This window comes from Euprymna scolopes, chromosome 14, assembly GCF_053919585.1.
Source record: "Euprymna scolopes isolate OS-2025 chromosome 14, ASM5391958v1, whole genome shotgun sequence".
In the NCBI taxonomy this organism is placed as follows: Eukaryota; Metazoa; Mollusca; class Cephalopoda; order Sepiida; family Sepiolidae; genus Euprymna; species Euprymna scolopes.
The window spans coordinates 147,689,439-147,761,527 of record NC_136495.1 but is presented as its reverse complement, the minus strand read 5'-3'; the positions used below and the strand labels follow the sequence as shown (position 1 = coordinate 147,761,527).

The following is a 72,089-nucleotide window of genomic DNA, read 5'->3' as shown; positions in this document are numbered from 1 at the left end:
AGTTGCAATTGTTTAGCTTACATATCTGTATATGGAAAAGGAATGTAATAATGAAATTTGCTTCTGTTAAGGAATTTAATCGTCAATTGAAATTGTAAACATATTTGTAAAAATGTTATTTGAAAAATAGGTTACTGAACTCGGGGTCATGTCAAGTTTGGCAATGTGACACATGTCAACCAACGTGCTTTATGAGCACATGTTTAATCATGCGATGACGTGACGAGTTCTCAATATAGGTAGAGTTTTTAGACGCAGGGAGAAGAGTCGGAGAGAAGCAGAGAGGTTCAGATCGATTCTCCGTTAGAATCAAGACACTCTCTAGAAGTGAGAGGGTTTTAGAAATAACCATGTAAAGAAACTTTGAATTCCTCAAGCGAAATCATGGATCGGTCATGAAATAAAGGACGTCATCATCTTTGTGTATCTGCGTCTTCTGTGTTCATCATTACAACGATGAAGGTAACGTGTTTATATCATATGCACAACTGTCAAAACGTAAATGTCAAACGCACTATCTCTCGGTCTATCTATCAAGATATTCATAAATCTCCTTTCATTGAATTGGTTCTCTTGTAGTAACATGTACACTGTCTATTATATATATACAGAACTGTCTCTCTCTTTATATGTCCTCTGTCTCTATGTCTCAACAATGTCTCCATCTCTCACAACATGAACATCTTAAGACATATGAACACTCAACACACAAGACGCTCCTAAGACTGTCTCTAATCTCTCACTAAGGCTCTCCTAAAACAACAACAACAACAACAACAACAACAAAAACAACAATACAATATATACGCCAGCTTAATAATAGCACCCTATGCAACACCATGACGACATAGCCATAATAAGATAAGACGATAAAGAACAAAGCCACAACACAGAACGTTTGAGCTCAGCAAGTTGTCGTGGTGTCACCTCTGATGTGATAGCAATGCTTCATATTCGAACGTATTTGACTCTTATGTTAAGTAGACGGTTGAACTAGCAGTCAAATACTTTCTGTCGCTGTATAATTATTTACCTGTTTTTCCAACGACCTTTAAATCAAATGGGATGAAAGTAATCCATTTTAGATGTGGAGTACAGTCAGTCCTAGAAATTCGTTAAAGTAAATGGTCCCCCCAAAGAAAGAAAGATAAAAACAACAACAATACTCAGACCGGGGTAAAAAATAATCTATCCGATGTATTGTGGATGTTTACGAAAATACTAACACAAACTACTTTAAATGGCAAAAATATTTTCCATGCGTTCTTCCATAGCCCTGATCTTTATAAATTACAATGTTGAATTAGATTTGAACATCTTATAGCTTGCAAGAAAGTACTTCCATGGTAATGTGTTCTACAGACGCGAAGTCGCTGGAAGAAAATACTCCGTTCATGGAGATTCGATTTAATGTTAAATACATGAAAGAAGAAAGTTCATTACAGTGATGATAATAAGACAAGTTCTTGCTGTGAATATTTTACAAATAGAAACCGGAGATTGGAGTTCAGTAAAATACTTCCATTCAATATTCGCTGTTAATGACGAAAATAATATTTCAAATATAAGTGTGACAGACCGAAAACGGAGAGAACTTCTTAAAATGATGCTCGGACGCATTTAAAATAAGGTGAGTCCATTCTAACTGCGAGTTTATTAATGTTAACGCTATTTTCTAACTGAAGCGCTAAGGACGAACTGGCGGACAAAGCTCTTCACGATGATGCGATGGTACGTCTAAAAACTAAATAGGATAATTAGCGCGTGATTGAGATGAATGGGAATTTTGCAGAATTAAAAAGAAATTTTAAAAATCTTTGATTTAAATGAAGTTTCGAAGTGAATCTGTTTTAGATTAAAAAATTACGTAGAGAAGAAATGAACTTTTATTCTACTACAGCTTTTGTCATTTCTATGTTTTTGTCATTTCTATGTTTTTGTCATTTCTATGTTTTTGTCATTTCTGTGTTTTTGTCATTTCTGTGAGGATGAACAAAACGTTTTAAAAATAAATGGTGAACATATTCTATTGAACTCTAACGAAATATTAAGGAATCTGCAATGAATGATTAAAGTAAAATTGATTAAATATGCAAAAAAAAAAACAAAACAAAATAAAACACTGAAAGATATTAAACGTCTTAAATGAATAAAAGTCATCAATTTCAAGAAAATGTCGGGCTTAATGGATACTATCACAGAATGCGGAATTGAAAAACAATGTCTAATTCTAACATTCTAAACGATACTAGAGGAGAAATCTTTCAAGACTGAGACAATTTTTGTATTTTTCTTCCTATCCAGAGTGCCCCTGTTTGGGGAGTAAATTTTCCCCACATTAAAAACCGACTTTGTGTATAACTCTGCCCTCGTGGGGAGACAAGTAAATAGGAATATCATTGAGTTGTATTCATTAGCATATATGGAGCAATGGCAGAAGAGGATCCTAGTAAATGAATACGTCCATGAATATGAACGAAAATGAAAAGTTAGAAAGTCCACGTGTTCTTAAATAAATATCCCGTTAGTAGGGAAGGAAAAGTGTTCATATATGATGAATGTTAGTGTACAGTACATAGCTTATGAAGTTAGGCTAACGTATGCATGTGTGCGTGCGTTATATTAAGTTCATATGAGTGCAGTGATCGCCATATTAAATTCTTGGCTCTTTTTGTCAAAGTAAGATCCAGGGCCAGAGACCTGAGTGGGTTTTGGTTGGGTCCCAAGAGAGAAGATTGCGGGTTGAAAACAAGACTCGTAGAATGAAACAGCTCGCTCGTGATCTCCCGGCCTGAAAAGAGAAAGCGTCTATTTGACACTGCCTTTTATCAACTTCCGTCCTGTACTCAGCTCGCCTGGGACATTGCATCTTATTAGGCAAATTAGATTCAAATACCCTATATATTAAGTTTCATGTCTTTAAATCAATAACTGACCCTTTGGAGTTTCGTAGGCAACATTTTTTAAAACAAATATATATAGAAAGAGGTTTGCGTTTACTGTAACCTTTTTGCACATATATTACGCAAGTATAAATCATGTAGAATATCTGTTGTAATAGTTAACTAAAGATAATCATCTCATAAGAAAAAAAAAAACTAATATGGAATCAATTATAATGAATATTTCAAAGAATATGCAAATTAGCTAAAACTTTTGCAGTTTTGCATGAAAATATATAGGGTATTCGAACCCATGCGAAACATATTTTGGTTTTAGTCGAGTAAAATCAGTGCAAAGTGTGAAAATTAAAGAAATGGAATTTGCCAGGTGAAGGTTGAACGACGGCATTACGAATATGCACGTGTAACGTAATAACCTATGGCTCATATTTTAATTTTAAGTCCTGCAACATTGCTCAGGCATTAACGTCAAAGGAAAAGGTGAAACGTAAACTAAACGTTTCGATTCTTAATGGTGTGCACGAGTCATTTTTTGCAAAACTTCTTAAATCATTACTATATGTTGGGTCCAATATAATAATATATACGAAATCTGCATTGATAAAAATCTAATATTTCCAAATAATATATATATATATATATATATATATATATATATATATATATATATATATACACTTATTAAAAAGTACTGACAATCACTACTTTTTCATCCTTTCGGGAATCTTCAGTTCAGGGTGTCACGATTAACACCGGTCGATAGATTCGAACCTGGCAACAGAAGCCATGTCTGGCTTCATTAGCAAGGACCTAATCCATTTGGCCACCGTTAACCGCGAGAAATACTGTTGAAATTTAAACATTTATGTTTTTAAATATTCATTAACGCCTGCCAGAGTGCTCTAATCATTATATGGTGATCTGCACATATGAGCTTAATTGACCGACTTTTTATTTTAGCTGAAAGTGCTTAACGATAAGAAACGAGTTTCTTAAAGGAGCTGACATTAATTTATGTGATTAAATGAAATAGCAAGTCATCAATTTATATGTATATAATATATATATATATCTATCTATATATATATATATATATATATATATATATATATATATATATATATATGTGTGTGTGTGTGTGTGTGTATATACTAGCAAAAGTACCCGTAGTTGACTGGGTTCGAAAACAGCCTACAGAAAATGAACTCTAATTTATGAAAGTATGATAGGTTAGGAAAAGGAAGGGTTGTAAAGAGATAGCTTCGAATTTGGGGGTATCAAAACCAAAGCAAAATATGATGAAAGTAAAAATAAAATAGATAAACCCCATAATTTATTATACCATACCTGTTCACACTGAAACACTTATCACAATATTCTGTGGATCTATATTAAAAAACCTTGTTAAACTTTGTGAAATATTTACATTCTATGGAGGTCAGGCGCGAACGAACACCCCATAATTTTATTATACCATATTTCTTCAAACTGAAACATAATTATCAAAGTACACTTACGCAGATAGATATGAAAAGTCTTTATTAAAGTTTGTGCCCATTTCCATTCTATGGAGACCAGGCGCGAACTCAGACCCCACGATTTTATTATACCATTCCTATTTAAGTTAAAACATACTTACCAAAGTAGTCTTATGTACATCTATGTCAAAAACACTTGTGAACGTTTTTTTTAATTTTTAAATTTTTTATTTCCATACATTGTAGACCAGGCGCGAACGCAGACCCCACAATTTTATGGAAGCACCGTTTTGCAGGATCAAACATACCCATCCCTGTGTCTCGATACATCTTCTATCATTATATGTAATCAGTTTTTAAAAATAGTCAACTATATAGGAGCCTATTCGTGACCAGACACACACACACAAACACACACACATTCAGCTTTATATATATATATATATATATATATATATATATATATATATATATATATATATATATATATATATATGCTTAACGACGCAATTCGTCCGCTTTAATCCATACGTACTAGTGTAAATGGTGGATTTTTATAGCGATTACATTAAGCAAGTGCTTTTATTTAATCAATAAATTATTAATTCTATATGTAATTTTTCGCAATCATTTTTTTTGTTTTTTCATTAATGTTTTTAAAAGTCTCGTATTTATAGTTACTTGTATTATTCGCTGTTACCCATCCTCCACCCACCTTTATAACCAATAGAAAAAAATAGAACAAAATATAAATACACGAAGCCTCACAATGGCAACAACCACAATCGCTTCTGAGACGATTGGATATACCGACTGAAAGCGCCTGAGAAGAATATGGCCGAACAACAACTACTAGGCATCATAATATACAACATGCTAGCCGAAATAAAAAAGACCGCTCGGCGAATTGAAAAGATATCCAACAAAAAAAAAAAAAGAAAAGAACCTAGTTGTGTTCAATCAAACATGCTTGAATGTGTGTGTGTGTATATATATGTATATATATATATATATATATATATATATATATATATATATATATATACATATTATATATATGTATTAAAATAGAAAAATGCGAGCATAAAAAGTAATATGGTTAAGCTTAAACATGGAAAAGTAAAGGACTACTGTTAAAACTGGAAAGGGAAAGGACAAGATATTCTAGTAAAAAATATAATAAATTTATAACTGAAAATATTGCAGCATTTAGAATTGATTATATAATGTTATAAATTGAAATTTAAAAAAAATCTTCATGCCACAATATTTTAAAAAACGGAAACACTTGCAGACCTTCGAAGACGGGAATAATACCATTAACACTAGCGACCTTTTGTTCTCCAGAATGTATTTTTCTGCATACCCATCACTATTCTCAATGCATTTTTGCCAGGAATTCAATGACGCATCTCTGCTTGTGACACAACTTCATGGCGGGTGTTATTTTCTTCGAGTCTAACACCATCAATATCTACAACAGATAGATGAAACTAAGGTCATGAATGCATAAGTTCAATCATCATAGCAAATTAAATTAAAACAGCAGTACAGTACCTCAGTATTACATTATTATTGTGGACTTAATTATAACGCAAGCTTGCAATTATTTGACTAGACACAGATGAACTATGACATGTAAAACATTAGATGATCCGTTTAGTTATGGTTTGACGAGTAACAAGAAGTTTTAGAAGTTAAAAATGAAAAAATACTTAATGGTAGAAAATTCAGAATTACTAATTTTAGGCAAAGAACAAATCACTTGCGTTCTCAATGCCAATGACCAATTTGTAAGCCTTCTGGATCTTTTTCTCATCTGCGGCCCCGAACTTTGCACATCCTTCGTTACATTTCCGCTGGGATTTCTGATCGTTCTGTTTTCTAAATTGAGGTTAAAACTAACATCAAAAAGTCCTCGGATGTCCCTCTACAGCACAGTGTATCGTTAGTCTATGGACGATTGGAGTGGTTTTCGTGCATACATGTCGGATATACCCCTAAGCTCTATGTCCAAAAAGGCTGTATCTTCTATAGCAACCGACTTGACAAATAAGCTTGCTATTGGTATTGATAGCTACATATCCTCTAAAACCTTTAAATTAAACTAAATAGCCAACCGTGATCCACCCCTGAATTTGCTGCTGCAATTTCACATATAAATTTTATTTGCTTTACACAAAAAAGATGTTCAGAAACTAATACCGATTATAGACCTGCTAGCAACCACTGTCGAAAGATCATCAGAAACGCAAGAGAACGTCTAAAGTAGCGGAACATGTTATATATTGGGTTTCATTAAAAGAGAGTCTTAGGAAGATAGTTCTTGTCTTATTACATATGATGTTGTATCTTAGAGAGAGAGATGCTTAGAAAGAGTCTTATTACAGTGAGGGATGTTGTAAGACTCAGAGAGAGAGAGAGAGAGAGAGAGAGAGAGAGAGAGAGAGAGAGAGAGAGAGAGAGAGAGAGAGAGAGAGAGAGAGAGAGATTTTTGTTGTATGAGACTTAGAGAGATTGTTCCTGTTAGGTGAGATTCTAATGTATTAAATGTTCATTCTTTTCTTGTGTAGAAGAAGAAACTCTTGGAGTGAAGGGATAGTGTTCAGACAGTTCGGACATGATGATGTTGAGACGTGTATGTAAAGACATATAACACAAATATATAACACAATTCCACTTTACCTTTCTGTAAGAATCATAAGACACAAGACGAGCTTTACAAAAAACACTTGATGGTTTATTTCGTCACACGGCCGTGATTCCATCACCAAGAATTCAAGGCTTCACATTTTTTCTTGAAGTGACGTCTCGCTTCCTAGACCTGACTCTCTCCGAGTTTCTTCACTGACTGACTAACTCTAAAGTTTTTTCTCTATTCCTAGAACTTTCTATTTTCCGTGACGTCATACACATGTTAAAACATGTGCCTTCTTTCACGTGTTTTGGACATACGTGTCCAAAACTTTTCCTATTTCTCAGTAACCTATTTTTCCAATATGTTAAAAACATTATCTTATAAGCTGCATTCTTTCAATTTAAAATTTCATAACAAACTTGATAGTTAACATTCTTTCCTTGAAATATTTATCTATATTCTAAACAAATGTTTGTTTTACATTTTTAAATTCTCACACGTAATCTATTTCTAACCTAGATTACGAGGTTAGAATTTCGCCTATGCTATTTCATTTTCATTTTAAACTAAATTCTCCATTTTTATACTTAATATGAAAAGGGGACAGCCCTTATCATGTAACAAACAGAGGCTCGATTTCCACGATTTTAGCCCAAAAACAAACAGGATTCTTAACAGATGCGTAACTTCCGTGTCAACTATTATCAACAGTCCTGAGGGGATTATTTCAGCATCAGGAACTGCGCATTAAATTTCATCTTGTATGAGAATGACCGTCTACCACCTGAATTTTCTCCTAGGACTGACAATACTCTAGAGCGACATCCACATATCTGTTCGAGATATCTTTAATCTTATCAGAACCTTGATCCTAGCAAAGCAACTGGCCATAACAATTATCGTGCTCAAAAAGCTACAACCAGAACATGCTCCAATACTAACAAAATTGTTCAATCGATGCCTTAACGAAAGATGCTTCAACATCTTTAAAACCTCGACAGTATTTAAAAACACTGGAGAATTGATCTTCTGCATCTCAGTACAGACTAATCAGCCTCCTATGCGTCATAAGTAAATTGCTTAAGTTCGTGATAAATAGAGAAGTTGTCCAACACCTCAACAAAAAAACAACCATTTCAGCGGCATACAATATGGTTTCCGTTGCGAGAGATCAACAGCTGATGTGCTGACGGTAATATTATAAAGGATTAGTCAATCTATAGAAACGGCTTCGTTTCTAAAGCATTAGTCCTTGATATATCTAAGGCATTTGGAAGGGTCTAACATAATGTTTCCAGCTATGGAATAGCTGGAAATGTCTCAAACATCAAATCACATCTCTCTGAGAGGTCTATCCAAGTGGTCGTTTATGGGCAGAAATCTGCAGCTTACAGACACAACTCTCTTTCTGATTCGTCATGCAAACCTCCCAAATTACACTTTTCATTCACTTGTTTATATTTACGCAAACAATACTACCATTTACGGCAATACTTCAATAGCCAATAAAGATCAGGCCCTTGCAGATTCTTTCTCCTCCGACTTTTAAACCTATATGATAGTTTACTGATTAGACCCGATGTTGTGCTTTGTGATAACTCAGGATGTCTCCTAGTCTTATCGCAACAAAATGTACACCTATAGGCCGGTCAATGGCGTGTGACCGACCCACGTGTTACACTAAATGTCTTGGAAACGATTCGCGTAGGAAGATCTATCGATTAGACGCCTGTTGTCAGATGAAGAGAAAAGCATACCTGAGATGTTGAGTCTAGATGGCTCGTTCTTCTCCCAGAAGACGTCTTCTTCCTTGAGGGTTTGACATGGTTGGAATCTTCTTCCCTAGGTCCGCTTCGTTTATTAATGTAGACATTTAAGGCAGGCAAAAAAAAAAAAAAAAAAAAAAAAAAAAAAATGACGCCCGACACAATCGTAATATATGAGAAATATAATTAACTTTTTATTTTTTTTTACAAGAAAATATTAAAATATTTTTACCAAAACAATTTACAAGTAATAATTAACTTTCACAATTAAAACTAACTAATCTTAATTAATGCTAGGGGAGGGGTTCCCCCTTTCTCTCATTTACGGAGAGAAAAAAATACGTGCTCATCTCATGGTTATCCGGACAAAAAGAGACCGAGAAAAGGAAGGGAATTGTAGGATTGCATTCTAGTTGCTTATTTCTTTGTATCCCTTCGCTTACGGCCAAATAACCTCCTGCCCATGTTGGGGGGAGGGGGTGTTAACAACCACCACAACAGGGGCACTAAGATATAGTGTTACAGTGAGTAGTCCAATGGAGTGAAAAATGATTAGTTTTTCTTCTGTCTTTTCACCACCAACGCTCAGTTGCCAGCTTTATCCCTGTAGAAATGAATGACTCCCTCCTTGATGAAGCACCCGGCTTCGAAAAACTTATTTACCCCTGACTTGAAATTGAAAACGTACATTAGATCAGTTGTCAAAATTACTGGGAAATGGTTGGATCATTCTACCGCTCCAGAAAGTATCTCCCGACGCCATCGTCTACCTGTACAAGGGTCAGGGTCTAAGATAGAGTACTGTTGCCGCATCTGGGATGGACCACCTCAAAGCACCATTTCCTGCCTTGACAGGGTACAAAACTGTCTTCGAAATTTTGTGGCGATAAACTTTTCGTCTCTACAAACCCTCTTTCTCACAGAAGAGACGTTGCGAGTCTGTCTTTGCTCTATCGACACGTTTATAGTAGGTGTTCGAATTAGCTTCAATCTAAGGTCACTCTCTCTAAAACTTTCACAACAAATGATCGCCTAATTGAAACAACCATCAACAACTTTCCTCACTGCCTATCTATGCCTAAAACTAAATGAAACTTCCACAAGTGAAGTCTGTCTGTGAAACTCAATACCGTTTGCCTGCTTTCCAGCTCGCTATAACATGGTCGTCTTCAAGTCTAATGTGAATAAATTTCTATTTAGTCGTCCATTTTGATAATCTAGCCATATCCAAACACCACCGTATCTGATAACCTAACACTTAACTCTCATCCTTGAGTGGTCTCTGGGCCATCATACGTGGTGACCCACCAAGTAGAAAATTCATTACAACTTATTTGCCATACATATATTTTTACTCATTCTTTACTCATTCTTGAAGTAAATACTGTATTTTTTAAAAATGAACAGAAACGATTGTTTGAAGTAAAATGTTTTGGAAGTACATTTGGAACATTTTCTAAATTATTATGTATTATATTTTCAGCTATTGTAATGCATATTACCCAAACTTTTGTGTGACGTTAAAAGAATATATATATATATATATATATATATGTGTGTGTGTGTGTGTGTGTATAAATATATATAATATATATATGTATATATATGTATATGTATATGAATATATATATATATAATATATATATATATATATATATATAACTACTTAATTTACTCACATAAAATTGATATACGAAAGTATAGATTTATGCGTAAACTTTAAGTATTTAGTTCAAAATGCTCAATACGTAGGTAGAGCTAGTTAGTAATTTATAAAATATATATGGTGATTAAGCTACACTGAATTATATATACATACACGATCACACATATATGTATGTATATATATGTATATATATATGTGCATATATGTATGGACACATATATATATATTTATATATAAACTAACAATAAAAAAACACTAACCTAGTTTTAAAACAGATCCTTTGTCTGATAAAATGCATGCCCATTGGCTGATAGGAAGGGGCGCGGTGGATACTAGAAAGCTGATTGGCTTACTAAAATCTCAATAGGAGAGGAGCATATAAAAACGATAAACAACCACAGAATTCGCGAATAAGCCTGAGGAGTCCTAGAGTGGATGAAACGCCGAATATTCAGTCTAGTTTAATCGCCATATATATTTTATAAATTACTGTATATATATATATATATATATATATATATATATATATATATATATATATATATATATATATATATATATATATATAACACGGAAATTACATAATTGTCGATGCAATAATTTATTTCAACCTTATGGTATTTTCAAGCATCTAAACTAGACAATTACATTTTTGATACTGAAATAATAATTTAGAAGCTTGAAAATACCATAAGGTTGAAATAAATTATTGCATCGATAATTATGTAATTTCCGTGTTATATTTTTATGTTATTGCTCTGTTTACCACAATGAGCCCTCATACCCGGATTTCCTCCTGGAAGTATTTCATTATAACACTATATATATATATATATATATATATATATGTATATATATATATATATATATATATATATATATATATATATATAAAATAAATGACAAAAATATATATATATTCCAAATTTCTACATTATGACCATCTTACAATTTATTCCTTTAAATACATTGACATGCACGATTCTTGGCAGCACCTGTTTCGTAGCGCAAAATCATTCATTTAATTATTATATCAATCAATGAATATATTTATACCCTTAACTCATCAGAAGAAATAGCACCTAACAATTCATTAAAAGAAAATAAATTAGATTTGGGCATGATTACAAAATCTGAAAACACTTTTATTTTTTCTTTTATGACGCCATATTGAATTTTCCAGCTTAAGTTAAATTAAAGGATTGGTATAAACAAAAGTTGAAATATGATTGAAAACAACAAAAAAAAAACAACAACATATTAACGCAGAAATACATGCACACACACACAGACACACATATAATATATATATTAGTAATAGACGTCACGATATTGTAGAATATTTTATTCAAAACAAAGAATACGAATAAAAGTGAGAAAATTCCTTATTCCATGGAGTTTGAAAAAAAGGCTCCTCTCCTCAGAGGAAAAAATGTTAGCAAAAGGAATATATAAAGATACAAATCTAATTTTGCTGGTTAGCGCAGTTTTTGAAAACGGTATCTCTTTGGGTAGAGCACTGTCTTAAATAATCTCACCCGTTAATTAATTGTCTGAAAAATTCGAGGCCCGCTGTTTGTTTATAAATAAGCGGTTTGAGCACTCTAAAAGTGGTGCACGAATGCATGTTTAAAATAGACATTTGGCGAGGTTATTTGCGGGCGCTATTCCCGTGGGTCGATCGGTAGAACTGCTGACTATCAACGCGATGGTTCTAAGTTCAATCCTCGGTTTGGGAGAGGTGCTAGTCTATCGACATTGTTGAGATGTGATACAAAGAAACAATACTGTATGTCGATATATATATATATATATATATATATATATATATATATATATATATATATATAAACAGGACTGTATGTCAATATATATATATATATATATATATATATATAGTAGTAAGTTCTTAAATATATATGGCGATTAAGCTACACAGAATATTCCGCGTTTCATCCACGATAGGATTCATCAGGCTTATGCGAGAATTCTGTTGTTGTCTCGCATTTTTTCTAGCTAGCTCTACCTACGTATTGAGCACTGTTAAAGTAAACACTTAAAGTTTACGCATAAATTTATACTTTCGTATATTAATTCGTATATGTGATTAAATGAAGTAGTTATATATATATATATATATATATATATATATATGTGTGTGTGTGTGTGTATGTGTGTGTTTGTATCTAGTTAATATAGTCACGAGTTTCAATATTTCCTTAATATGAGTGTTTGTATATATGAATCTATCTATATCAACGAACCGAATGGCAGAGTAACAGTAATGTGACATTGTTTTTCTATCGTTATTTCAGCATAGTTGTCCGATTACAGCCAAGTCGCGCATGTGGACCTCCCAGACCCTCCTCGCATTTATTCAAACAATCGCATTTTGACACGTGTTTCCTTAAGATGAAAACAAACCTCTTCCAATCGTCTCAATCATTACTTACGCCTCGGACTCGCCTTCTTCCTGTCAATTGACTTCTCTGGCTTTCCTCATCTAACGGTTCGCTTGATGAAATTGTGAATTGATTGCCGATAAATACTGAGCGCGCTTTTACCATATGTACACACACACACACACACACACACACACACACACACACACACACACACACACACACACACACACACACACACACACTCACACACACACACGTATAGTAACCAACGAAAACAAAGTTTCGATTTCAAATAATATAAAAATATATGTGGTGCATTAAAGTAATCTAGTATTATTTGGCACTCCACTTTATAAACACACACACACGCATATGTATATAGTTATTATTTCATGTATTCACATAAAATGTTCAATGATATATGCTAGGCACCGCCCCAAATGGCCGAAAAATCAAGTTGTTGTTTTTTAAAACGAAATTACATTTATTAAAATCCATTATTTCTGAGTAACTTTTTTTTCCAGAAAGATAAAACCCTGAATTTTATCATATAGAAAACAGAATAATGTAAAACTTTTTCTACTATTTTTAATTAAATTTTAAATGTTAAATTTTCCCAAAAAGTTAACAATTGACATTTTTTGTCTTGCACAAAAAACGTACATAAATATTTAAAAAAAAAAGGTTTTTGAAATAATTCATTTATTTATTTGTTGTCTAACTAAGATTTAGGATGATTTTCTATGAGAATATGCAAAAATATTATAATATAAGTACCTGGATTTCAAATAATTCCACCTATTCATATAGGCAACCAGCTACTTCGCGTCGATCTAGAGTCTAGATCGACACTGTTTACGTTTGTATTTGATAAAAAGCAAACTTTGGAAGACCAAACAGGCCAAAAAAAAAAACTTATTTTTCAGTAACGAAAATTTCAATGTATTATTAACGCTGAGGCTGGCCAGTACCAGATGGGTGACCATTTGTATGAGTTTGGTTTTTAATGTTCATGTGTGTGGGGGCCAGGCTCCCCAAAATGGGGTAGGGGCAATTTAAAGCAGAATAAAAAAAAATTATTTCAGCGCGTTTGGTCCACCGTAGTTGAAAGGCGGCAAACGTTTTCAAACGGGATCGAAAAAAATGATGCTATTTTTAACACAAAGGGCACAATATTTATCGAATTTTTTTTTGTATCGATTCTTCAAAGCATACCCTATTTAATAATGGTCATGCATTATTCGGCTCGCTAAAAAAAAATTGTTAATTTATTTATCAAAGATTTTAAAATGGCTTTTTTCGTATAAATATTAATTTTTTTTTTGTTTTGCTTAACTTAAATATATTATTTTACTTAACATACTCACCGAATTTCACACTTCAAAACTCAAAAGCAGGATAATTAAACACAATCGAAGTTCTGATATTCAGACGTCAAAATAAGGTATGCAAACAATTTTAAAAAAAAATCTATATTTCTGTCCCTTACAACAACACAATATGTTGTGTTCAGTTTCAGATGATTATTTTAAGCATATTTGTACCACCTCATAACAAGGGGGGTTGTAAGTAATATATATATATATATATATATATATATATATATATAAATATCGTTTATGAAAAATAAGTACACTGTTATAAAGTTCATTCTTCTCTTAATAATCGCTGAAAATTTCGTATTGATCGGATAATTACCTGATTTTTGGTAGATTTTTAAAAAGACGGTCCGTCAAAAAGTACTTGCCCCCCCCCCCAGTTTTGGCGGTGCCTAATATATGCTATTTTATACATCGATTTTTCAGTTCTTGCTTTTACACTGCTCAATATGTGAGTAGAGCTAGGTAGTTAGTTATGAAAATATATTTATGACAATTAAGTTACACAGAGGCTTCCGCATTTTACTATTTAGATTCCTTACGAATATCAGTCGTGGAAGCCTCTTTGTAGCTTAATTGCCATATATTTATATATATATATATATATATATATATATATATATATATGGCAATATATATATATGGCAATATATATATATATGGCTATATATATATATATATATATATATATATATATATATATATATATATATAGTAGAACCCGTTACGGTACGATACGGTGGCCGTAGGGCACGGTTTTCTTCAGGTTACGATGTTTGTTCCGGCCCCTGGTTAGGTATTTGCCCCATCTTATGGTATTATTTATAATGCTACATATTATATACTTTACTGTAGTTTGTTTCTATTCTATGCCGTATCCCGGAACTTGGAGAAAGTACGCCATTCTTTGTGGCAGTCGGCGTGAGTATGTAATATTGAGGTGTCTTTTTTGTGCTTCGAACACTATGTAATTTTACACGCGTATTTAGGGGGATGTATTCTCATGCCAGGTTTTTCTGACAAGTTTTTTTTTCTGTTCATAAAGCCCTTCTACATTGTAGAATGGTGGTTAAGTGACATTGAAATGCTTACTAAACACCATTCATCGTTAAAATATAATATAGTGCGTGTGGATATTTTGATGTAAGATTGAACGCAATACTCACATATATGAACCCACGCGTGTTATCTCCTTTGCGATGTATTTTAAATGAGATTTAAAGCTAGTTATAAACACTGCACCAAAGACAACCTATGAATTACTCGTAAATATTAGGTTCCTATTTTACAGCATTATTGGTTTTGGTTACTCGATGCAACTATAACCGGGGTTCGTCCATCAGTCTCTCGGCTCCGTAATTCAGGCTATCGCAATTTTCCTAACCTATCATACTTTCATAAATCAGAGTCCATTTTCTGTAGGCTGTTTTTGAACCCAGTCAACGACGGGTACTTTTGCTGGTAAATATATATATATATATATATATATATATATATATTTAGTCATCCACATGCAGTGCAGTTTCACTGTATCACAGCTCATCAGTGCGGTTAGACTAGTAACTACCTCCAGCCAGGATTGAAACGCGACCGCCCAGGCAGCATGAAAGGTATTTGTAAAGGATACACACCATCACATTCAACAGAATGATATATAGCTCGATCGGCGTATCATAATACTCTACACTGACTGTGATCCGTCATTCAAGGTTCAGCAGGCCAAATGTATATAGCCATACTTAACGAGCCTTAATGAAGATAGATGACTGTTGATACGACACCCATTATAAATAATAAATATAACATATATTCCCAAACCTAACTATGTTTGGAAACATCATTATGGTAATATTAAAATATGACAAAATACAAGTTGCATTGAAACCTTACAGACACAATTTGATTGCTTTATATAAATTCCATTTGATTCTATTTGAGAGTTTGGACATGAAAAATTATTTATGATTTTTTTTTGTGTCATTCGTGTTATATAATGCTATAGATATTTGCTTTTTGGTGTCAAACGATGTTGTCTGGATACGCATCGATCACTTAATTCTAAAAGACTAAATATGAAAATGGTCAATAGAAATAAAAACAACACATGATATCTATTACAGCAGACGAGTAATAATCAATACAAACACAGTGGTACAATTAACAAAAATATATTATATATATATTATATTAGTATAATTAACAAAAATATTATATATATTATATTAGTATAATTAACAAAAAAATATTATATATATATTATATTAGTATAATTAACAAAAATATTATATATATATTATATTAGTATAATTAACAAAAAAATATTATATATATATTATATTAGTATAATTAACAAACAATATTATATATATATTATATTAGTATAATTAACAAAAAAATATTATATATATATTATATTAGTATAATTAACAAACAATATTATATATATTATATTAGTATAATTAACAAACAATATTATATATATATTATATTAGTATAATTAACAAAAATATTATATATATTATATTAGTATAATTAACAAACAATATTATATATATATTATATTAGTATAATTAACAAACAATATTATATATATATTATATTAGTATAATTAACAAACAATATTATATATATATTATATTAGTATAATTAACAAAAATATTATATATATATTATATTAGTATAATTAACAAAAAATATTATATATATATTATATTAGCATAATTAACAAAAATATTATATATATATTATATTAGTATAATTAACAAAAATATTATATATATATTATATTAGTATAATTAACAAACAATATTATATATATATTATATTAGTATAATTAACAAACAATATTATATATATATTATATTAGTATAATTAACAAAAATATTATATATATTATATATTAGTATAATTAACAAAAATATTATATATATATTATATTAGTATAATTAACAAAAATATTATATATATATTATATTAGTATAATTAACAAACAATATTATATATATATTATATTAGTATAATTAACAAAAATATTATATATATATTATATTAGTATAATTAACAAACAATATTATATATATATTATATTAGTATAATTAACAAAAATATTATATATATATTATATTAGTATAATTAACAAACAATATTATATATATATTATATTAGTATAATTAACAAACAATATTATATATATTATATATTAGTATAATTAACAAAGCATTATTAGCTAAAGTTCGTTAAAAAAGTACACGTCAGACATAACTGCAAAGAGCTACGCACTAACGTGTAAAATGTGACAATATTTACAGTCTCTGAATAAGTCTGTTACGCCTGAAATACGTATAACAGAACCCGTAAATAAGAAATATTCTACAACCGTAGAAATATCGGCTCTAAAATTAATCGATCCTGATTTCATAACAGATTAGTAGTCTCTTTTTTAAACCCCAGCAAAAAATAAAGCATGTCAAAATGTTGGCTTAAGATTCGCTTTAGATAAATCTTAAAATGTAATTTGAAATTGTTGAAAAACAATTTGTTAGTATATAAAACCATTATATTTAATGTTTATTTATTTTTTATTATTTATTTTTTATTATTTATTTTTATTATTTATTTTTTTTACAAAAGCATAATATGTATTTGGGGCAATAATAGCCTAGCGGTGCTCACGCATCTCCAGATTCCAGAGCATATACAATAGATGAAAACCAATTTTAGTACTAGCCAAATTGAATTTTACTTAACGTCGGCAATCTAACGGGAACGGTGTGTCAACGGAAATTTGAAAATTAACTACACCTATGAAATCACCATTTCTTTTTGACAAGCCAGTTAATTACGGAAACTTCTGTCTGTGTTTCTTAAAAACAGCATTTTTTCTATTCAAATCGATTTAACAGATTGCACACTATATCCGACCGAATATTTATTAGTTAACGAAAATTTCCGATATAGGATAAGAATATGCAATGTTATCCATAACCCCGTCTAAAAGACAGAGATCAATTGAAAGTAATTTTGGGTAAATAAATATTACATTTTTATTAATTAAATGAAATAAAAAAAAATATTATGAGTAAGAAACATAAGGTATGCAAGGATTAATTTTTAATATGCATGAATAGTATGGAGTTTGGTATTTTGAACTCTACCCCATCCACCCAATAATGATAAATGGTCCCTAATTCATTGGTGTGCTGACATCTCACGAAGATTACTCACGAGACTAACAGCGGATCATTTCTCCAAGGAGACATGAAGCTAAGAATGATGTCTGTGCCTGTAATGCGAAGAAAACATAAGTAAAGAATATATATATATATATATATATGTATATATATATATATATATATATATATATATATATATATATATATATATATATAATTCAAACACGGTACTGTTTGAATATATAGTTAAGTGTGCGTTTTAGTCATTTAAAACTGCTTTAATGCTTCACCGTTCACTCATTTTTTTTGACCAAATCTCAAACAATTATTACAGTTTATAGATCACTTTCTCATCTATATTGTGTAAAGAAAATTTTCAATTTTCGTTCAGTAAAACAAATGTTATGATGAATTTCCTGGTGTCCAAAATCGTAAAAATATGTAAGGAGATGAGTGACGCTTTTTATGACTGGTTTCCATAGAAACCACGTCGCTTCAGCGACTACTATTGCTACTAATTCAAAAAGAGAAGTAACGAGTGAAACAGAGAAAATGAAAGCCCGAAAGAGAGATAATTGGGGTATTTTATTGGAAGCAGACAAGTTACGTACATTGTTATTACATATGTGTTTATGGGTGAAAAAAAATAAGACTGAAATTAAACAAAGAACAAGTGAATTTATTGGAAGTCTGGAAAAATCATAGATTACAATAGAAAAATGCGAGCATGAAACGTAATATGGTTAAGCCTATACATAGAAAAGTAAAAGATTATTTGTTAAAACTGGAAAAGAAAAGGTCAAAATATTCTAGTAAAAAATATAATAAAGTTATAACTTAAAATATTGCAACGTTAAGAATTAAAAAAAAAATCAATTTATAACATTACTAGCAGTTCAGATCGGCTTTGCGCGAGCCCTATGTACTGTTCATAACTTTATGTGCATATGTATTTATTAAAATGTGTTCATGTGTACGGTAATGCCTTTCTATATAATAGACTTCCCTAACTACTATGGAGAAAAGTTAGTAGAGACTTAGAGGTAAATTTAAAAAAAAATTTGGACCCCAGTTTAAACCCCTTAACGTTTATTGTTTTGGGCTAAAATCAGATTAAAATTTTTAACCCATGTCCAGGTAACCTACATCTAAAATTTCAAATGTTTAGACCTAAATTTGGTGGAGTAGTTTGGTAGAGTCTGCAAAGACCAACTATTTCTACCTTGACCTCTTGGCAGCAAAACTTTCGCGCAACAACTGATTAAAAATCTTGCTGCATATCTGAATACCCTTTATGTAAAATTTCAAATGATTAGACCCAAAATGGTCTTAATAGTTTGCTAGAGACCGCAAATGTAAAATCTTTTGAGCTTTAACACCTTGGCAGTCAAATTTTCGGCCAAAAACCAAACAAAAAACTTTCCCTATGTCTGAATACACTTTTTGTAAAATTTTAAATATTTACACCAAATATTGGCTGAGCAATTTGGTAGAGGCAGCAGAGGTCAAATTTTTAAAAACTTTTACCCCAATTTTGATACCTTAACATTTATTGTTTTGGGCTCAAATTAAATTATAAAGTTTTATCCATGTCCAAATAATCTATATCTAAAATTTCAAGTGTTTAGACTTAAAAATTTTCGGAGGAGTTTGGCAGAGTTCTTAAAGGTCAAATCGTTGAACTTTGACCCCTTAACAGCCAACTTTCTGGCCGAAAACCGCTCAAAAAGATTTTCCAAATCTCAATACCCCTTATGTCAAATCTCGAGTCTGTAGACGGAAATTTGATAGAGTTATTGTGTCGGGAAATGTACGCAGACAGACACACACACATACAGACATTTTCACTTTTATAGATATAATCAATCCTTAATGCAATGAATTTTTATCAACATTAGAATAAAGATTATAAACGTAATTTGACGTGTGTCAACATTTTACTGCAGTTTCCGATCGCCAGAATCATACTAATCATAGCTTTAAAGCATTATACATTGTAATACACAATCACGTTTATTCAAATGCATGAAAACCCGTAATGATTCAATCAATACACGTTTAAAGATCGGATATGCAGTTTTGGTATGATATGTGAAATCTATTATTTACTCGCGATATTAATATGGTGTTGCCTATGTTGAGAGTTTAGAGAAAACTTATTTAACTCACCACTAACTAATCCTCTGGTCGGCTTTAGGTAGGATTGATATCGCTATCCTTAGACAACGCCTCTATCCACTGCGCCAAGGGTCCCGAAGGCCATTAAAGTTGGATTTTTTGTTCTTATCATTCCAAATGTTTCGTTCTCATCTGGGCTTCCATTGTTGGGTCCGTACCAAATATTATATTATTGTATTAGAGGATTAGTTGGCCAAAACGTGGTGAGACGACGACAACTATGGAAGACAGTTATTACTGAGGATATAGTTAAGATATTCAGCACTCATATCCTGTCGTGATTTACCACCTGATAGAGAGCAGAGGAAAAAGGATATCAGTCTGCAAATAAATAAAATATACAACTTACTCATCTCAAAGGATTCCAATAATAAAATAATAGAGAACGGGCGCGTTTTGTAAAATAATTTTCTCAGCAAAGAAAACATTGAATATGAAAACATCTGCTACGAAAATATTTTATTTAATCAAAATATTAGACTCTTACCCCGGTTCTTGAGCACCCTGGTTAATTCTCTTAGAAAACCTTATGCTAGTTTGAATAGTGTGTATATCATTCTATGAAGAAATTTGTTAGGCTAACTACGAAATTTAACAATTTTTATGCGTAAATGAAACATTTTTTATTACCTGGCCATTTAAAGCAATTAGATTTTATTGCACAAAAGACGTACATCCATATGTTCCCACCCTCTTCAGCCATTAAAATTGAACAAATTAGAACCAATGACTTTTTTACATCTCATTCTGAAGTATGTTTAGATGACTGTTTAAACCAGCTTCAGTAGATATTTTAGAGTTGATTTTTGCCGAAAAAACAAACCTTAAATTAGATGCAAAAGAAAAAGCATATAACCGAAAATTAGAAGCATTAAACATACGCTTTTTCCACAGTCTCTCTCTCTTTCTCTCTCTCTCTCTCTCTCTCTCTCTATATATATATATATATATATATATAATAATTAATAAAATATATATGGCGATAAAGCTACACTGAATATTCACTCTACTATGTGCATAAGCCTGAAGAGTCATAGAGTGGATGAAACGCCGAATATTCAGTGTAGCTTAATCGCCATATATATTTTATAAATTACTAACTAGCTCTACCTACGTATTGAGCACTTTTGAAGTAAATACTTAAAGTTTACGCATAAATCTATACTTTCGTATATTAATTTTATGTGAGTAAATTAAGTAGTTATATATATATATATATATATATATATATATATATATATATATATATATATATATATGGTGACCATTTGGGACTTTCAGTGGCTGTATGTGCTCTTCGCTTATCTCGGCATTGTTTCCAGTCGTCCTGGATTTCTCCCTGCCACTGGACTCAAGCAATGCCGATTCAGGAAAGATATGGTTGGCGATTGCGCAATCCTTGCCTCACAATTACATGTGCAGCTGCCCCTACAGGGGTATCCTTTGGCTTTCGAGACTGAACGGAGGCATATACATATATATAATGTCGAAGTGAAGACAGTACAAAGAGTTTGTATCAGCGTCTGCAAAGGGTGAGTATGGGAGAAAAGATCGTGTGGGGGTAGCAGTAGAATGTAATTACAACATCTGTTGATAATGCACCTGCCTTCAATTCGTCTAAGAATCCCGTTCTCAAAATGTCAAAATATGACAAAAACGACCTGAAAATTTATGGGCCGAAAATAAACAAGGAATCACTACAATTCATTCCATGCTCCCTTTCCTTCACACGCACGCGCGCACACACACACACACACACACACACACACACACACACACACACACACACACACACACACACACACACACACACACACATATTAGCATTCAGATTTGATGTTGCTCGGGATTTAATGCGATACACTGTGTTCATTTTCACCGTGCTTACAACATCAAGCGTATTAGGTTGGTGCAAAAGTTTTTACCGATTTTTAGAAGAGTCATTTTAAACAACTGTAATTATTTTATGCATATTGTTATTACATAAACATATCATCATGATTAATTTATATTTTTTTCATACAGATTATTAAAAGATTCATTCATATTTTCTTCAACATTGTCATTTCGTTTGGCTGTTTTTTTTTTACAGCATATCAAACCTGTTCGGGTTATTTAAATACCGAATCCAGTTATTTTAGAAATGGTAGTCATGTTGCATCCAGTTATTTTGTAGAAGGTTTTTATTCTTCAAGATCTTTGTATCTTCAATCGCTAGTTTGTAGTGTTTGGTTTGGTTGTTTTATAGTGGATTTTATCGTTTTTGTTCCCTGTTCTACGGGACTTGAAGGAGTTTTGCGATGGGAGAGGTAAAAGGGTTACAGTATTAATGTTTGGTATATTTTAAGTCAGGCAACAAGCCAGGAAGTGAGGGAGACAGAAAAAGAAAAGGGGAAATGGGAAGAAAGAAAAGAGTGTTGTTTTTGGTTTTGGTTTTGTAGAACATAATTAAGTTTTGCAAAAGGAAGTGGAAAAACAAAAAGCATCAATGTTAGATGCGTTTCATGTTAGGAAGCCAATATCTTCAGACAGCCTGATCTGGTAGCATTAGATTGTCACTTCATATGGTGACCCGAAAACGACCTTCTTTAATCATTTTTGTTCCCTGTCCCGCAGACCATGAATGAGTTTTGCAACGGGAGAGGGAAAAGGGTTACATCATTATTGTTTGGTACATTTTAAGTTAGAAAACCAGTCAGCAAAGGGGCTGGGGAGATAGAAAGAGAAAGAGGAAATAAGGAAAAGGGGGGGGAAGTGAGTTAATATTTTTGTTTTTGGTTTTGTAGAACATAATTAAGTTTTGCAAAAGGAAGTAAAAAAACAAAAAGCGTCAATGTTAGGTGCATTTCGTCTCAGGAAGCCAATATCTTCAGACAACCTGATCTGATAACACCAGATTGTCACCGAAAACGACCTTCTTTAATCAACAGCAAGAGTCATCTTCCATATATAGATAATGCTCTTTCTTGCACATCAGTGCTGGACAAAGATTTAATAGAATTTGGTAGATTCTGCATATTCTCTTGGCTTATCACTTATTTCGAGGATTACAAAACCATTTACATGGTCTTAGGTTAACATCACGAGAGGAGATTGAAAACATGAGTTTGATTCATATTCCACATCAAAACCTAAAGAATTTTACAAGCATAAGTTCGACCACAGATAGAACTAAGGTATTGATAAGTGGTGACCCCCATGTAAAAAAAAAGAGAGCAAAGGTCACAGTTTTTCATTTTCAAGATGGAATTTTAGATCAGTAAAAACTTTGGCACTGATCTAATACTCTCTTTTCTCTTAAGCAGAGGTTCTCAACCAGGGGCACAGTCACGCCCAGGAGGTAAAAATATGCAATATTCATGAATAAATAATTAAAATAAATAATATAAGTACCTGATAATTAAAAAAAAATTATTTCTTTTCAGATTGAATCATGTCTGAGAAACGTACATATGTGGATTCATATTCAATATGGCGTTGATTTTGTTGTAGTTGACAGTGTGGAGAAGCCTCAGTTTCTTACGTGCATCAGGATTTTAAAGTTTTGTAGCAATAAAGACAAAGGACAGAAACCACATACGATGACATGAGAGTAGCCTTGTCAGAAAAAAAAACTCTTCGTATAAAACAAAAACTGATTGACTCAACGAATTAGCAGTGTTTCCACTGGTAATGCTTCTGGTGTTTCTGTACATTATTTTTATTGAATACAAATTAACTTCATAATTTTCTATTTAGAAAATATTTGATTTAAAAAAAATTGTCTTGTGATATAGATGTATAACAGAGTTTATATACAAAACCTAAAGTTCTAAATGGTAAAAACGTTCTTTTCTACCTTCTTGTTTTTATGGGAGTAGGGGGAAATAGAGAAATATGTAGCAGCCGAAACTTGCTACAATCACAGGCAGAAGTTCATTCTCGCGGCTCGAGATTTGAACTCCATTTTCTACCTGGCTTTTCCAATCACAAGGCAGCTTTTAATCACGTGACCGAGTGTATAAAAAATAAAACCGAGAACGCTCTCCCTCTCTTACACCTCTTATCCATGCTCTGCCCAGCTACACACATCACCGGGGGGCTTCAGCCTCAGGCCAAAGTGAGTATAAATAGCCAACATAGCTCTCTTCTAACTCCCACTTATTTCCATATGCCGTACCCATACGAACTTTCTTTATCATGCTACAGAAGTGCTCGTCGATACACCGACACACACACACACACACACACACACACACACACACACACACACACACACACACACACACACACACACACACACACACACACACACACTACAACACGTAAATACACTGAAGACTTTGCTCTTTCTTTCTCCTTTAACCAGCCTCCTTCGTCCCGGCGACGTGTGGACTGAGCTGTTCTCTCTTCAACAAGCCGGCAATATAGTAAACCTATCTTTACAAAAATACATTTCCACATACTAACCCGTTTCTCTTTTGTACACGCTACTAACGAGGATAACAAACAAAGTTGTTTATTAAATGTTAAAATAAGACTTCCTTTTTGTTGTATTCATTTTTAACTAAAAATATATAAAACTTAGGAGCCAATGATGGAGGAAAGCTTAAGAATGGTTGCTTTACGTGTAGAAGAAACTGAAAATTTGATAAAATCTCTGCATTAGTGTCTTATTAATAATTAGCTCATTTTTTTTATATCCGTAATTTCGTTTTTTTAAATACGTTCTGAAAAGTAAATGTACTATTAAGAAAGACGTAAACATTTGAAATAACGCGCGTTTTTTTATTTTTAATTTTTTAGTCTCAAACATTTCATAACTCACTTTGCAGTATGGCGATGGTGTGAAATGTCTTTTTATCGCATTCATTCACATGCAATGTAATTTGTTATCTTTCGGAAATGAAAAAACAGTAACTTTTCGTTCCCTTTTCGTAGTTTCTTGGCAATTTAGATCGTGCAGACATGTTAAAATTTAAACTCCCCTGTTTTATCCAGCAACAACAAAAACAAAAATAATTTCATAATATACCCAGTCAGAAATACGCTAGCGTCAACAAAAAACTGAACTAATCTGCATATTTATTTAATTCGCTTTTTTTTACTTTCTTTTTATTCGATAATTCTTTTATTTGTTAGCATTAGTGATTAAAAATGTTTTAGGATGTAATTTTTAAGCAACACAACCTTCTCAAAACACACACACGCACTTGTGATTCGTAGAGAACAATGAAACACGTGTCTTTATATATATATATATATATATATATATATATATATATATATATATATATATATATATATTTAAAAGAGTTGAGCCATCAACAATTGTAGGTTTTTCAGACTTTACATTTTTTAATATTTTAAAATATTTTTACAACGCCTTTCAAGCCTTGTTCAGCTCTCTTAAGATATTTAAAAAATTTTTAAATATCTGAAGTGAGCTTGAAACGCGGTATAAAAATATTTTAAAATATTAAAAAATGATTCTGAGACGGCGCATTAATTCACTGGAAGAAGTGCACCCCCAGTCTTCGTTAAGGAGAAGGGAAACTTTGATGCAAAAACCTGCGGTCTACTGTATGCTAACTAACCAATCATATACTTTGAATTTCTCTCTGACGGGTTTACATTTTCATTAGCGAATAGCCGAGTTTCTTTCAAAGAAAGACCCGGCTTATCTATATATTAAAATACTATTGGCGATCACGAACACACATTTTTAACGGAAGGTATACACTCGTATATATATATATATATATATATATATATATATTTTTTTTGTGTACAGAAAGTTGTTAGTTGAGACAGGTCATTGGTACCGTCGGTTTCAAGCCCGATAATAAGGCCCGTTTAAGGTATCCTTATCAAGCTCTCTTCAGCCAATATTCGAGACGAATATTGGCTGAAGAGAGCTTGATAAGGATACCTTAAACGGGCCTTATTATCGGGCTTGAAACCGACGGTACCAATGACCTGTCTCAACTAACAACTTTCTGTACACAAAATATAAGTACGCTCTTAAAATTTGGATTTTCCTTTTAATTGAGCACTCTGCTGGAATTCTTTTTCCAAAAAAAACTAATCATATATATATATATATATATATATATATATATATATATATATATATATATATATATATGTATATGTATATATATATATATATATATATGTATATATATATATATATATGTATATATGTATATATATATACATATATATATATATATATATATATATATATATATATATGAAACAGCGAAACAGTACTGTATATGGATGAATATCTTGGGTGTAGCATTTCGGGAAGTGATATACAAACTGCCATTAGCGTATAAAGCGACGCTCTTTGTCTAAACAAATCGAGCGGAGGCATTTGGACGATGTAAAAAGTAAACTTCGTTAAATTCATTAGCCAAACAGAAGCAGCCGTATAGCGTAATGGTGAGAAGCCTTGTCTGTCATCTGGGCGGTCGGGTTTCGATCCTGGCTTGAGGCAGTTAACTCTGTAGCCGCACTGATGAGCTGTGAAACAGCGAAACAGTATTGTGTATGGATGACCATATATATTTGTATATTTTTGCAGCTAGTCATTATTCAAGCACGTCAAAGTGAACCCGACCGAGATATATATTTTTTTCCGATTTTTCTAGATATCTTTTCCGTTCACCGAGCGGTCTTTTTTTTTTTATTTCAGCAAGCTAACAACAACATTTGGGTGCCATTCTATACGAATGCCAGCATAAATAAAGAAGACTGCTCGACGAATGTAACAGATACCTAGAAAAATGCTTGAATATATATATATATATATATATATATATATATATATATATATATATATATATATATATATGTATACATCGTGCTTGACGTGCTTGATATATATATATATATATATATATATATATATATATATATATATATATATATATATAGACTTCGTGGCTTAGTGGGAGATGCCCTTTTCTCTACCCTGCAACCTCTCTCCCACAGAAGATACGTTGCGAGCCTATCCTTGTTTTATCGTTATTTTCATGGCAGGTGCTCGTCTGAACTCCAATCTCTGGTCCCCCCTCGCCAATCTTTCACGAAAAACACCCGTCTAGCTGAATCCACTGTGAAAAATTTCACCCACTCTATATCTGTACCTAAATCAAAACGCGGATTCCATGAACAAAGCTTCTTTCTTAGAACTGTACGCCTGTGGAACTCTGTTCCGTCTGCCTGCTTCCCACCGGACTACAACTTGGATGTCTTCAAGTCCAATGTTAACAAATTCCTAATGAACCGCCCCCTTAAGTAGACACTTCATCAAATCTTTACACTAACGTAATGTACTTGCAATAACCCTTATCCCTGAGTGGCTTCCGGGCCTTGATAAGTGGTGATCACTATGTAAATATATATATATATATAATCTTGCAAGCTGTGGTTGATAAGTGACAATACGAGGTTCACTAGAGGTATTCTTTTTTTTATTATGAGAGCTCTGCACCTGTCGTTCACATCTAGCTGCGATTCTTTGCCTCAAAAATTCCAATAGTTGACATAGCAACCGCAAAGACTGCATTTTACTCATTGTAATTCAAAGGAATTGACAGAATGTTTAGCGTTTTACGACGGCAAACCCGGAGGAATAAAATAAAACAAAACAGAAAAACAAAACAGAAAAACACTAAATGGCAAAAATGCTTTCGTACTAAATATGTCCGTTCTCTTGCGTAACTTCGTTCAATTCCGATTTTATTATAGTGTAATAATTAACAATGCTATTTATATATTTGACATACGCGTATCAGTGTTATTATCTAGATTCGTCTCTATTTAAGTCCGCGTGTTAATATTTTGGCTGTAGTTAACCGGCATTTTCTAGGAGTATTCTTACTTCCATTCTGGCGTTCGAAGGTTCAATCCTCAGTGTGGGTGATAAAAATACAACTGCGAATATCTTAAGACTTATACCAAGTCACGGCTAACGAAACAAATTCAATTAGCCTCCATGAATTAAATAAAGTGTTCGTGTTTTTTTTTATAATCGCATGGATATTAAAAATCTTTTTTTTTTTTAAACTCTTAATATTTATAAACAATAAGCTAAAATTAAGAGGTATGAAATAAGCAAGCTGGGCAATTGAAAGTGGTTTGCTGATTAAGTTACGAATGCAAGGAGGAGGAAACTTGCTATTTGTATCATGAGTGAATATCAATTCGTACAAAATCGGATTAAAAAAGTCGGTTTAATTAACGATATTGCATTTTATATTTTAATGCATATTCCATTAATATCAAATAAAAAAAATATAGTGTTATGTGTAATTAGAGAAGTTACATTAACGCAAAAAAAAAACGTGTAAACTTGTCTCCTAATTTCATTAAACTAAATATCTCTATATATGTATTTGACATTCTATCTACCTATCTATCTATCTATCTATCTATCTATCTATCTATCTATCTATCTATCTATCTATCAACGAGGTGCCTTCAATAAGTACCCATAAATGTTTTGTACAGGCATTTAAAATTATCGTAAACTCTTAAAATTCAGTATGTTATTGATTTCCATCTTATGAGATGACTGGCCAATTCTTATGAGTTCAGGTTCAAATGAAAAGCCACAGCACAAAATTGGAATACACTTTACGAAAGCCTGATTGTCACAGCTGGTGAATTTCAAAAATGCAATCTGAACGTGAGGACACTTTAGAAGAATGATATGCAATAAAATTCTGTTTTAAACTTGGAAAAGCGCCATAGAACCGTATGGAATGCTTCAGACTGCTTTTGGACCATCTTGCATGAATTGAGCCTCAGTTTTTGGGCGGCATAAGAGATTTAAGGAATTCAGGGAGTCTGTGAGGGGGGGTGAGTAGAGATGTGGGAGGAGTAAGGAAACCAGAGTTAATTTGCCAAAAATAAAAAGACTTTCATGGATAATGACCGTCGTTTATGTATAGAGACAATAAGTGCAAAGTTTGATGTCAGTGTGGGAACTGTACACACAATTATTTGCGATGAACTAAAGACGTGTAAGATTTGCTCTAATGCACCAATCGAGAACTCCATCCTTTTCAAAGGTTATTTGACCAAGATGGGAATCTAGACTGTTCCTTGCCCTCTCTTAAGTTCAGACCTTCCTCCTTGTGACTTTTGATTATTCCCTAAGCTCAAGAAAACGCTTAGAGGCTATCCTTATGAAACAATTGAGATAAGGTCACGAAGTCATTAACACACAAAAGGACTTCCATAGGGCCTTCCTGAAGTTGTTAGAATAGTACATCAAGTGAATTGCAGCTGGAGGAGATTACTGTGAAGGGGGCTAGAGTTTCATGAGTGTATTATCAATAAACATGCTCATCGAAAAAGTCTGGAAACTTATTGAAGGTACCTCGTATGTATGTATGAATCCATGTATCTATCTGTTTATATATGTGCTACTGGTACCATGTAACCCAGTACTACCTGCCTCATGGTCGGGTCACCGGCGACTAAACTGGTTCCCCCATCAGACTTGTTTGGTGAGGAGGGTGGCTAGTCTCCCTGAAGGATAAAAAACAAGACCTTCCAAAGGGCGAATGAACTCTTTTTCTGGGTCAACGGTCAACTAGCACCGTGTATATTTGTGTGTGTATGTGTGTGTGTGTGTGTGTGTGTGTGTATTTGGGTGGAGAGGGATTCCGTAAGCCGTGGTGAAGGCAACCTTTCTAGGAGAAGACATTCTCTGATTTAAAAAACCATAAAGCGGAAGACCAGTACCCGCATTAAGCTGGTCTGCAGTTTAATTTGTTGCTGGCTATCTTGCACTTGCTTGTTGCTGGATCTCAACATTTTTAACCAAGAGAGAGACTTAGCTGTCGTACAAAGCTTAGACTCTGTAACATCATAATTGTATAGATACTCCCTCAGGCATTTGGGCTCATGGGTTTTAAATGTCTGAGGGAGTGGCACTCGTCTGACAAGACGTTGCAATCATCATCTGTTTATATATATATATATTATTTATGTCTTGCTGCCTATGATAATATGTTTAAAAATTCATCAATATATCAAAGTGTATTGGCCTTTAGGCCAAGATCAAAGTGCAGTATCTGTTTTTCAGATGCTGCACTTCAATTTCCCTTTCGGTGGAGGGGCAGTCCTTCACGATTGAGACAATTTTTTGTTTTTGTACCTTTTCTCCACGTTAAAAAACGACCCTGGTGTCTAACTCTGTCTCGTGTGGAGGCACTGTAAATAGGTAGATTAATATAAACCCACCAACTTATTTTCTAAACCCCTTAGCAAGCTGTCTGTACTATTATATCTACGTATATATGTTAAGGTTATGTATCTAGCTATCGCGTTAGAGTTATTAAATATCTATTTTAATATATCAAATATTATTCTACGTTCCTCATTTTATTTATATTTATTTATCTGTATGTCAACGATATCCTACCTATCTATTTCACTCTCCTTCTCCTCTCTCATATATATATATATATGTATATATATATGTATATATATATATATATGCATATATATATGTATGTATATCTATAATATAAAACTGAACGTCTGTGTGTGTGTCTAGTCGCGAATAGGCTCCTATATGGTTGACTATTATAGGAGACTGATCACATATGATAGAAGATGTATCGAGACACAGGAATAGGTATGTTTGATCTGGCATAATGATGATTCATTAAAATTGTGGGGTCCGCGTTCGCGCAAGGTCCACAAACTATGGAAATGAAAAATTTAAAAATTAAAAAAAAAGTTTACAAGTGTTTTTGATATAGATGTACATAATAATACTTTGATAAGTATGTTTTAACTTAAATAGGGATGGTATAATAAAATTGTGGGGTCTTCGTTCGCTCCTGGCCTCCATAGAAATGAAATAGGCAGAAACTTTAATAAAGACTTTTCATATCTATCTGCGTAAGTATACTTTGATAATTATGTTTCAGTTTTAAGAAATATGGTACAATAAAATTATTGGGCGTTCGTTCGTGTCTGACTTCCATAGAATGGAAATATGTCACAAAGTTTTTTTAATATAGATCCACAGAATATTGTGATAAGTGTTTCGGTGTGAACAGGTATAGTATAATAAATTATGGGGTTTATCTATTTTATTTTTACTTTTATCATATTTTGCTTTGGTTTACTCCCAAATTTGAAGCTATCTCTTTACAACCCTTCCTTTTCATAACCTATCATACTTTCATAAATCAGAGTCCATTTTCTGTAGACTGTTTTTGAACCCAGTCAACGACGGGTACTTTTGCTATATATATATATTGTTATTTCATTTAATCATATAAATTAATTTAAGTTATAATTTTCATTATGTACTTCAATAATCCTCAATACATAAGTAGAGCATAAGCCTGATGAATTCTAACGAAGTTGAAACGCGGAATATTCTGTGTAGCTTAATTACCATGTATATTTTCATAACTTACCATATATATACATACAACACCTAGTCTTCCCAACTGGTCACCCATCTGGTACTGGCTAGGCTCAACGTTGCTTAACTTCGGTGATCTAGTTAGAACCGGTGTGTCAACGTGATTTTGCCGTTCTCTAAAATAAGATTCACCCATTTAATTTTCGCGTTTATTAATGAAAATGTTATTTCAAACCTAAGCGAAACAAACCAACGGCTGGACTGACGGACCTTACCACTTATAGATATACTTTGACGCATAAAAATAGGAAAAAAATGAGCTAGAATTGACCCAACATTTAGAGTATTAAATTATTAGTTGGGCGTTAGATTATAATAAAGATTGCTCCTCTGTACATTCTTCATTTTTCTGGCGGTTAGTGAGAAGGCGTTGAGTCCTGTTGAAATTCGCACAGCCTTACATTGCTCACATTTTCCATCGAGGGCGTAACAACGGTTTCAATCATATCATTGTAGACAACATCATCAGTTATAACCACTTGAAAAGAAATGGCCGACCATGACATATCCTTTGTCATGACACACAACATCTGGCCCACAAATTCATCGGATTTATATCCTGTGAACAGTTCTATATTTATATCAAGGATCACAAAAGCTCCCCATAGCCATGATAGTATCCTAAATTTATAAATCGTTTATTCATATTAATCACGATGGTCCAGACGGTAACGGTGGCTCAGTGGTTAACGACACGGACTGACAACTTAAGTTCGACCCTCAGAGGCACTTTTACTTAGGATTTTGGAAAACGTCGTGTGGTCTCTTTTGAAGTAACTGATTCATTTCTAGAAAGAATTCCAACTAGAAAGATATCGGTGGGGACTAATGCCAACAATAGAAATATGCGATTCATACGAAATAAATGATTTTATGAATTAGCATGGTACGAGTTAATTTCATTGTAATTAATTCCGTTGTTAGCATTGGTTTCTCCGATTCTTTTTAAAACATATGATGCTCACATGTGAGGCTCTTTTTAAAACATATGATGCTCACAAGGGTCACTTAAAAATGGCAAACATCTACAGTGAAAATAAAGGTACTGAACCGACATGATTCGAACTTGGTGTAACGTTGTACACGTTTACACACGGGACCCACACGTTGTAGGCAGTCTACGTCGCAAGGAACATAAGAGAAGTAGTAACTCGACTCACTTTTTTTAACAACAACATTTATTTCCGAGTACTTTCCTGAATGAAACATGATTTCGAACGTGCTCGTCTTCTCCGACGCCTCTGTCATCTCAAAACGTCACCCACGTCTCTAACGTGCTCTCAAACTTGCTTCCCATGATCGCCGGTGGTCGCATGCTCTTTTAATACTCTTTTCTTCACACACGGCTCGAGATTTGCATATCAGCGTATGCGCTCTCTTATAATGGTACTCATAGTTGTTTTTTTTTTACATAGGAATAACCACTTATTAAGGCCCGGAGGCCACTGGAGGATAAGGGTTAATGTGTATAAATTAGTCAATGTAATTATGGCGTAGTAAACATAAGTAGTGGGAATTTGGTAAATTGGATTACTTAGTTCATCAAGAACTTGTTTACGTTGGACTTGAAGACAATCAGATTGTAGTCAGTTGGAAAGCAGGCAAACGGAAAAGAATTCCACAGGCGCGCAGTTCTAAGAAAGAAGCTTTGTCCATGGAATCTATATTTAGGTTTAGGCACAGATAAATAATGTGGGAAATTATTGATAGTGGTTCTGGCTAGACGAGTGCTTTTCGTGAAAGTTTGGCGAGGGAGACCATAGATTGAAGCTCAGATAAGCACTTGCCATGGAAATAACGATAGAGCAGAGACAGGCTCGCAACCTCTCTTCTGTGGGAAAGACGTTGCAGGGAAGAGAAAAAATCAACCCCCACTAAGCTACTAAGTATATTTTGAACTCTGTCAAGGCAGCATAAGCTACTTCTAGCAGCTCCTGTCCAGATTTGGCAAAAGTACTCCATCGTTGGCGTACTTGGCTTTTATATAGGTAGAGAATTGTATCGGGAGTGATATATCTACTGGAGCTGGAGAAGGATCCCACTATTTTTCCAGCGACCTTGTCAATGGATTTTATTAATCGTAACCCACTTCACCAATAACGATTAATTGGTCAGCATGTTAACACTTCTGGTGCTAGATTGAGGCAGTCCTAATTATTTAATATGTCATCAAACCTTGGCTGCTTTTATCCATTTTTATGGATTCCATTTCGATTTAGCATTCTTATCTTTTTTTTTTTTTACACACTGATCACCACTTATCAAGGCCCGGAAGCCACTCAGGGATAAGGGTTATTGCAAGTACATTACGTTAGTGTGGAGATTTGATGAAGCGTTTACTTAAGGGGGCGGTTCATCAGGAATTTGCATATAAATAACGATTCTTATCTTTATATAAATAACGATTCTTATCTTTATATAAATAACGATTCTTATCTTTATATAAATAACGATTCTTATCTTTATATAAATAACGATTCTTATCTTTATATAAATAACGATTCTTATCTTTATATAAATAACGATTCTTATCTTTATATAAATAACGATTTCACTTCTATGATGAGCAATGGAGGATAATTTTCTGCTATAAAATGTTAGACCATCAAAATATTTTCTTGAATTCATGTATACTTTATTAGTTCAGATGAATTGCCTATTCACGTCTAAATTACTCTTCCATTTTCTTTTCCGACTTAGCTCTAAATAGCGCTGCCCAGCAAACTTGATATTGACATTTTCACCAACTGATTACTTAAATGCTAACTAGTTCAAACATGCTACTCTCTCCTAACACATGACATATATATACCAAGTTGAAGGTATTAAAGAGAGAAAACTCATGAATTAAAACGAGGTTAAGAGTGCTCAACAAAAAAGGAGCAAAATCTATTTATTTTCGTATGACGAGGACATTTGGTTCTTTCCAACTAATTGTCCGAAACATTAGCATATTCAGTATAGCGACTATGTAATATTTGTGTACATAAATAAAAATATTATACCCCCCCACACACACGCACACACACATTTAAAAATTCTGAACATTTATAGCAGTAGTATAGAACTGACATGTTCCGAATTTGATACTTGAAAGTTACTTTAATAATTTTAATTTATAAATTAATAATCCTATTGTACTCAAGTTTTGATAGTGACATTTGAAGGTTAGTACTTTATAAAACTCATGTGGATTTCTTAATTAGCTATGTTAGAAGTTATCAATGTTTTTAACCAAGGTTTTCCCGTTTTGAGGAGCCGGGCATTCTACACATTAAATCGACCCCGTGTATACCTTATTCGGCAAGTATAACAAAGCATTAAAAGTAAAAAAAAAAACAAGAAAAACAAAAGAAAATGATAAAAAATCTCGAAATAATACTGAAAATCGGACAATGAAGAAGTAAAAAACTAAAAAAAAAGAAACCCAAAGAAACAAAAGAAACAAAAAGAAAGAAGAAAAAGATAAAGAAGAATAGAAAAAGGAGGATGAAAACGAAAAATAAAAATTGTCGGTTGCAAAGAATAGGATAAAGTGAAGAGATTAAATCTTTTAGCAATCATTATTTAACGGTTTCATTATTATATTGAGTCAACGTAAAGTGCCTATTGATTATCCGTAGGATTATCTAGTGAGATTTACGGATTTAGAAATTATTATCTTATATAATAACTAGTAGGAACGTCCGGCGTAGCCCGGTCGTAAATACGCTCGAAACCAACCAAAATGTATGAATAATACTTGGCAAAACTATTTATTACAAGAAATGAAAGACCATAACAATTAAACAATAGTCACTCAGAAGAAAAAGAAATGTAAGCATGACATACAAAATAACACACATGCTATCGTATTTATAGAGAGATAACACATGTAGATGTATTTGTTCATTTAAAAGATAGTAACTACACCATCACAATTAATTTATATTAAGTATTATTAATGTTTCACACAAATTATTATTGGTGATTGTTCACTGTTACGTAGGAATAGTGTTTTAAAGACTACACGTCTTCTTAAATTACTTCATTTACCGATAATTGTTACAAATAATTTTGCGTTATCGTAAGAGTCGTTCACCATTTATACTTCGCTGATAATGACCGTTGATTTTCTTTGGAATGTGTGTAACAATGAGTTTCACCAAAATTCTTGATCTCTCCACGCCTTTCCATAAAAGTTATGGGTTCTCTCTTCTAAACGTTTCCATCTTCACTGGCATTTTACGACCATGTTGTGTTGTTTGAAGCCTATATATATATATATATATATATATATATATATATATATATATATATATATATATATATTGTATACAGAAAGTTGTTAGTTGAGACAGATCATTGGTACCGTCGGTTTCAAGCCCGATAATAAGGCCTGTTTAAGGTATCCTTATCAAGCTCTCTTCAGCCAATATTCGTCGAATATTGGCTGAAGAGAGCTTGATAAGGATACCTTAAACGGGTCTTATTATCGGGCTTGAAACCGACGGTACCAATGATCTGTCTCAACTAACAACTTTCTGTACACAAAATATAAATACGCTCTTAAAATTTGGATTTTCCTTTTAATTGAGCACCCTGCTGGAATTCTTTTTCCAAAAAAAAACAACAAAAAAAACTAATCATATATATATATATATATATATATATATATATATATATATATATATATATATATATATATATATATATATATTATATATATATAATATTTATGGCCAAAATACAACATGCCCAGTAATGTACTGACAAACAAACAAAAATTTCTAATGCAATTCAAAAAGTACTATCCACCTTACTTACTACAAAAATGCTAGTTTTGTTTTGGTCTTAAACGTCCCACCTTACACATTTTTCTGGTGAGGAGACTATATTTAAAAAAAAAATCTTTGTCAATTATTGCCAATGTTTATTGTCAATTTTAATAAATTGAATATCATTTCTGAAACGATCTCGCAATTAATTTGCTTTTGCTTGTTCATCCTTTTTAAACTGGGCAGGAAATGCTAAAAACAGCCTATCCTGCCTTGACAGAGTACAAAATAGACTTCGTGGCTTAGTGGGGTATGCCCTTTTCTCTACCCTGCAACCTCTCTCCCACAGAAGAGACGTTGCGAGCTTATCCTTGTTTTATCGTTATTTCCATGGCAGGTGCTCGTCTGAACTCCAATCTCTGGTCCCCTCTCGCCAATCTTTCACGAAAACACCCGTCTAGCCGAATCCACTGTGAAAATTTTCCATCACTCTTTATCTGTGCCTAAATCAAAACGCGCATTCCATGAACAAAGCTTCTTTCTTAGAACTGCACGCCTGTGGAACTCTGTTCCGTCTGCCTGCTTCCCACCTGACTACAACTTGGATGTCTTCAAGTCCAATGTTAACAAATTCCTAATGAACCGCCCCCTTAAGTAAACACTTCATCAAATCTCTGTGGAAGATTATGATCACTCAAATTCCATAAAAATCACGCAGACATTATCAGCGAAAACTACTCGCCTGTGGAACACTATTCCGAATGCCTGCTCCTCGGTTGAATACAACATGGTAGTCTTCAAATCCAATGAAAATTATATCTTGTTGAGCAGTCTCCATAAATAAGCAAATTCTACCTAATTTACACCATTAGCTATTAGTACCACCTTACATTTATAAACTGTTATCCTCGAGTGGCCTTTGGGACTTGATAAGTGGTGAATCCCATGTAAAAAACAAAACAAAACAAAACAAAAAAACAGCTATAGGATTTGCCTAAAGAAGCGAAAAATATTGGAAATGTGGGGAAAATTGTCGTTACTCAAGCTCTAAAAAAACGCTACATTTTTTAACCAGTAGCACTCACTATTAATGACTCGAGTCAGAACTCAAATTGACTACTACTACTACTACTACTACTACTACTACTGCTGCTGCTGATTTGTATTGTACTTCTGTTAATCTGTCTGCTTGTCCTTTCTTAGTATAACCAACATTATTGCTCCTTACTTTTTACATTCATAATAATGGGTTAATTAGTTTAGGTGTGAATCTTGTACAGGCAAATATAGAAACATATAGACATACTTATATATTATTTAAAGATATGGCTATCCTCCACAGACAGTAATGCAAGGCGAAATGATTCTCGACTTATTATGTGTCGTTATATTTTTGAAATTGTTTTTAGATGAGGATTGATAATTTGTATTCTTTGAATTATTCGGACTATCGTTCTCATCTTGAGTGTTATTTGCACAGTTTCGGTCGATGTAAATCCTGACCCCCTTCAAGTGTATCTTGTGTATCAAGTATCTTGTTGAACGCAGGAATCTTTTTATCGGGCACGGAAATATTTTTTTTAATTCGGGAATAAGCACGGGATTTCGAACGGACTCCTTTATTTAATCTACAGACGTAGCATACTTTCGTTCCGTCAGCCATAGTCGTGGTAGATGATCTAAGCAATTCCCAATCTTATTCTTAGTATTGATCGCATCGAAAGTTGAGCCTTCGACTGTTGCATAAGAGACATTCATATTGGGGAGAGACGGGGACATGTAACGGGTACATGTAATACAAGATTGACGATGATGACGGAGAGATATAAGACATTTATAACATTTTACAGTTCTGTGGATGTTTCTTCTTACTTGCATATATTAGGGAGCAGGGAGGGATGATCAGCTCTTTTAACACAAGACGGGACAGTTATTACTAGCTTCTATTATTGAGAATTCATTTTTGCTATGACGTCAGATGTGTGGTTTCAAAAAAAACGTGATGAACTCACGTGGCCTAAACATACGTGGTTCGGCACATGTTTCCAAACCACTGCAGACAAAGAATTCTCACTAACCTATTTTTCGACCTAACTTATTTTTCAATATGTTTTTAAATTGCTATTGTTCGTTCTTCTCTAGCTGACCTTATTTTAATTAAATTTTCATAAAAAGAACAATTAAAATTCCTTTTACAACATATCTAAACTATTTTATGTGAAACTGAACAATGCGAAATTCCATTTCTGAACCTTGCTTACAAAGTTCAAATCTCGGTCTATCCTAATCTCATTTTCACTTAATGTTTTTCTTACTTACAAGAAAAGGAAAACCTTTTTTTGTAACAGGACCACAAGAAGAGTGTCGCTTACAACTGGATTTGATCTAGTGTTGTATCATAGGTTATGATGATGAAAATAAAACTTATTATGTGCCAATCGATGAACTACGAACGCTGAAAATAAATTGATCGCATGAAGCAAACAGAGAAAAAAGTACTGTGAAATATTTTAAAGGTTGAATTACAGTAAGGATCAAATTTTAAAACAAAACACAACAAAACGAAAATAAAATGGCTTCTGTTTCATTAAAACCAACAATGAGTGCGATCAACTGGGCAGTAATATCACGCTCGATAAACAGACGATCGTTTTATTATTTGCTCACAAGGAATTGAATACAAACTACAATGAATCAAGCATGATTCTTGGAATTGTTTGGAACGCAAATGCCTAGTTCGTGCGAAAATGTCGACACGGGTTGAACAAGTCTCAACGGAAACTTGAACCATTGTCTTGGGACCAACGTATATGATATAATTAGTTTTGTTGTGTTCAAGTAAGGTTGGTGACAAATAACGTTTGTCTATGACGTGACAGTTATCATGAGCGCGGGCTAAAGTCAAATATTACCACTGGGGATGAGGGAACGTTTTATTTTTTTCAGATAAATTTAAAGGTGAAGGAAAAGAGAAGAGGTTTGAAAGGGTGAAGATTGTTTTCATAAAACATAAAAAACAAAAAATACAAAGATTGGATTAACGATGGCGAAGAACATATAGACATTTGTACAGAAAGATTAAATGAAATTCGAAAAAAACAAGAGGAAATAACGACAGAGACGGCGACCAAGGGGTTATGTTAATATAAGATGTTAGAAAAAAAGGCTTAATTTTGTTTGTTTAACAGTCTATCAACCATTGTGATCATTTAAGATCACTTTTGTATTTAGGGTGATTATATATATATAATATAAAGTTGAACATCTGTGTGTGTGTGTGTGTGTGTATGTCTGGTCACGAATAGACTCCTATATCGTTGACTATTTAAAAAAAAAACTGATTACATATAATGATAGAAGATGTGTCGAGGATCAGGAATGGATAGGTTTGATCTGGCAGAACGGTGGTTCATAAAAATTGGAGGGAGGGGGTCTGCGTTCGCGCCTGGCCCCCAAAGTATAGAAATAAAAAATGAAAAAAAAACGTTTACAAGGGTTTTTGATATAGATGTACATAATAATACTTTGATAAGTATGTTTCAACTTAAATAGGGATGGTATAATAAAATTGTAGAGTCTGCGTTCGCGCAGGTACTCCGTGGAAATATAGCGCAAACTTTAACAAAGACTTTTCATATATATCTGCGTAAGTATACTTTGATAATTATGTTTCAGTTTGAGGAAATATGGTATAATAAAATTATTGGGTGTTCGTTCGCGCCTGACCTCCATAGAATGTAAATATGTCACAAAGTTTAACAAGGTTTTTTAAAAGTGGTGAGGATCAACAATAACACCTTAACTTTAAACTTAGTTCACGTTAGCTTTTATTTATTTTTTTGAATTGAATCATATTGTGTCGAATAAATTCACCTCATAAATTCACGTTCTTATTAAAGTGAAAGCAAAAAAAGTCGTTACTTTAGACAATTCTCGACACAAATTTTTCATAACTCCGTTTTTTTCCTTCTCCACTTGCATTTGGCATACTTTCGAAAATAAATAGATTAATAATAAAAAATAAGAACGTTACTTTTTATCGTGTAAAAAGAAGCAAACAATCCTACTCACGTGATTACGTGTCTTTTTAAAACATTTACATAACCTTTTTATTTTTATTTATATATCTGTTTAAGCTTTTTTGTAAGTGTACTAGAAGGAATTCAGTTGATTACAACCCTTTCTGCGTGTTTTTTTACATTACAATAGTACACCCCTGAATCCGATGGCGCAATACTACACCGTTCAATACTGTAAAACTGAAACGAAGCTGTTCTGCCTGAAAAGGGTACCATTTTCTTCTTAATCATATTTATATCGATTCTTTGCTTAAAAAACTAAAGTTATTACGTGTTTACTTTTTTAATATCCCATTTTGCTGTTTCGGATGATTTTATTAAAGTAAGTAAAGCTTCATTACTTTTTCAAAGTGTTTTTGTTTCTTTGTTTTGCGATATTTCGTCGATATTATTTAGTAAGAGTGTTTAGCAGAAAAGCCAACAAACGACTACCCGAAAAAATAAATATACAAAAAATAAATGTTACCATAGTCAATAACAGTTCAGTTCATGTTATTTTTTGTTTTGAAATAGTTTTTAATGCTCTTTACTTGAAATAATTTCAGCGAACCGAAATTAAAACGAAATTTGAGGCGGTAACTACTTAAATGAATTTTTATATAAACTACACATGCCATAATCGAATATTCCTCAGGACAAACTAACGGAAAACATTAAAGTATGTTTATAACTATTCCTTACGTTGACGGAACTCTCTTAAATTGTGTCCTTCCTTCAAATTGAAAACGGGGCTCTCCATTTCAAAGTCGCTGCCATTTTGATTTATTTTAAACCAGTTCGTGAATTAAAAAAAATTTTTTTTACAAACTACTTAAAAATACAAACCAATGAACTTTTCTACCATAAAAGTAACTGTTATTGAATATGGTAACATTTATTTCTTGTATATTTATATTATTATATATATAACATTTTCTGTTTGTAAGGAAACCTCATTTTGTTGGTCACTCTTGGCTACGAATGGAAACAAAGTTGATATAAAAAATATATTTTCGTGAAAAGTATCTTTACTTTCATCATATTTTGCTTAGGGTAAAATGTTTGAGTATCAAAACCTATCTCTTTACAACCTCCTCATTTTCATAACCTATCATAATTTCATCAATCACAGTCCATTTTCTGTAGGCTGTTTTTGAACCCAGTCAACGACGGGTACTTCTGCTAGTATATATATATATATATATATATATATATATATATATATATATATATATATAACACAATCACGTTAGCACACCGATTCTCGTAAGATCACCAAAGTTAAGCGTCAATGAATCTGGCTAATACCAGATCGATGACCATTTGGGAATCTTCGACGCTGAATGTACCTCGCAGAGTCGTGGAAATTTCAAGGTTGTGATCTGAGGATGTATTAATTCACTGGGGGAGATGCACCTGTGGTTTTCATTAAGACATGCATCTAGTAAGAGACTGATGTAAAAACCTGCGGTGTACTAGCAGTCATCTGCACATACAAAGGTCTGTCCTTTGGCAGTCATCTGCACAAAAAAAGGTTAGCAGAAATACGAAAATGTGTAGTTGGTTCTACACAAATCATTCACCACTACAAGCAAATCATATGTGAATTTCCGACAAACTTAGTTGTTGTAGCAGAAACTCATACGTCGAAATCGACGGAAGAGTCTCTCTCTCTCTCTCTCTCTCTCTCTCTCTCTCTCTCTCTCTCTCTCTCTATATATATATATATATATATATATATATATATATATATATACACTCTCCGTCGATTCCATCGATTACACACACACACACACACACGTATATATATATATATATATATATATATATATTAGCAGTTGAGCCCGGCTTTGCTCGGGACCTATGTACTCTTCATAAGTTTATATGTAGTAAACTACATCTAAAATTTCAAGTGGTTAGACTCAAAATTGCCGGAGGAGTTTTGTAGCGTCTGCAAAGGTAAGCAGCCAAATATTCGCTCAAAAACTGATTTCAAATCTTAAGACCCAAAATTAACGGAATAGTTTGCTAAAGAAATTGTCGGCCAAAAACCGATTAATAAGCTTGCCTTATTTCGAAATACACTTTGTGTACACTTTCAAATGCTTAAACCCAAAATTGGCTGAGTAATTAGGTAGAGAACGCAGAGGTAAAATTCTTTTAAACTTTGACCCAAATTTTGACCCCTTAGCATTTATTGTTTTGGGCTCAAATCAAATTAAAAAGTTTGATCCATTTCCAAGTAATCTATATGTAAAATTTCAAGTGTTTAGCTCTTTTTTTCATTGAAGTATGACATTAACTGGCCTATCTCGGTACGTTGTAATAGTCTCTTCATTGTGTTTGTTGTATAATACTATTTTCGGTACAGATCAAAGACACATCTAAAAGTGTCTTACAGTGTACAAGGAATAATAGGCTAGGTAATATGGTGGTTTTGTCTGGACAATTAAGAATTGATGAGTTATTTTAGAGTCCAATATGGAGTCGAAAAAGGATAACTTCATCGTTTTGTGATTATCCGTAGCCCTGCACTCATTCACTCAAAGTGAGTTTTATTAGTAGTAATTTATTTGTATTATAGTTAGTTGATCCAATTTTATTATTATTAATTGATTTGTATTATAGTTAGTTGATTCAATTTTATTAGTAGTAATTTATTTGTTTTATAGTTAGTTGATTCAGTTGATTTTGGATGAATGCTGTAATGATGAGCGATTTGAAACGGTGGTTTTACTCCGTCACTTCTCCGACATTCATTTGCATATCTTAATACAGGGTGTCCCCAAATTCTGACTACATTATGTAGCCAGACTTTGTGGGCACCGTGTAGATTATGTAGCCAGACTTTATGGGCACCCTGCTTATATATATATATATATATATATATATATATATATATATATATATATATATATATATATATATATACAAATTATTACTATGATAATGTTTTAATACCTATGAACATTAATGTTTCATCCTTTCAGGAATCTATCAATGCAGGGAGTTATGATTACAGCTGGTTGGGAGATTCGAACCTGGCCACAAAACCATCTGACTCTATTAGCAAGGAAAAAGTTTGGCTAAATAATCTACAAGGTGTCCACAAAGTCTGGCTACATAATGTAGTCAGAATTTGTGGACACCTTGTATATTGTCCGTAAAAGAAGACGACTCTCATCATGATGGCTTCTTCTACGAGAGTAGGCAATTTGAGTTTATATTCTTTTAATTTATTTAAGCCATCGAGATCGAGATTTGGTTTTGTTTTACGGTATCTCAACCATTAATTTTCGGGTTATTCAATTTTTAATATAGTAATTTTAGAAAATGTTTTTATGGTTAAAGTGGCTCATATCTTCAAATATTTATTCATTTATGGCGTACTAACTCTTTTTCTGCTGCTAATATCAAATCACATAATATTTTAAAAGTTACGCTTCACGTTCTTTATATCTTTAAATATTCATGGTATCTTGTTTATTTGTCTTGTAGAGAAAATTGTTGTCTTTGTTTATACCTTTGCAGAACATGATTAAGTTTTGCAAAGAGAAAGAGAAAAAACAATAGCATTAATGCCTAATCTGGTAGAATCAGGATCATATAGAGGAAACTGTATAGCATTACACTATTAAAATGTATTGCGATTTAATTTAACCCTTCGAGAATTGGAACGGAGCTTAAACAATGGACAATAAAATAAACATTTCAAATAGAGGAAGCAATTAAATCGTTCACAAGATGAACATTAGGATTTCATTAATTAATAAATAGCACAAATTGCCACAGCAGATCAAGTATATAACTGGTCGGTTGTTTTGTTTTATGGCATATCAACCCTTTTCAGGTTATTTAATGCTGAATCTGGTGATTTTGAAGAACGATTTTTTAATATAGTATATTTGTTTTTTAAGTCGTATTCTATTTAACCCATAGTTGGGATCCTAACAGGTACTACCACTCCGGGTCAGAGTGGACCTTGGAACAATGGCAATTAAAGGGTGGCTCCACACTCCCTAAGGCCTGCAAGCTGGGGCCTCACCATCGGATATAGTTTAAGGTCATATCCAGGATCGTATATAACTGGTGTAAATAGTTTAAAACGCAATATGTTTCATAATTCTTTAGAAAATGATCGATAATTTAGATTATTTGGATTATTCCAGTTACTTTTCTCATCGAATTTTATTCTCAAAACTTTTCGATCGATGAAAACTCCGACCTTCTCCGGGTAAGTCTCGTCAAACACGGACATCTGTATAGAATTTTTAAGGGAACCTTTTATTTAACCGATATTTTCGCTTTCGTCGCGGCTACTATGACTGGATGGACTTTTTTTTTTTATCTAATTCGTAATTGTATTCTTAGTATCGCCTACACTGAGGATTAAGTGGTCACGCCCCAGAAGCTTGTCACTTAGAACTACGTATTAATTAGCCCTTGCTTCTGTTACGCCACAGGTCACTAAGGACAAATCTAGTATAAATTTATATAGGGTGACCCATTTAAAAGTAGCCCGGAACATGTAGTAGGGAGGAGGAACACTCTTTTATTGTTTAAATTACCTGCAGTGTTATATGCTGGAAGTGCTCCCGTGTTTACATCTATGCATTTCTGGGCACGTTAAATGACGTTTGCAGATCATCTCTGGTAATTCTCCTGATAGTGTTAGTAATGCTCTCTTTTAGTTGGTCTAGATAGTGAGGATTATTTGCATGCACTTTTTGTTTTAAAGTCCCCGAAAGATAAGAGTCACATGATGACAAGTCCGGGGAACGTGGTGGCCATAATTCTTTGATTATTGTTCTCTCTTCCGTCAACATGTCTTGAACTCGTGTCAGTGGTTTGTGAGACGTGTGGCATATAGCGCCATCTTGTTGTAAAAAGAATTGCATTTCGTCTTGCGCCTCTCGTTAAAAGAAATATTAGAGATATCGGTTACTTTTGAGTGGGCCACCCTATATATATATATATATATATATATATATATATATATATATATATATATATATATATATATATATTGAAACAGTGTTTTCATAGTAAACAACTGCTGGTCCCTTTTAAAAACATTGGTACTATTGTTAGCTTTTGTAAGTAAAACGATTAAGGGATGCAAGAAATTAATTGACTTATTAGTAAAATAATTTTCCAACGAAGGACATTTTTCTTTTATAGTTTTCAAGAAACTTCCAAGACTATACAAAATTTTTATTTGTTTTACATAAGCATTTATATATATATATATATATATATATATATATATATATATATATATATATATATATATATATATATATATTATATATATATATATATATAGTAAGTTAAAACATATATATGGCGATTAAGCTACACTGAATATTCTGCGTTTCATCCACTCTAGGACTGTTCAGGCTTATGCGCGAATTCTGTGGTTGTTTGTCGTTTTTATATGCGGATCTTCTAAAATCTCAATAGAAGATGCGCATATAAAAACGACAAACAACCACAGAATTCGCGCATAATCCTGAAGAGTCCTAGAGTGGATGAAACGCGGAATATTCAGTGTAGCTTAATCGCCATATATATTTTATAACTTACTAACTAGCTCTACCTACGTATTGAGCACTTTTGAAGTAAATACTGAAAGTTTACGCATAAATGTGTACTTTCGTCGTATATTAATTTTATGTGAGTAAATTAAGTAGTTATATATATATACACACACACACACACACACACACACACACACACACACACACACACACATATATATATATATATATATATATATATATATATAAATTGGTATTAAATCTCTTGGAAGCATCATTAGGAACTTTAAAACTGTGAATAAACAGATAAATTTTTAGCACTTGTTAAAAATGCAAAAATATTTTATTTAAAGATGGAAGAAAAATTCGATGAAAAAGCAGGCAACAGAACTCTTTCATCATCTTATGATGGACCTGATATGATGCGAAATTAACTAGAAATGTTTTTTAACTTATAAAAAAAAGAAAAGAAAAAAGACATCACTTACATCGTGTTTTTTTTTCTATTGGTTTTACTGAACGCTTTAACTGATTTTCCTTTGTGTTTAAACAAATTAACTTTTATTATGCAACACTATTTTCGGCGCTTAAATTTTCTGATCGCTTTTTAATTGTTTCTTCGTTAATTTTCGACGAATTTTCGAATTATACGCGTCAGTCTTTTTTAATGCCTTCCATGATTAGCAGTACTTGAAAAGTCTTTGTTTTTTTTTCATAAACAGCTTGATTTCATGTATATTTCTTATGTATTTTCTGATTACAAATGTTGGAATTTATTAAATTCCAAAGTTTAAAACTATTCAGCCAATTCAAATCAAATAGATTTGAATAGTTTTTTTTACAACGTACGCCTTTAATTTTTTAATAGTTCCTTCAAATTTATGGGTAAACATAATTCTTCACAAAAATTTAAATGTCTTTCACGTATGTAAATCTATAATTGAGAAGTCCGACCTAGCTTTCATCTGTAATTTCATAGTTTTATTAAATATCTTGACAATTACGTATTTGCATAAATTTTCGTCAAATTTTTCGTTAGATTTGGTCTGTCTAAATCTGTATTTTGGTTGGCATCTGATTCTACACTGCGACATTTTGTGACCATGTTTTGACAATTCTTTTCTCGAAACGAGTAGAACTTTTCCCCGTGTAGTTTGCCGCATCAACTACCTGATCTCGCGGGTATTTTTCTTTAAATATGAGTTGCCTTCTTTGTTTTTCCTTTTAGGGAAAGAATTCTTCGCTTTATACTGAGACTGTGTCTAGACGTATTCCTTTTTCTTTTGAGAGGCGTCAGATTTAGATGTGAACTGTATTCTTTGACGTATGCTACGCTCGATTTTTCTATATTTTTAGAATCGCTTCTCACGCTTATACTCCTTTGGCAATCCCCCGCAGGTTTCTGTAGATTGAGATTTGGGTTCTTTCGAGTTTGGATAAAACTCTCCGTTTAATCTCAGTATTTTTGACCAATGATGAGATGTTAAAAATAATCTGCCAGTAATTGTGCTACACTAAAGTCATTACAGTGCTTGTTTAAATAATCTTTGTCGTTCCCCATAATCAAGTTAAAGCATCGGCATCTTTTATGAAGCAGAGATGTATTGGGACAGAACAGTTCTAATAGTAATTTAACGGTTTCCGCGAATTCTAGGTTTGTAGTTTTTAGGAAGAATGTAGTATACCGACCTACTATTTTCAGCAGTTCCTAGCGTACGTAAAAGGAGACGTAAGTTTTTCGCATCAAGCCAATGTTGCAATCGACGTGGAAAAGGCCTTCATATCCCCTAAAGAATGCATCTAACGTTTAGTCATGATCAAAAATGTAGGCAAACGTCTCTATGGTGTTCCATATCGTGTTTTACGAAAACGCTGTTGTTACTGTCCGTGTTAGGTTTATTGGTTAAACTTTTGTGAATTCTTTTGTAGACGTTCTTCTATTGTTCTTGTTGAAACAATTTTTTCAGTATCTGTTGCCTTTCTTCAATTCCTGTTGCCTTTCTTCAATTCCTGTTGCCTTTCTTCAGCATTTTGCTGTTGAAGTATCTGCTACTTTTATAATTCCTGTTGCCTTTCTTTGTTTTTTTGCTGTTGAAGCATATTTTACTTTTGTAATTCCTGTTGTCTTTATTCAGATTTCTGCCGTTGAATTATCTGTTGTTTTACTTCTTGTCGTACCATCTGTTGTTTCTGAAGATTCTGTTGTAACATCTTTAGAATAAGAAAGTAGATTATGATTTTAATTGTTCTCTTTTTTTCTCACACGTCAGTTATTATTATAACCGTTTCTCTAAGTGTAAACTATTGCTTATCACTTAGAAAATGGTTGGACTATTGTATTATTCTAGAAAGTACCAAACCTTATGTGGCTTTTGTATGTATAAAGATTCTAGAGTGCGACAAGCTACATCGTGAGAAGGTCGGGTGTTGCATCGGCCAAAACGCTGTTTAAATAACACTCAAGATGAGAACAATAGTCCGAATAATTCAAATAATTATCAATCATCATCTAAAATATTGTTATTATTCGTTATTATCGCCTGCAGTAAGTATTGAACCATCAACAATCAGAAGACTGTCACATAGAACTGATTAACAACGAACGCTGCTATCTGTTACGTGAATGGATTAAATAAAGAGGTCTGTTCAAAATTTCGTATAGTTTCTCGAGTTGAATATAAAGATTACAAAGTAAAAAAAGGGCATATGAAAAATATCGGAGGTTACATCGGTCAAAACGTTGAGAAAGTAACAATCAAACTGAAAATAGTAGTCTGAACAATTAAAAAAATGCAAGTCTTTTGTTTTCAGGTTATTCGTTTTGTGCTCAAAATTTTTCCTTGTGGAAGAAACAGCTTTTGAAATAAACACGTAACGCAGAGTAAAAAAAAAACGCCTCTCTTACTGTTATTATCATTCTTTTGTAATGGAAACATCTTGTAAGATGATTGAACAATAGATCAACAAACGTGTTTGCCTATCCTCGGGTCAAACGTGACAAAAGACATGCGAAAAGGCTTTCCTTCATTCGTCGGGATGTGACTGTCACAAACGAATCCAAAACCAACAGACAATGATCACTGGATGGATATTAAAGATTGTGTACCAAAGAGGTAAATTTTTATTTTTCCAAACAACCTAACTTATACAACAATGGAATTATATATATATATATATATATATATATATATATATATATATATATATATATATATATATATATAACGCTATGAAAAAGTAATTAAATACTTTACCAATATAACGTAGGATTTATCCTAATCTTTTTCTCCGTATTTCCCGCCAAAAAAAAAATAAAACAATTAAGAAAAAGAAGAGACTCCATGCATTCACATTTGAAACCAGTTCAGACGAATGGGCTAATGACGTTGAAGTTCGACAGAAATCACACTTGAGACATGTATGCACATATGTAGCACATAATCTTCGTAAAAATAAAGAAAAGTATATGTGTTTATACGTATTTGGTCGCAGGTTGAACATATTTGCTTAACTGTTTACGATATAAAACGTAAAAATTACGGGTTCTTATGGTTGATTGTGAACTTAAAAATTGCGACAGTCTTGTATATATTTTTTTCATCTGTGTCTGTCTATTTTTTATTTTTAATTCTCTAATGTCAATCCGAAACAACATGCTACTATTCTTTATAGTTTGATACCAATTAAAACTGCAAATTAAAATATACAATTAAATTTCTTATTCGACTCCAAAAACAATTTTCAAAAATTCCGCGGTTTTATTCTTCTCATCAGAGGAAAGAAAGAAATTAGCAAATTATTATTATAGCAGAGTTAAAATGTACTGGTTATGGCATTGAATAATAAAAAATAAAATTGATGGTTAATTATAAATAGCAAAAAAAATGAGTTGATGTCAGTTAAAAACATGTGGAAATATGGAAGAAATGGGGGGGGGGAGAACAAAAGAACAAAAACAAACCGGGTGTAAAAGTTCCGGTGTGCATTAAGACTCACTCGATGGTAAATCCGAAGGTTATTAAAATAACAAACACACAAACAAACAAACAAACAATTAGTTAAAATTTAAAATTTAATGGAACACGCAATTTTGTTGTAGAGTAAAAAAAAAAAAAAATTCAAATGGAGAAGTAATTTCAGAGCGAGACATAATTCGGTTAGAAAATAAGTTCAATGCAGTTTAAATGAATATAAAATGGCTCTGGCAGTTGGTAATAATGTGAAAATTTATTTTCTTCGTGATAAAAGCGTTGCTAACATATATATTCAAAATGTAAGTTTAATAATCTAATTCAACGCAGATTAAAAAAATAGAAAATAAAAAAACAAAAAACCTGCGTTGAATTGGTTTACATTTTGAATTTAATCTATTATTTATTTATTTATTTATTTATTTATTTAATATTAGTTATTTATTTATTTATTCAATAATAATTCAATCGAAATTATATATTATAGGGGTTTCTGAATTTTCATATTAAACACGTAATAATGCGTATGTGACCAATATAATAAAGCAATATATGTTAACACGGCGACCTCTATATATATAAAAAAAAAAAAATGGTGTCCATGTTTTGCTCATAGTCGAAGTTCATAACTGGCGACCAAAGGGCATTCCTAAGACCCTTTGTAATTTGTGAGAAATGAGCTCACAGCAAGGGCGTATTGATCCGCAAAAAGAAGCTAATAATAGTTGCACTATCCTATGCATCCTATATTTTAGACCCTAACGGTTGCGTTATCTAATCGCCATCAGACACAGTCCACCCCCGAAATATCAACCAGACTGTTCGGGTGTGGTCTGTCTTTTCTGACGAGGAACAGTCACGTTAAACAAAGATGGCAGGCGTTTACTTCCCTACTCGTTTGTGAAGCCATTTTCTTTGCATTGAGTTCCTTCATATGACTGTCTGATGATTGGCGGATGATAGGAGAAGGCGGAAAGATGGAATTGCAATAGCTTTCACGAGCAACGCCATTTCTTATTAGTTCTTTGACATGCATCTTCCTTTGTACCCATCCTCCAATTTATTTCCGTTATTCTAATTTTAGTAAAGAGATAAAATAGCATGCGAGATATTAGACAGACCAGGTTTTCTAAAATTCAGCATTTTCTGTATGCGTGTGTGTATGCGTGTGTGTAGCTGAGTTTGTGAGAGTTATTATTCGTACTCACGCGCCATCTCTGGAATCTGAGTGCAAACAAGTTTCCCCAGGTTTCCGGTACTCTCCATCTCTTTCGATAACACTTGCAAATAAATTTGCATTATCGCAACAGCAGCTTGCAATTGATTTCTTACCATTGGTTTTTGTTTTCATTTGGGTGGCAACAAACCTCTCCACACTTATCCAGTGAAGGTCTGGTTAGTACTTTCTCTCCTCCATCTTTACATCGCTCATGCTTATTTGACGTGACGCCAACAGATACCGACACTACATTTTTGGAGAAAGGGGAGGCGTAGTAAAGTTTTGCGGTTTCAGTTTTCTCAATTCCATTTAAGGTTCTAGTATCTTTCTGTTTTACTTCTGTTGTAGTTTCCATGTTGCCGGTTAGTGTTTGTGGCTCGTGGGTTAGTTTCCACATTCAAGGATTTTCCTTAAGATTTCAACTGTTTTCAGCGTTATTGTCAGTCTTTCCCTTGATTCCGATTTCTCATAGTTTTTTTTTTAGCCATCTTCTTTGGTACTGCTCCTAGTGCCCCTACAATTATTCGTATTATATTGATTTTCTCCATGCTCCATATTTTTTCAGTTTTTTGGCAAGTTTCGCGTATTTGTTTCACGTTTCTGTCTTTTTATCATAATATGTAGTCTGCTGGGACGGCAAAGTCTACAATTTCAGTTTTTTTTTCCTTTTTGGAAATTATGATGTCTGGCCTCCTTGCTTGGATGAGTTTATCGGTATTTACTTCCATGTCCTAAACGATTATTATTATTATTATTATTATTATTATTATTATTATTATTATTATTATTATTATCTTACTCACTAGTAGTTTTCACATACGTCATCATCTGCAATTGTTCACTCATAATAACCGGCGGCGTTCCATAGAGTCTGTGTAACAATGAGTCTCTCCAGATTTCCAGTATTTTGTCCTTCTTTCGATAACTCTTACAAATAAATTTGCGTTATCGCAACATCCGTTTACCATTGGTTTCTTGTTAGCAATGGCCACTGGTTTTCACTAGAATTTAGGTGGCAATAAGCCTTCCCTAGGTCCCAGTCCTCTTTGTATCCATGCAGTGGAGGTCTGGTTAGTGCTTACTCTCTTCGGTCTTTTTATCCCTAATTGACCATTCTCGACGATTATTAGTTTTCACACGAGGAGTTATCCTGGATTTTTTCCTGGCGTTTAAGTAAGAGCAAGTTTCTCCAGACATCACAGCATTCTCCGCGTCTTCGATTAGCGCTGAAAAACATTTTGCTCAGCCGCAACAGCCATTTCCCATTAATTTATGGCTGCTAACTACTGTTGGTTTTCTTTCTAATCTTAGTGGCAATAAACCTCTTAAGATTCACGTACGTCATTACAAGTGGATTTCTGTATAGTACTCTCCATCTTTAGTTATTCCATTCTCCGTAACCATTCATGACCATTTTATGTAGTAGCAAGCGAAGGGACAACTTATGTCAATTCGGGTCGTTTTAGTTCCATTGGATTTGTTTATTGTTCTTTCGATTTTTTTCTATTTTAACTTTCATCCAGTTCATCGGCATTGCATGTAGATTGATCACCACACTCAAGGATTTTCTCTTAATATCTAAGCTGTTTTCATGGTTTTAAAACTCTTTTAAATTACAATTTCTTATATACATTTTTCAACTGTTTCGGTGCTCATACTATTATTGTTGTTGTTGTTGTTCTTAATCTTGATGTTATTATTATTATTATTATTATTATTATTATTGTTATTATTATTGTTATTATTGTTATTATTATTATTATTGTTATTATTATTATTATTATTATTGTTATTATTGTTATTATAATTATTCTTCTTCTTATTATTATTGTTATTATTATTATTGTTATTATTGTTATTATTATTGTTATTATTATTATTATTGTTATTATAATTATTATTATTACTATTGTTATTATTGTTATTATAATAATTATTATTATTATTATTATTGTTATTATTATTATTGTTATTATTATTGTTATTATTATTATTGTTATTATTATTATTGTTATTATTATTGTTATTATTATTATTGTTATTGTTATTATTGTTATTATAATTATAATTATTGTTATTGTTATTATTGTTAATATTATTATTGTTATTATTATTATTGTTATTATTATTGTCATTATTATTATTATTGTTATAATAATAATTATTATTATTGTTATTATTATTATTGTTATTATAATTATTATTGTTATTATAATTATTATTGTTATTATAATTATTATTGTTATAATAATAAAATTAATAATAATAATAATTATTATTATTATTATTGTTATTATTGTTATTATAATTATTATTATTATTATTATTGTTATTATTATTATTATTATTGTAATTATTATTGTTATTATTATTATTGTTATTATTATTGTTATTATTATTGTTATTGTTATTATTGTTATTATAATTATAATTATTATTATTGTTATTATTATTATTGTTATTATTATTATTGTTATTATTATTGTTATTATTATTATTGTTATTATAATTATTATTATTATTGTTATTATTATTTTTATTGTTATTATTATTATTGTTATTATTATTGTTATTATTACTATTATTGTTATTATTATTATTGTTATTATTATTGTTATTGTTATTATTGTTATTATTATTATTATCGTTGTTGTTGTTGTTGTTATTATTATTATTATTATTATTATTGTTATTATTATTATTGTTATTATTTTTATTATTATTATTGTTATTATAATTATTGTTATTGTTATTATCATGGTTATTATTATTGTTATTATTATTATCGTTATTATTATTCTTATTATTATTGTTATTATTATTATTATCGTATTTGTTGTTGTTGTTATTATTATTATTGTTATTATTATTATTGTTATAATTATTATTATTATTATAATCGTTATTATTGTTATTGTTATTATTATTGTTATTATTATTATTGTTATTATTATCGTTATTATTATTATTATTATTATTATTATTGTTATTATTATCGTTTTTTGTTGTTGTTATTGTTGTTATTATTATTATTATTGTTATTATTATTATTATTATTATTATTGTTATTATTATTGTTATTATTGTTATTGTTATTATTATTGTTATTATTATTATTATTATTATTATTATTATTATTATTATTATTGTTTTAATTTCAGTAAATACTGTCCATCAGCTGCCAGTTAAAGTTCTCACTGCATGTTCAATGAAATTAATAATGATGCCTGATATTTTATACACCAGCAGGCATTCTATTATTCATGTCTTAGGGATTCTGTTATACGCTCTCCTGTAGTTTTAGAGTCTTTCTGTCTGTTTATTTTAATCGTAGTAGCAATAATAGTATTGGGGATGATTCATGCCAAATTTGTTGCAATTGTGTCGAATAGTTTTGTAACCTAAATGTGGTCAACAAAAAAAAGCAAAACATTTTCAATTCGGATTTCGCAAGATGTATCCAAATGTTTATTACTTATATAAATTTCTGTGGATGTACACTTGATTGGGCATTTCTTTCTTTTTGAAAAATTCGTAAATTTAAAAGTGCAGAATTCGGGCCAGACAATAACACAACGTCCACATTGCCTTCGTTACGAATAAGATTCATGTCAAGTCATCATGATGCTGCGCAGACTGCGATACATTGTGAAAGGAAAACAGAGTTAAATAACAACGCGAGGCTTTCTTGTGTTTTTCATGAATAAATATGTCAAAGTTTGGAAAAGAAACAGAACTTTTTCTCTTTCATTCGGTTTATAAGAAAAAACGCGAGAGAGTATGAATAAGCGATTTAAACACATGTTTTTAATCACCCGTATATAATCCTGGTGGATACGCACATGCAGACACAGACACGCACACACATGTAATTAAAAAAAGCAAATTTTTTTATTATATTTTCAGTCCAAACAAGGCACATTGCCACTTTCATGTAGGGGGCTACTATCAGGGGCATAAGCTACAGGGGTACTATGTAAGGAGTTGGGCAGCAAGATGTCGGTTAAAGTTACACTTAATCTTCTGCATGTCAGTGCAATTGAGGAAGCAGGGACCATGGAGGGAATTCCAAAGTCTAGCGGTGCTGGGGAAGAAACTACTGGAGTAGAAGGCTCTCTTACATCTAGGAATCTCTACCGTGAAGGGGTGGGATTTAGCTGCTTGTCGGGTTTGTCGGGGGTATTTACATCGAGGGTGTACAAGTGCCTGCAGTTCGTCAGTGCATTCACCATTAAATACATACATAATACATGCATATATATACATACATACATACATACATACATATATATATATACATACATACATACATATATACATAATACATACATATATATACATACATACATATATACATAATACATATATACATAATACATACATAATACATACATATATACATACATAATACATACATACATAATACATACATAATATATACATACATAATACATATATACATACATACATAATACATACATAATACATACATAATGCATAATACATACATACATACATACATAATACATACATATATACATACATAATACATACATATATACATACATAATACATACACCCATACATAATACATACATACATACATAAATACATACATACATGTGTGTGTGTATATCAGGTCGGTGCAAAAGTTTTTGTCCGCATTTTAAACCATTGTAATTTTTCTGATGCGTAAACATTACTATGATTTATTACTAGGGCTATGACAACAGTATATTCTTTTCATTGTTTTGACTCTCGAGTATATATCTGACACAATTAGACGCAATTAATCAACCGAGAACCGCATCACTCTATATACAAATATATAAGATATCAATGGATATATACCTGAGAATCAAAATAAGGAAAAGAATATGCTGTTGTCCTAGCCCAATTTATAACATCGTTTTCAGATTCTTTGTACATCATTCATATTTTCTGTAATATCTTTACCCACATGGATCCGAAACTGACAATTAATAAACAGAAAGCCATCTTCCATCATGATAATGCTCGTATTCACACAGTGCTGCTGACCAAAGCTCTTCTAGAATAAACACCTTAGGAGAATCTGACTGGGGAATCTTGCCCTATTCTGCATATTCTTCTGCCTTAGCCCTTTTGAATTATCACTTATTTCAAGTATTACAAAACAATTTAGATGGCCTTAGATTAACAGCACGAAATGTGCTCGTCTGAGCTTCAATCTCTGGTCCCCCCCTCGCCAATCTTTTCTGTCTAGCTGAAACCACTGTCAATAATTTTCCCCATTCTTTATCTGTGCCTGAATCAAAACGTACATTCCATGAACAAAGCTTCTTTCTTAGAAGTGCCCGCCTGTGGAACTCTCTTCCGTTTGCCTGCTTTCCACCTGACTACAACTTGGACGTGTTCAAGTCCAACATAAACAAATTCCTGATAAACCACCTCTTTAAGTAAGACACTTAATTAAATCTCCATTACTAACGATTACTACGATACTATCCCATTGATTACTGCAAACGCAATAACCCTTATCCCCGAGTGGCTTCCGGGCCTTGATAAGTGGTCACTACCAGGTAAAGAAAAATGGAACTGAATCTGTGTTAGACTAATCTTTAACATCAAAATCTAAAGAATTTTAAAAGCTCATTGGCAAATTGAATTAAGTTATAGAGAACAAAGACCATTTTTTTTATGAATAAAGATTTTTAAAGCACAATTTTTTTTTATTTTAAAGATAAAATCCCATATTGGCAAAAACATTTCCATCGATCTGACTTAATAAAGTGGTTAAGAAGAGTAATTGTTCCCTCCCCAATTGATCAGTAAACTCTGTTATAGTATATATTTATTGTGGTTTCGTGGTTTTACCGGATTTATCTAGTCAGGCTTCTACCTGAAGTGTTATCACTGGAAAAGGCTGCACTATTCTTTGAATGAGTCAGTCTATACTTGCTTCGAGGGCATTTTATTTACACTTCAAATACTATTTTATTTTGAACATTTAGCTAGGGTTTACTTGTAAAGCGAATTATCTTCATGTCAGATTTTTAGGGACCGAAGACATTCGTGGATGATGTGTTCTTTGTAATTCAAAGTCTTATCCTCTCTATCCGCCCCTCTCTCTCTCTCACACTCTCTCTCTGTCTTTCTCTATATAATATATATATATATGTATATATAGAGAGTAAGAGAGAGAAAGAGAGAAAGAAAGAGAGGGAATTATAGAGAGAGAGAGAGAGAGAAAGAGAGAGAGAGGCCCTAAAGGATAATGGTTCTTATACGTATATATATATATATATATATATATATATATATATATATTTATATATATTAGCCTAGTACAAAAATAAGTATTTTGACGCTCAACTATATATATATATATATATATATATATATATATATATATATATATATATATAAAACGACATTATTTTCGCACCAACCTAATATATGTAATATGTATATATATATGTGTGTCCATTATAACTCTCCAGTAGGTGATTCAGGTTCACAGGTAATTCTAACTCTCTCCATCTCTCCTTTTCTCTTTCTCTCTCTCTCTCTCTTTATATATATATATATATATAGAGAGAGAGAGAGAGAGATAGAGAGAGAGAGAGAGAAAGAGAGAGATACATATACATGTGCGTGTATATATTTTTTCTGTGTGTGTCAGTGAACATAGGAAGTAAACATTTATGTAAGTTAAGTAAAAAAAAAAACCCCAAAAAACCCCCAGATAATCAAAGATTAACAACAGCAAAAAAAGATAATCAAAGATTTATGTAAGTTTAGTAAAAAAATAATCTTCTTCAATGTCGGTATGTGAATATTAATCCTCCTCTCCATTCTCTGGAAAGTGTTACTCGCCGGAAGCATACGTCAACTGACAAGTCAACTCCAAGCCACCCACTTATCTGTCTTTCAACACACACCGGTCCGGCGCTTTTTCTTCTCGACACTGCAAGGAAGCTCTTTCACCGCCACACACGGATAAAACGCCCTCGCACTTCACCGTAGGTGGTCTACTGACAAGTATCGTTTCTCAGCTAGGCTATCCAGCAAATAATAATAATAATAATAATAATAATATATAGTAGAACGATAAAATTGACGCTCTAGAAAAGATGAAATGATTCCATTTCCGTTTGATTAAAACCGTTTTACTTTTTTCTTTTTGTTGCAGACCATCTGTTAGTTGGCCAGTTGTGTACAGATCTCAATAGCTCTAGGAGTCTTCTCTCATGTCTGAAAAGTGCAATCAGGTGGCCGCTGGCAGAACCTGGGTGTGGCAGCAGGACTCTGCGCCAGCCCACAAGTCCAAAGAGCCCCAGGCTTGGCTTCAGAAGGAGTGATACGATTTTTTACCCTTCTCTCTAGTGCCCTCTTCATTCCCCGACCTGAACCCGCTGGAGTATTTCGTTTGTTCATACGTCGAGAACATGACCTTCCACAACACCAAAAACAACATGATTCCCACCATCCGCCGAATATTCGCTGAGCTCCCGCGGTGCTTATGGAAAAGGCGTGCTACCAGTTCCGGACCCGTATCAAGGCAGTGATTGAATAGGTATTATCTCTACTAAATGATCAAGTTACTCGAATTTCAATAAAAGTTTTAATATTTAGCTGTACTGTTTTTTTTCTTTAGGGAGAAACTTTTATCGTTCCACCCTGTAATAACAATAACTAGCAGGACCTGTGGAAATTCCACAGCGGACTCTTTCATATGTCTACCACCTAAAATTCATTAACCCTTATCCTCGAGTAACCTTTGGGCCTTGATAAGAGGTGACTTTCAAGTAAAATAAACTATTGCCTTAACCTTAATCAGGAAGGTTTTTGTATAAGCTGAAAATAAGAAATTTTGATTAAATAAATATTTATTTAAAATAAATATTGCACGTGTCTGATGTTTTAATCGACATGTTTTGAATTGCGTTTTTACTAAATAGTAGTTCTCTATTAATTTTAAAACATGCGCGCATAATCGAGCGCTACACACGGAAATGGACGAAAGAACCTTTATCTTCGACAACTAGATACTGCACCAAACACCATCATGGCAAATAAAAAAAATGTATTATCTAAACCTCCTTGATGAAGGCTTTTGTATAAGCCGAAAATATAAATAAATATTTATTTAGAAAAAAAATACTGTACGTGTCTGATCTTTTAATCGTCACTTTTTGGATATATATATATATATATATATATATATATATATATATATATATATATATATATATATATATATAGTGCCGGCAAAAAGAAAATACGCACTTGTAATTTTTTCAAAAACTGAAAATTTAAACTAAATTTAATGTAACAGTTTAAAACCTATCCTGCCTTGACAGAGTACGAAATAGACTTCGTAGCCTAGTGGTGGATGCCCTTTTCTCTTCCCTACAACCTCTCTCCCACAGGAGAGACGTTGCGAGCCTATAGTTGTTTTATCGTTATTTCCACGGGAAGTGGTCGTCTGAGCTCCAATCTCTGGTCCCTCCTCGCCAATCTTTCACGATAAACAACTGTTTAGCTGAAACGACTGTCAGTAATTTTCCCCACTCTTTATCTGTGCCTAAATCACAACGTAGATTCCATGGACAAAGCTTCTTTCTTAGAAGTGCACGCCTGTGAAATTCTCTTTCGTTTGCCTATTTCCCACCTGACTACAACTGTGATGTCTTCAAGTCCAACATAAACAAGTTCCTGATCCCCTTTTAGTAAGACACTTTATCAGATCTCCATTACTTACGATTACTAGGATATTATCCCATTGATTACTGTACACGCAATAACCCTTATCCCCGAGTGGTCTCCGGGCCTTGATACGTTGTGACTTCCATGTAAAAAAAGCAAAAAAACAAAAACAAAAAAAACAACCTATACCCCATTTGATTCGCCTTTTATTCCTCTATAATTTTACGTGTTCATATTTGACTTTTAATGCTTACATATGATATGAACTTAAAACGCATATTAAAACTTTAAATTAAAAAAATATTTATTGAATTAAAACATGAATACTTTTTATGTAAACATTATCACCACCCAGAGAGTTCTCTATTTCCTTACTTTTAAAGAGCTTTGAATTGCACTAATAAGAGTTGGCGATGTCACTCTCCACAATGTGAAGAGAAGGATCTTACACACACGTTTGTATGTTTGCATGGCAATTATTAATAATCAATTAGATAACGTCGTTACTACAGTTTCATGACATTACCGATCCTCGGGTGATGCGTGGGACGATGACGTCCTGGAAAGAAGTTTATATAAAATAATTTTATGAAATAAACAGTAGGTTATCTAGAGTGCAATAGAGAATGACATATTTTGGTCCAAGTGGCTGCATGGAGGCATGCGATACTTCTTCCCGCGCGATTTCACGGATTCGATGACAATAAAAATACAAGAGTGTGAAATATTTGTTGATAATCAGTCAATCCTGGCCAACGTCGGGTCTCCCTGCTAATATATATATATATATATATATATATATATATATATATATATATATATATATGTGTGTGTGTGTGTGTGTGTGTGTGTGTGTAAGTGTATTCTACATTTATAAGACTATAAAGTTGTATCACACTTCTGCAATGTGGCTTAAAAACAAGTAATTAAGGTGGGATTGAAATCTGATTGATGTAGCAATCAACGAACACTTGAGCCGTTAGGCTATCAGCATAGGCTTATTACAGTAAGTGTAATCAAGCCGCATATATTAAGCATGTTAACAGCAGGGAATGCTCTATTCTTTTCCCGAAAAGCTATGCATTATTTAAATAAATCCAATGGCTAACACTTACCAGAATTCTCAACCTCCCAACGGCGAGATCGCATGTAGTTATCGCGACTATAAGAATATACTACAGCTTTTCGGTCTCGATAGTCAAGCATTACTTCAACTTGGAATCGAATTCTGGCTGTTTTGACAATTGTTCGACGCCTTACGTAATCTATAATTTATACATTTAATAATATTTACATTTATTAATATTTGCATTTAATAATATATACATTTAATAATATATACATTTAATAATATTTACATTCAATAATATATACATTTAATGATATATACATTTAATAATATATACATTTAATAATATATACATTTAATAATATTTACATTCAATAATATATACATTTAATGATATATACATTTAATAATATATACATTTAATAATATATACATTTAATAATATATACATTTTATAATATATACACTTAATAATATTTACATTCAATAATATATACATTTAATGATATATACATTTAATAATATATACATTTAATAATATTTACATTTAATAATATTTACATTTAATAATATATACATTTAATAATATATACATTTAATATTATATACGTTTAATAATATATACATTTAATAATATATACATTTAATATTATATACGTTTAATAATATATACATTTAATAATATATACATTTAATAATATTTACATTTAATAATATTTACATTTAATAATATTTACATTTAATAATATATACATTTAATAATATTTACATTTAATAATATTTACATTTAATAATATTTATATTTAAGAATATATATATTAAATAATATATACATTTAATAATGTATACATTTAAATATATATACATTCAATAATATATATATATATATTTAATAATATATACATTTAATAATATTTACATTTAATAATATATACATTTAATACTATATACATTTAATAATATATACATTTAATAATATATACATTTAATAATATTTTGATTTAATAATATATATATTTAATAATATTTACATTCAATAATATTTACATTTATCAATATATACAGTTAATATATACATTTAATAATATATACATTTAATAATATATACTTTTGATAATATATACATTTAATAATATATACATTTAATAATATATACATTTAATATTATATACGTTTAATAATATATACATTTAATAATATATACATTTAATATTATATACGTTTAATAATATATACATTTAATAATATATACATTCAATAATATTTACATTTTATAATATATACATTTAATAATGTATACATGTAATAATATATACATTCAATAATATATATATATTTAATAATATATACATTTAATAATATTTACATTTAATAATATATACATTTAATAATATATACATTTAATAATATATATATTTAATAATATTTACATTTAAAAATGTATACATTTAATATTTACATTTAATAATATATACATTTAATAATATATACATTTAATAATATATACATTCAATAATACATACATTTAATAATATATATATTTAATAATATTTACATTCAATAATATTTACATTTATCACTATATACAGTTAATATATACATTTAATAATATATACATTTAATAATATATACTTTTGATAATATATACATTTAATAATATATACATTTAATAATATATACATTTAATAATATATAAACTTTATAATATATACATTTAATAATATATACATTTAATAATATATATATATAATTATATATACATTTAATAATATATACATTTTATAATATATGCATTTTATAATATATACATTTAATAATATACGTATGTATGGAAACATTTTATAAGTGCTTTGGGGCTGTTAACGAATTAATCTGGTCTTGTTAAGTAAACTAAATTTTTACGTGAGATAATCAAAATGTAAGAGATGTATGAGCAGGAATATATTAAACTAAAAAAAATAATCTTTTTTGTTTGTGGGATAAGTGGTTGAAAGTAGGGAGTAATTTTGGTAGCTGGAAGCGAGCAAGACAGTAATTATTTTCATCGGATTTTTATTAGTTTTCATAAGCAGATTTTCAGAATAAATCAACAGCTTAAAGAAATCATTGTACGCAATTTTGAAAAATTAAAAAAAAAGTTGTTGTTTTGTCGCAGAGAAAGTAATGGAATTTGCTGCCGGCACATTTTTAATGCACGCGTACGTGTGTGTGTGGCTAATCTTTGGTCGTCTGGCATTGTTCTAGTATTTTTGCTTCAAATAATCAATATCATAAAAAAGTTTCTGCATTAAGAATTTCAAGTAGAGACATCTGTCGTAGCCCGATGCAGCTCGGTCGTAAAATACGCTTAAATATGATATTTTTATTCATGCAGATATTATATATATTATTATAGAGTCAAATTTCTATTGATTCTTATATATTATAAAATTTTGATTTCAAAAATAAAAAAAATATATCCATATGACTTGAGTGTTTCACCTTGAATCGAAACCGAAACCAAAACTTACGAAGAATATATATATATATATATATATATATATAAGTAAATTTGTGTCTGTGTGTGTCTGTGTGTGTACATTTCCTTACCAAATTACTCTGTCAATTTTCAGTCTACTGACTATAGATTTTACATAGGGAGTGTTTAGCTTTGGGAAAATCTTTTTAATTGGGTTTCGCCCAGGCATTCAGCTCTCAAGGAGTCAAGGTTCAACGATTTGACCTTTGTAAACTCTACCACACTCCTCCGACAAATTGCTGGGTCGAAACACTTGAAATTTTAAATGTTGGTTACTTGGACATAGATTAAACCTTTTCATTTGATTTTAGCCCAAATCAATAAATGTTAAGGGTCTAAATTGTGATCAAAGTTTTAAAAAGTTTTACATAAAGGGATTTCAGCGATAGGGCATGCTTTTTAATAGGTTTGGATCGAAAATTTGAGCTACCAAGGGGTCAAAGTGCAAAAGATTTTACCTTTGCGGTCTCAAGCAAACCACTCAGCCAATTTTTGGTCTAAAAATTTGAAATTTTATGTAAAGGTATTCAGACATGCGGCAAGCGTTTTAATCAGTTTTAGAGTGAAAATTTCGCTGCCAAGATGTCAAAGTTGAAAGAGTTGAAGACTCTACTAAACTAAAGACTTGAAATTTTAGATGTATGTAACTTGGATATGAATCACACCTTTTATTTTGATTTGCGACTAAAAACAATATATGTTAAGGGTTCAAAATTGGGGTCAAATTTTGAAAAATTACCTGTACGTGCTCTACCAATTTTTTGTCTAAACATTTAAAATTTTACATAAAATGTATTCACACATAGAGTAAGTTATAAAAAGTACATAGGGCCTGAGCAAAGCCAGGCTGCACTGCTAGTGTATAATACATTACATAAGTTGAATAAAGTCGTATAGGTTTATTTACATGTTCTAAGAACATTTTTGCCTTGATTTCTAAGAATATAAATATGTAAATGAACCTATATCTCTCTCTATATAAAATGAACTCATTTTTCCCCTATGATTTTGACCTTAATAGGATTAAAAATCAAGACATTTCATGCAAATGTAAAATGCACAAACTGCAGCACAATATCTGAGGCGTGTTATAGGCATATTACTTCTCCACTTCCTCGATAATCGTAGATTCCAAATATTTTTCTGCTGTGAGTTCATTGCTACAATCGGTTAAAATCAATGGCAATAGTAAATCTTTTCTCTCTAATTAATTCCTCCTTCCACCGCCACCACTTACACCGTTTCGGGGATCGTTCTCAAGGGACAGTTACGAAGGAACGCCGGTTTGGGTTTTCTTTACTTCGTAGTTGCTTAAAAAACTGGAATGGAATTTTACCGTGCCTTTTCATTCTATGCTTCCTATTGGGTGAAACGCATCACGGAATTAATCGATACCGACATTCCCACAAACATCAATTCTTATCCAACGCTTACTTTTACGTTGCTTGATTACCGTTTATATTACTTCAACAAATTGCATAGCATACTATTCAAACACTCTCTTACAGAAATTCGTGTTCTGCAATACGACTTCAGTTTACACATAGAAAATTGCATTTAGTAAAAAAAAAAAAAAACCCGAAACGAACTAACTTTGGATTCCATGTTTTATACAAACTCAATTGCTTTCTAACTCTTACTTACGTATCCAACTTTAATTATGACACATTTGTTTCTCTTTCGAATTTAGCAGCCGATATTCAAGTAAATGGACTTTTATATCACATTACATTATACAACCGTTTACTTCTTCCATGTAATTTTATCCGGATTTCAATAATTTTCTACCTTCATGATATATACTAATAATTATTTCCGTTTTTTTAAAATATAAAATATCATTTCCGTTTTATTTCGTTTTGTGGTTGCTTAAAAATAGTGGAATGAAATTTTAACCTTCCTTTTCGTTCTATGTTTTCTACTGGGTGAGACGTACCGTGTACTTAACCAAATCGAACTAACCTCTGATTCCATGTTTCACTACAAACTCAATTGGTCTCCAAGTCTTACTTATAGCACGTTTGTTTTTCTTTTAGCATACCCTCATCGAATAACACTAAGCAGCCGATATTCAGGTAAATGCACTTTCATATCACATTGCATTATACAACCGTTCACTTCTTTTATGTTAAGTTACTTGAAATCATCAAACTCATTTACAGTGCTCCGTGACGTAGTGGATAGCGTGCCGGATACTTCACATTATACTTTCACGTTCGCTCACATTATATTTTCACGTTCGCGCCTACCTACCGTAGTCGTTTGTTTTCTTTTTTTTTGCCTAAACACCTAAAATGGAATTTTAAACACCCTTTCATTCATTAAGTTTATGTACGTTTTCCATTTACTAAACTAGATTTCGTTGTATTTCTGTGCCAAGAACACAGTTGCCTACAAAACTGGAATGGAATTTAACACTTCCTTCCTTTTAATTATTTCTCTTAAAAAAATAAAAACATAAATTTAGTTTCATTTCTTCGCCAGCGAGGGAAGAGAATGAAAACATAACTTATAATGTGGCAGTTTTTTCTTTTTTACAGTTTTATCCATACAACTTTCAATTTTTCGCGCGAAAAAACATACAGATAAAATTTAACTTAAAAAAAAATTTGGTTCCTTTTTTTTGCCAGAGGGGGGATAAATAGAGTTTCATTTCTTTGCCAGGAGGGGATTAGTCGAAACAGCAACAATAATGTCACTTTTCCCCAAACATTGGCCACTAAAAGAACTCTGATTCTTTCCATTTTTTTTTCGCACAAAAAAAAAAAAAATAAATAAATAAATAAAAAAGTAAAATAAAAAATCATTTCCGGTTTATATAAAATAATTTTATAAAAGAAACATCACATTCTCTAGATGCTATGTAGATTAGCATATATTTTACTTCATGGAGGTATGTGGAGCTTCCTCTCGGGCGATTTCACGGATTCGTTGATTATCATTCTATCCCGGACAGCGTCGGGTCTCCCTACTAGTTACTTAATAAAATACCATTTACCTCACGTACACGCACCCCATATACATTTTTGCACCAATTAATGTTTTTTTAAATTCTATAAAAATTAGAAAAATACTAAAATGTTTCATGTTTTTAGCGAGATACAAGTTTTTCTAATGTGATGCTACATATGCCTACAGGACCCTTGAGATGAAAATATATATAATCTGTGTTCTAAAGAATATAGTGTCTATTTTGAATTACACTTGATGAGAAAACAAAAATACAAGTAAATGTTTATGGTGAACGTACTCGTGACGGTACGAATATGTCATATTCCAAAAGTCGCGTATAATTAATTTCCTATGAGTTAAAGGCTTCTGTAGTTCACACATACATACATACATACATACATACATACATACATACATACCTATCTACCTACCTACATACATACATACATACACATATATCTATATAATTATAAAACTCCAATGATCTTGTAACGGGTGTTGTAAACCAACATCCGGTTTACGAATTCCAGTTGCGCATGCGTACATAAACAAATAATCGACGCGACAATAAAACGTATGGTTTTACTCTTTAAGTTTTCAGCGTCCCAATTGTTTTTTTTTTCGCGTTTAAATTAAGAGATATATCGAAATTTTAATTTAACTTTAAGTATTATGGTATCTGTTCAGTGCACATTTACTTATAAGTATGGCAGACAACTTATAATTCAACGGCTGTACGTTTTGTTGTCAAAAATAAACAATTATAAACAGAACGACTCAGAAATTTATCTATATTCTTTTTTCATTTTAATATACTTTCATAGAAATGTTTCTGTTATATCACAAAAAAAACTATTTTCTTTACGTCACAAGTGTCACGCTCATACATTAATTCCGTAGTTAATACAACATACTAAGCAACGGGTCACGGGTATATATATATATATATATATATATATATATATATATATAAGGAGATAGGAAGAGAGAGAGAGAGAGAGAGAGAGAGAGAGAGAGAGAGAGAGAGAAAGCGAATGAATAGAGGTACACAAATAAGTTGTGTTACAAAATTATTTATTTAATGACAGTGTTCGTATAATTTGATCAACAATAATCAACTATGATCACTCCAGAGACAACTATAATATAAATATAAATATATATATATATATATATATATATATATATATATAATTATTATTATTATTATAGTAAAAATAATTATATAGATAGAACATTAACTCTATAATAATATATACGAAATCTGCAAGAGTTAAAATATCATATTTAAGCGTACTTTACGATCGGGCTATGCTGGGCGTCCCTAATGACTTAGAATAAGACTTTTGCAGTTTTAACAAAAGAGCTACAATAATATCAGAGCGTCTCTATTTACGCTGAACATCTACAGAATGCCAACATCAATATATTACATATGAATGAATCCCCTGTGGAATTTCCACAGGTACCGCTAGTATGAAATTAAATAGGAAATTAGAAACTAGAAAGACCAAACTAGAAATAGAGTTTCTTTATTTATTTTGGCCACAGGCATTACTAATTCCCCTCGGGCTTTATAAGAATTTCGACAATAATAATTGCAAAATTCTGTTGTGAAGCAAGAAAGATGAAAAATGTATCATTTTCCGTCATTTTATTTTTGTTTTTACGCTTGAAAATTTGCATTTAAACATTAAGCATCTTGCATAAATATTTCAACAAAACACTTTTAATTATTCAGACGCCGATCGCTTTATAACTGTTTTCTATAAATTTTCTTTCTTTGCATGAAAAACAAAAGGATATTTTTAAGAGGAGAAATGGTTATTTAAATTTATTTACAGTAGTGTAGTAACTATTCTGATACTGAAAAGAAATATATATGTATATATATATATATTATATACATACATATATATATACATATATGTTTAGACGTCTATATTCAGCCACTGATGAGTCATAAACGACGAAACACGTGTCAGTGAATAATTATATATATATATATATATATATATATATATATATATATATATATATAATTATTGAGTCATAAATAACGAAACACGTGTCAGTGAATAATTATATATATATATATATATATATATATTCACTGACACGTGCTTCGTAATTATATATATATATATATATATATATATATATATAATTATTCACTGACACGTGTTTCGTCGTTTATGACTCATCAGTGGCTGAATATAGACGACGAAACACGTGTCCGTGGATAATTATATTTTAAAAACAATACATATGCAGCTTCCCTATTTAGGGGTACCAAATTCGTCAAAGGGAAAATTATTCTCAACACACATTTAAGTAAAAATGTACTTTCGTAATAAATAATTGAATTCGTTCAAAAAGTATCGCGAAAAACAAAAACAAATAAATAACACACACACACACACACACACACACACACACACACACACACACACACATGTATATATATATATTTTTCTCTATCTGGTATATTGAGCAATTGTTATTAAGGTGGGATAATACTTATAGAATATTACTGCCAGTAATATTTTGTAAATCTTATAATCACAGGTTTCCATACCAGCTGATTGTTGGATAATTTTATTCTGAAGTATATATATATATATATATATATATATATATATATATATATATAGAGAGAGAGAGAGAGAGAGAGAGAGAGAAAGCGCGAGAGACAGAGGTATATATATATATATAGAGAGAGAGAGACAGACAGACAGACAGAGGGAGAGAGAGAAAGAGAGAGAAGGAGAGAGAGAGAGAGAGAGAAAGCGCGAGAGACAGAGGTATATATATATATATAGAGAGAGAGACAGACAGACAGACAGAGGGAGAGAGAGAAAGAGAGAGAAGGAGAGAGAGAGAGAGAGAGTACTATTATTTCTTATATTCATTAACAATCTCCCTGATAATATTGTCCGAGATGGGTATATTCGCTGTTTATACAATACGCTATAACATTTATGAAGGAAGAGGGGATATACACAAATCCAAGACAATAGCAGAATCGTTAGAAAATGACCTCCCGACCGTTGTGGAATGGGGCCGTAAATGGAAGATAACTACTTCTAGTAAGACTAAACTGCTCTCATTTAACAATCACAAGACGCCTCTCCAACCGCTGATATTCATTACAAATAACATCCTACCTGAGAATTCTTACTTCAAACTCATCGACTTAACATTCATAGGCAATATGAACTGGAACAAATACATTGAAGACATTGCCAAAGCTGCTGCAAGGAAGGTCGGTCCCTTTATCATGCTAAAAGACTACTCACACCTGAGAGTACCTTGCACCTCTACACCTATGCATGAATATTATTGCCACATCTGGGCTGGCGACTCTAGCACTAATCTCCCCCTCTTGGATACGATCCAAAAAAGAGTCTTCAATCTAATAGTTCCCACTCTGCCAACTAAACTTCAACCCCTGTCCCATCGCCACAATGTTGAATCCCTGTGCTTGTTTTACAAGTATTTTAATGGAATGTGCTCCAATGAACTCGTTGAACTTGTACCCCTTGATATGTACATATCTCGTACAAACCCGCTTAGAAAAAAAGGACAAAATATGTAAAGAAAAAAATAGTTCTGTATTTTCAACTTTTAAAAAATAAATTCATGGAAATAATTCGAGAGCGAGTTGATGCAGTGATTGCAGGTGATTAAATGACTTACTGACTAGATGGTTTTCTAACGAATGATAAAAAAATATTTTTTTGTATAGTTTTAAAGGTTAAAAACTTCCAAGACTATATATATATATATATAATTATTCACTGACACGTGTTTCGTCGTTTATGACTCGTGTCCGTGGATAATTATATTTTAAAAACAATACATATGCAGCTTCCCTATTTAGGGGTACCAAATTCGTCAAAGAGAAAATTATCCCCAACACACATTTAAGTAAAAATGTACTTTCGTAATAAATAATTGAATTCGTTCAAAAAGTATCGCGAAAAACAAAAACAAATAAATAACCCCCCCCCATATATATATATATATATATATATATATATATATATATATATATATATATATATATATATATATATATATATTCTCTATCTTGTATATCGAGCAATTCTAATTTAGATGGGATAATACTTATAAAATATTACTGCCAGTAATATTTTGTAAATCTTATAATTACAGGTTTCCATACCAGATGATTTTTGGATAATTTTATTCTGACATATATATATATATATATATATATATATATATATATATATATAGAGAGAGAGAGAGAGAGAGAGAGAGAGAGAGAGAGAAAGCGCGAGAGACAGAGGGATGTATATATATATATATAGAGAGAGAGAGACAGACAGACAGACAGACAGACAGAGGGAGAGAGAGAGAAAGAGAGAGAAGGAGAGAGAGAGAGAGAGAGTACTATTATTTCTTATATTCATTAACAATCTCCCTGATAATATTGTCCGAGATGGGTGTATTCGCTGTTTATACAACACGCTATAACATTTATGAAGGAAGAGGAGATATACACAAATCCAAGACAATAGCAGAATCGTTAGAAAATGACCTCCCGACCGTTGTGGAATGGAGCCGTAAATGGAAGATAACTACTTCTAGTAAGACTAAACTGCTCTCATTTAACAATTACAAGACGCCTCTCCAACCGCTGATATTCATTACAAATAACATCCTACCTGAGAATTCTTACTTCAAACTCATCGACTTAACATTCATAGGCAATATGAACTGGAACAAATACATTGAAGACATTGCCAAAGCTGCTGCAAAGAAGGTCGGTCCCTTTATCATGCTAAAAGACTACTCACACCTGAGAGTACCTTGCACCTCTACAAGACCACCATTCGCCTATGCATTAATATTATTGCCACATCTGGGCTGGCGACTCTAGCACTAATCTCCCCCTCTTGGATACGATCCAAAAAAGAGTCTTCAATCTAATAGGTCCCACTCTGCCAACTAAACTTCAACCCCTGTCCCATCGCCACAATGTTGAATCCCTGTGCTTGTTTTACAAGTATTTTAATGGAATGTGCTCCAATGAACTCGTTGAACTTGTACCCCTTGATATGTACATATCTCGTACAAAGCTGCTTAGAAAAAAAGGACAAAATATGTAAAGAAAAAAATAGTTTTGTATTTTCAACTTTTAAAAAATAAATTCCTGGAAATAAATCTAATATATAAAAGACTATATGTCTGTCTGTCTCCATATTTTCCAACGCTCTTGCAAAACTAAAAGTCGCAGAGATGCGCCAGGTGCCT

At 31.8% G+C, this 72,089-nt stretch overlaps 1 long non-coding RNA gene and 1 pseudogene across 1 annotated transcript; one reads left to right on the top strand and one right to left on the bottom strand.

Annotated features, from left to right (window-relative positions):
- Positions 1 to 32,031: 32,031 nt before the first annotated feature.
- Positions 32,032 to 32,148, bottom strand: LOC145293426 (5S ribosomal RNA; annotated as a pseudogene).
- Positions 32,149 to 49,351: 17,203 nt separating this feature from the next.
- On the top strand, positions 49,352 to 66,647 carry LOC145293377 (uncharacterized). The gene is made up of 3 exons (XR_013869727.1): positions 49,352 to 49,499; positions 58,751 to 59,134; positions 65,891 to 66,647. It is a non-coding gene; the product is annotated as an uncharacterized LOC145293377 (long non-coding RNA).
- The last annotated feature ends 5,442 nt before the right edge of the window (positions 66,648 to 72,089 follow it).